Below are 65,813 nucleotides of genomic sequence, written 5' to 3'. Positions count from 1 at the left end.
CTTGTGTCAGGAGACCTTACCCCACAGTTCCCACACCCCCTCCCTTTCATACGTGAGACCCTCCAACCCTGCACACACACACACACACACACACACACACACACACACACACACACACACACACACACACACACACACACACACACACACACACACACACACACACACACACACACTTGGCTCCCAATCATTTCACTTAAGCCGGGCGGACACTGTGCGACTTTTTCACTCGTAGCACTCAGCTTCAGCTCAAACTGTACGACTTCCTCGCAGGGCAGATCTCACGAGTCATGTGCTCACACTGTACGACCCAGTTCTCGGATGCGACCTGACTGCTCACACTGTACGTCTGGTAGCAACACGTCGGCCCTAAAAATATGCTAAAAATAGCAGTTTTTACTCAACACATCAGACTTTTTTGTCTTGTCTTGCCTGTTGTCCTTCGGGAGTGCTGCAGGAGGACACACAGGGATTTATGGGGGTTGGATGAGGAAAACGAAATAAAGAAAGTAAATCTGTGTTTTGTGATCAGTTTAATTTGACATGAACACGACAAACACGCTTTCTTGACAATCTTTGTGAGTAAAAAACCGTGTAGAAACAAAAACAACGTGTGTTATTAGGGAAATAGCGGGTGAGCGGTGTTGATGCAGGATTGCGCATGCGCCGTGAGCGGTTCTGATACTTTTTGGGTCGCAGCTGCTCGCAGCGCCGCTTCAACAGTGCGATACCCTCACGAGGGACGAGCAAAATATTAAACACGCCAGAAGTCCGTGCGAGCTCACGACTGCTGATCGGTAGCTGGTCACGTGGTGTTAATCGCCTCTCGTAACCCCCTGTATACTACTAGACGCTCAGCGCAAAACTCGCCCCGATCTTGTGGATTCTCGCACGAGTGGAAAATCAGCTCAAAAAAGTGAAGAAGTCGCACAGTGTATGCCCGGCTTTACCAAGCATCAACTTACCTTTGTTCTGTATATGCATCCAATACATGGGAATCAGTGGTAGTGGTGGTGGTGGTGGTGGGGTGGGGGGTTGTTGCCAAGCAACTAAACTAACTGCTCATTCTCTTTCTAAGCAGTGTCAGGAAGTATGTGGATGGACAAGCTCAGTTCGCCACATTCCAGCAATTGTCTCCACAGCTCACAATCATTTCACTTACCTAGACAAAGCATCGACTTACCTTTGTTCTGTATATCCATCCAAAACATGGGAATCAGTGGGAATTCATCCGGCCAACCCCCTCTCCTCCCCTCCACTGCCACAGCAGCAGAGTGTCATGGTCTGCGTCCTGCATCCCCCTCATGTGTTCTACAGCCCACTCCAGGTTTTCCCCTTAGGTGTTCCCCTTAGCTTCCTGTGCCCCTTTTAGGTCTCCAACCACTCCAGGTTCTCCTCATGTGTCTCCTTGTGTTCCCCAGCTCTCTCTAGGCTTCCCTCATGTTTCCTACTTGTCACTCCCTTGTAGTTCCTATTGGTTTGTATTAGTCCTTCTCACCCCTCTAGTCATTAGTTGTTTTTCTTTGCCCTTAGTCTTTAGGTTTAGTTATTTAGTATTGTATAGGTTATGGTTTATCTCCCCCTCTGCTTAGTTCTTTCCCCATTTAGTTTGTTGATGGCACCTGTCTTCCCTCTAGACCTCACTCCTCACACCTGTCACCCGTTCCCCTGATTGCCTCCCTCTGTGTTTAAAAACCCTGTCTTGTCCCTCAGTGTTCTATTGTCCTTGTCACCGTTGATGCCCCCTCCCCCGGTCTACTAGTTTTTTTGGCTTCGTGCCCTACTAGTTTTTTTGGCTTCATTCTAAATAAAGAATGTTTACCTTTACATCCTCTCCTGCCTCGTGTCATTCTGGGTGTCTGCACATTGGGTCCAACTCCTCCAGCGCACCACGTGACAGAATGGACCAACCAACCCAGGACCCAGCAGTAACCCCAGGTAATCCGAAGCTTCACCAAGGGATGTACACCTTCGACGGTGACCCGGACACCTGTCGGAGATTCATTTGGGACTGTGTAAGCTTTATGGGTGTGGACGGCTTGGACATCGACCTAGTTATGTTTATGGTGCTTCGCCTGGAGGGTAAAGCCCTGCAATGGGCCGCCCGCTATTTCGAGCGGTATCCTATAGGGGAAGTTTGTTTTTGGATTTTTGCTAAGGTTCTACAAGATGTCTTCTGCGACAACCTTCAACCACCCTCTTCACTCACCGCCACACCTTCATCTGGCCCAGGCAGCACTACTGGCTCTTCCCTGGTGGACTGCCATCTGACACACACACACACACACACACACACACACACACACACACACACACACACACACACACACACACACACACACACACACACACACACACACACACACACACACACACACACACACACACACACACACCTTAACACGGCTGTGACGAGGGGGTGGCGTCACAGCCAGAACAGCCACCGGTGAGCAGCGATCAAGACTCAGCTCCGCGCCGTCCCGCCGCTGCTTCACAGAGACCTGGTAAGTAATCAGAATAAAGTGTTTAATAAAGTTTTTATTAAAAGATGATGATTCGTTCATACTCTCTCTCTCTTTCTCCATCCAGAAATACGTCGGAGGAGGAATCAGCGGCTCACTCGGCTTCAAAGAACGAACCAAATGAAAATGGCCTACATGCTTCTGCAGATCTCTACGGGCTTGTGAATATCGTGGGCAATGTTCTGTTTCTGTGAGGATTAAAAGAGAGAAAAGAAGAGGACCAGGGATTTTTTTTTTCATTCATCAAGTTTATAGTAGTTAAAAAAAAAGTTCTCTTTGCATCATGAGTCACACCCCTGAATATTGTGATTTGCTACCGGATTGGTTCGATCTGAGTGGACTTTTAGATTTGGATGATGATGAATTTGCTTCAAATAATGGGATTTTAGATCGAATTCTAGCTTGCCAAACTCCTCCTCCTTCAGATGAGGCAGAACAAATTCTATTAAATTCAGATTCGCCTTCACCCGATACTTTAGATGAAATTTGGAGGCAAATAGAACAATCACACGATGTTAACCATACACCTGAATACAATTATTTGCTGCTGCCGGATTGGTTTGATTTAAGCAGACTTTCAGAAATGAATCAAGTAGAGGATGAATTTGCTTCAAATAATGATATTTTAGATCGAATTATAGCCTGCCAAACTCCTCCTTCAGATGAGGCCGAATAAATTCTATTAAACTCGTCCGCGCCTTCTCATACTTTGGATGAAATTCGGAGGCAAATAGAACAATCATACAATGTTAACCAATGGGGGAGGGAGCGTTAATGTTGCGTCCTCTTCCAATGCTGCTTTTAATCAGCGTGAAAGTAGAGAAAACATCTCTTTTTCAATAAACCACAGAATCACAGACCTTGCAGAGTTTTATCTAAACGTTATGGATATATTAAATAGATTTGTTGAAAGGGGAAGTCAGATCGCTCACACAAATGATAGGATTCAGTTCGAAATCAACACTCAGCATTCAACACACCACGTTAACTTTAAATATGACGGCACAAATATGATGCTAAATTTTCAGCAATTATTCGACAAATTAGTCCAATCGAATGAAGCGCTGGCGGCTGACAATTATTTTAATTTCAGACTGCAGGTGGTGAACAATCCATCTAGTGCTGGGAAATGAAAAATTGAGAGTATTCTTAATCAGGAATTAGTGGATAAAAAGCGATTTCATCTCATTTCACCCCTGAGACCAATCAGGCCTTGTATTTTGTGCTCAGCTTAGCCAGGCTGTTAAACCCCTCAGCGACAGATACAGAGTTAATGGATGTGGCAAAAAATATTCATCATCAAGCCAGGCTTTCCATTCAAACTCCCGTTTCATTCAGCGACGGGATTCAATTTGAAAATATTGTTCAAAGAAAATTTCTCATTTTTTTTCAGAACCGCCAGTTATTTATAAATTTGAATCAGATTTCGCCGACCGTTCGAACCTGTTGTTTCTTTTGCTGCTGAATCACCACTATTACGGCATAAAAAATATTAAAGGTTTTTTAGGCGCTAAATATTTTTGTTCTTGGTGTTTTAACCCCTATCAGAGAATGAGTGGGCATCATTGTGCATGGTTCTGTCGTGTGTGTAATAGCGAATTATGCAAATATACAGAAACCTCGCTCATTACATGTCCTGATTGTAATCGGATATGTCAAAATTTAATCTGTTTTCAAAAACACAAAACACCTGTTTACAGACCTCAAGCGGACAGGGCTGTTTCTCCTTGCGAATTGCTTAAAAAATGCAGGAGTTGTAAGCATGTTTATTATATCGCTATGGGGAAAACCAATTCAGGCCATGTTTGTCCTACAACTAAATGCACCATCTGCAAACAACCGGCGGTCCATGGTCATCAGTGCTTCATTCAGCTTGAATAAAATCCACGAGATAAATTGCAAATAAATGTTTTAGCAAATCAAATCTACCCTACTCAAGAAAGATATTTTCTCGAGAGTTTCCAAGACGCAACACAGGACCCTCACGGCTATTTAATAGTGGATTTGAAACCGGAAACATCAGAACGTCTAAGGCTGCTCAGCGGAGAAAATTAAGAAATACAACACACTGCTCCAGCGTTATCTGGCTTTGGCGAGAGCCGGATTACAAGAGGATTTACAGGTTGTCCCACCCACTGAACAGAACACTGAATCAGCTGATGCCGCTGCTGCTGCTGCTATGCCAGCTGATCAATCTGAAGCTGTCATTCGAGACGTGCTGCAGAATTTGCCGGCACGCAGCAGGAGAAATGCAAAGTACCTGCTGAAGATGACACTATTTACTTGGGGACCAATGGGTGAATTTATTTATAAAGGGAATGTGCAGAAAGGATCTCACATCCTTGACTTGGTTAAAAACATCACCAACCCATTAAAAAAACAACAACAACAACCAGAACCAATGGGGTGGATTAATTTCCTAAACACTCTGGTGGAGAAAAATGTACCCCTTTCAGTGGTGACAAATGCTAGTTGATGTATGCTAGTGTTAGCAATTTGAATTTGATGCATGCTGCTAGCGGTAGCCAGTGGAGCTCAATGAACAGAGGGGTGACATGTGTTCTTTTTGGCTGATTGAAGACCAGACGTGCCGCTGCGCTCTAGACCATTTGAAGAGGTCTCACAGTACAGGCTGGAAGACCAGTTAGAAGGGCATTGCAGTAATCAAGGCGGGAGATGACAGTAGATTGCACCAGGAGCTGGGTGGCATGTTGTGTTAGGTATGGTCTGATCTTTCGTATGTTATACAGAGCAAAGCGGCAAGAACGAGCAACAGAGGCAACATGATCTTTACAGGTCAGGTGTTCATCAATCACAACACCCAGATTTCGAACTGCAGAAGGACAAAAGAGTCTGGCGATCATAGGAGATGGTAGCAGGGACACTACTGAAGAGGATCGCAGACAGGAGCAAGGTGGAAAAGAGGAGGTTTGTGGAGAAAAGTTTGAAAAAGTGGCCGGTGACTGCGGCTAAGTCAAGCACAGGCGCCATCTTGTTGCCTACCAAAAGCAGCAGGCTTATGCAGCGACCACTTCATATCAGGTATTTAAACCAACGTTTCCTCAACTGTGTATGGTATTTATTTTAAATGCTTTTATTACGATTCTTAGTGGGCTTCCTAAACTTATTTTGGCGTGGCTTTTTCTGTCTTGTTGCTATAAGTAAACATCACGTAAAACGTTGCCTCGTGAGTTCTGCATGCTGCAGTTTGTGTTTTATGATCACAGCAATTAACCGGCGAAGCTGTATTAAATTTTTAAGCAATGGTTGATCAATTGTCAGATCACACATAAAAAGCACTTTGGATTGCTATTTTCTGTCTCACCGAGACAGATCTCAGACAGATCCTGAGATGCTCCTGCCTGACATATTTATTTTATTCACGGAAAAAAATCAAACTAGTGATTTCTCTTGGCGTTCAGTTTATACATTCAAACAGCACAGCACTCTATTTAAACAACTTACATGTAAATCTATGTTATTTGTCCATCCATCCATCCATTTTCATCTGCTTATCCGGAGTCGGGTTGCGGGGGCAGTAGCGTCGAGAGGCCCAGACATCCCTCTCCCCAGCCACTTGAGCCAGCTCCTCCGGGGAAATCCCCAAGGCGTTCCCTGGCCAGGTCCGGTAAGAAGTCCGCTCCGACAGCTTCTGGCGTTTTTAAAAAGTATCCCAGGGGCACGGTAAGGGTCAGAGATGTTTAGTCTATTTAATTTCTGACTATATAAAACGATTTCTTTGGTTTTAAAGTGTTAAGTAAACGCCGACGAAGTAAAATCCAAGCTGATCCCGTTCATTTTGTTTACATTTGTTGCCTGCCAACATGGCATATACTCTCTGAGAGTCACGTGACGTCCGTAGCTCTATGGTTACAACCTCATACTAAATCTTGAATCACATCTATGTAGCAATGGGTGTTTTTGGCTGTGAAATATCTCCACATTCTACCTTTTAGAGTCCTGTTAAATCTCTCCACAATGCTGGCCTTTTCGCTGCTGGCTGTGGCAAAGTGCACATTGCCATGTTTCTTCTTGAGGGCATCAAATTTCTTATTAAAAAATTCTTTACCAACATCCGTCTGCAGTTTTTTAGGGGTACCACTGTCTTTCAAAACTGAAGCAAAAGCTTCTGTAACATCTTTCCCCGATTTGTTTTTCAGGACTACATAGGCTTTCTTTGAAAATACATCTATGACGGTTAATAGATAATTAAAACCGTCGTTTGATTTTGACAAGGCCTACATGCTGCATAAGTCAGCTTGAAACTGCTTTAGTGACCCTGAGACAAAAACCTTATTTCTCGGAAAACAAACTCTTGCTGGTTCGTGGAGTGTGTGAGCATCCTGTTCTGAGAAAATCGCGAGCCTTATCCGATGAAACCTTCTCCCCAATCTCTCATTGTAAACCGGTTCTAAACCTTTCCACACCTCCGTAACTACCCTGATGTTTTGGTGAAAAATAAACCTTTTTCATTACCTCCTCAGTCTCTGACGGATGCTTGAAAAAAATGATTCATATTCATGCTCATTAATTTTTATTTCATAAAGGTACATGTGACAAGCTAGTCAGACATAAGGAAAAAAATCTATTCACACTATAAAAAACAACTGTGCGGTCTAGTCAAATATAAAATCTAATCGCACTGTAACAAACAGCCTCACAGCCTAGTCAAATATGAATAAAATCTAATGGTTAACTACTAGAAATGTTTATAATTAAAAAAAATAAACAAGTTACAGAAGAGACAGCGTACCCCCCCCCCCCCCCCCCCCCCACAGTTCACTCCACCACCGCAGCCAGTGCATCCAGGTGAGCATTGGTCAGGCGATCGTACACTGGAAAAATGTATTTGTGAATGGGCATCACAGCCCTGAATCCGTGCAGCTGCATCACAGCCATGGTGAACAGAATCTCAGCGTCCAGCTGGAAGTCATGCAGAGTGAGAAAACTTTGAAGAGCCGGATTCAGCGTAGGTCTTAAAACACTGCTGATAATGTCAGAAAAGTGAAAATCGTAAAATAATTCATTTTCAGCTACGTAGACATTCGTGTTGCTGCTGACTGGGGTGATCGATCTTGCATCCTTGACAGATTGTAGGTAGGAGAGCTTTGATCGCCATGTTGACCAAGTGAAGAAGCGCTATCTTCACTCGGTCCACCGTGTCTTCTGAAAACACCCAGTCAGGCAGACGTAAAGGCTCCTCACCGGTGCTCTGGATGTCAAGGGTCTGCTGCTGCTGCTGTTGCACACCGTCCTCCTCCCGAGCAGGTTGAGGTGAAACCGGTGGCGGGTCAGGGATTGATGTCTCTGAAGGATGCGGAGTATCAGGACTCACTGGAGTCTCGTCGATCCAGGGTCTGAATGGTACGTTAGAGACGGTCTCCGGAACCTCCATGATTGTGGGGCGCCGTGGGAAGTTATCCTCCCGAAAGCATGATGGTGGTGGCTGCGACGTGGGCTGCGGACTGCCGTTGCATCTCGGGGCCCATAGTTCATCAAGGGTTGACTGAGTGTAGAAACCCATCATGCTGATTGGCATGATGGGATGCCATCGTCTGGGATGAAATGGTTTCTAGCTGGAAGCTCTTTATTACTAGTGATGGGGGCGTGGTTTGATGATGCGACCGCCGCCGCTCCTCCTCCTCCTCCCGAGGTGGGGCTTAGAATTCCATCTTTTTTCGCACTGTCAGAATGTCTTTCCAGCAGTGGCTGGTACAAAAAAGTGAAGTGATATGAACCGCCACTTCATCTATTTTCTCACACCAGGCCTCGAAAGGTACAACCTGTAAAAGGCGGTAAATACCGCATTTAGCATGCACATTTTCCAGCACAAAAAAGAGCTCCGACCCTTTCTCCCGGACAGAGGCCTTGAAAATCCATTGCCCATCCGCATCCTCCAGCCCCTTCCATGAAGCGCTGAAAGCTATCACGGCGTTCTGGATTTCATCCAGCGATGGAAGAGCTTGCAGCCTGTTGCGTTTTACAGCTGGACGAGGTCTCTCACGATCATCTTTGTACACCCTGTGTGGAACTGTGAGGTTGAGCACTGCCCAGTCGTTGTAGGAGAGAACCACTGAATGTGATAAATATGGCTTGAGAGGTTAGTCCTCGGCCACATCATGGATTAGACACAGCTCCTTAGTGTCATAGCTGAACCGGTACCCAAAACTACCGGTATAGCCATAAGGTTCCAGTGGCCATATTTGCTCCAAGGACTCTTTATCACCAAAAGGCGGAAGCTGAACTCTACACATGTAGAATGTAGATTTGCGGGGAGCACCACCCCCTGCAGGCAGTTGATGGATTGCTATGGATTTTTCACAGAGCAAGGTCTGTGATAGCGGCGATGGCATGTTCACGCTCTCCTCTTTCACCTCCTTCTCCTCTCGGGTAGAGGTTGAAGCATCGGTTGTAGACACTTCATCCATCTCCTCTTGCTTCACCATTTTCTTAGAGGTATTTCTTCGGCCTTCCACCATTCTGATACGTTCTCAGTCTGTCCGCTGAAATGGATCAGAGCTTTTAATGAGGCAAGCAGGGTTGGAGGGAGGGATGTGGGGTAATACGTATGAAAGGGAGGGGCTGTGGGAACTGTGGGGTAAGGTCTCTTAACACAAGAGTTATGAATCCTAACTTGACGTAAAGTAGTGCAGATTGAATACATCAAAGCAGATCATTAATATACATCTTGACACAAGGGGACTACAATCAATAACTTCATGCGTCATTACACAACAGTCATCAAATAATTTCTTGACATATAGGGTCATTAAAGGTCATAAAACAATACACCTGTCAAGTTTGACGTAAGGTGGTTTGGGGGAAAGGACAAAGTTCAAAGAACAATAGACCTGTCAAAAATCATGACGAATGGTGGTTCTTTATACTCTAAGGGGCAGTGCTGTTAGTCTCCAGTGGAACTTAGTTGTGGTGTCCCTCAAGGTTCAGTTTTGGGCCCGCTCTTGTTCTCACTGTATATGTTGCCCCTTGGCACCATCTTTCATAAGCATGGCATCTCATACCACTTCTTTGCGGACGACGTGCAGATGTATGTCCCACTACATTCTCGAAGGCCATCGTTTGATAAATTACTGAATTGTCTAAAAGACGTTAAAAACTGGCTACAATTTAACCTTCTCACTTTAAATGACAAAAAAACTGAATTTGTCGTTTTCGGGGACCCTGGGTTGTTGCACGGGGACGGGTAAACAGTGTATTTGGCCCTTTAGAATCCTTTTGAGTGTCTCAGGCAAGAAATGTGGGTTTTTTCATTGATGGTCATTTTAAGCTTGATAAACAGATAAGTTCTGTGGTCCAGAGCGTGTTTTTCATTTGCGTGTTCTTAGTAAAGCCAAGCCCTATTTGCTAATTAAAGACTTTGAAAAAGTTATACACTTGCTAATCATGTCGAGACTCGACTACTGCAACTCTCTATATCATGGACTGGAGCAGTCGTCAATTCACCGCTTGCAGGTGGCTCACAATGCGACATCTCACTTGCTGACAGGTAGGAGACGCAGGGATCACATAACTCTGCTCTTACAAGCTTTTCACTGGCCCCTGATCACGTACAGGATTCAATTTAAAATGCTACTGCTCTGTTTTAAGGCACTACACAATTTGGTCCCTCCCTATCCGTCAGAACTCAACACTCATGTCCCCAAAAGAAACTTTCGAACTTCCACTCTACGTCTCTTATCTGTTCCCCAGTCTAGGCTGAAGTCCAGAGGCAACAGAACTTTTTCTGTGGCCACTCCCAGGCTCTGGAACAGCCTTCCCCTACAGATTAGGTCTGCCAACAGTCTTTCTACTTGTAAGTCTCTTTCAAAAACCTACCTTTTCACCCTTGCTTTTAAATAAAAAACTGATTTGTTCATTTATCTTACATAGGGTCTACTGGATTTTTCTCAGCATTTTATCATTTTATTTTTTTATTGGTTGACTGAACAGCACGTTGTGCAATCACTGATTGTTGGAAATGTGCTATATAAATCAGCTTGACATTGACATCCCTCATGGTCCACGTCTCCTTCGCTCAATTGCTTCTTCGATCCATCTTTTGAATTTCTGTTGCTTTGTGTTTAGGATCACACAAAATAATTAAATTGAATAGAAAACAGAAATAACTTGTTACCAGCTGCTTTTGGAGAGTACATCATTGCTTAAGTTAATTTTATTCAGGCTATTTTCAAAGCACAATTTAATGAATTTAGATTCCTCTCAGGCACTGGTGCATGCAAAAAACAAAACAATTGTTATTTATGAGTGCAAAATTTACAAATATAAAAAGCACATATTACAATGTTAAATTGTTACACTGATTACATCATGAAATGTTTACATTTATTTTTGTAATATCAAACCTTCCAAACTTTTTCAAATATTAAACCTTTGAAATACTCTAAAACAAAAGAAAAAAAAACAGTATTTGAATGAAATAAATCTGATGCTGAATTAAATAAAATTAAAACAAATTAAATTAAACTGATGCTGAATTAAATAAAATAAAAACAAATGAAATACAACTGATGCTGATAATGTTTTTGGCAGCAAAAAGTAATCTAGGAATCTAAAATTCACCAAAATTCACTATTGCAACCCTGTGATCCAGAGCTCATGTGCGCAGCTTATTATAGTGCTTTGGTGCCCACAGGAGTCTGAAGACCCGTATGTCAGTCCTGTTTCTGATGCTGGTGTCCCAGCAGTACTCTGGAGAAAGAATCCTGCTCGGTTTGTGAATCCAGAAGTATTTGTTTAGATGACTCTCGTCGTGCCACAAAGCCTCCACGTTGTTTTGTTTGTCCTCCATGATGCTTTTATAACACGCCTCAGTCAAGGCCTTCACGTCCTTCCAGGATCCTCCAAAGACAGCAGCGTGGTAGTAAAAGTCCCCGGTTTCTATGAACGCCTGGGACTTTGGGTTACGATCGTAGGTGAACAGCTTCTTTGGAAGGCGATAGTAGTGGGCGTGAAGCTGAGCAACAGAATCTCCCAGAGCTTCAGGCCCAAATCTCCCAGTAAACACCTGATCCACATCAAAACAGAAGACGTGTGTGCAGTGGTGCCGAATATCTGACTCTATGGTGTCTGAAATGGTCTTCATTCGCATCATAGAGATGTCCTGCCACCTGGTGTGTCTCTGCACTTGGATCACTCTAAGACTTCGCTGAGGGCCGAGTTTGATGCTCTTGACTTTCTCAGGTGTGTCTGTAAACACGTAATACGACACCGGTAAACCCAACATGAAGTGATGTTCTGATGAATTCAGGAAGGCCTCCAGGTAAGCATCCAAGTACCTTTAGAGCCAAAGAGAGGGTTTAGGTTTTATACATTTACTGAAACAACCACGGTGCTAATGCAAGTGAAAACAGACCTGCCAATTGCAAACACAGTTAATGCCACGGAAGATCCTTGTTTTCTGTGGATCTGGTCGTAAAGATCGGGGTCAAACATCCCTTCCCAAATGATGGGAGCTCTCCAGGATGTGCAAGTCTGCACATCAGGCCGGGACCTAAAATAACGAGATTAATCAGTCATTTTGACATGGTTGTGTATTAAAACTAACAATGTGTTAATTTGTCTTTAATTCTATATGTTGATTTAGAAATTGTTAATCTAAATTTTGTTCTACTGTTCATGACAGAGACTTCCAGTTGGGCAGCAGTAGCTCAGGAGGTAGAGCGGGTTATCCAGTAATCAGAAGGTTGCAGGTTCGATCCTGACCCCAAACAAAGAATTCTGCTGTTGTGTCCTTGGGCAAGACACTTAACCCACCTTGCCTGCTGATGGCATTTGGAGGGACCGGTGTCCAGTGTGGTCGGCAGCCTAGTCTCTGTCAGTGCGCCCTAGGACAGCTGTGGCTACATCGTAGCTCACCACCATCAGTGTGTGAATGGATGTAAAGTGCTTTGGGGTCCTATGACTTTGAAAGGCGCTACAAAAGTGCAGGTCATTTATCATCATCATTGAAATGAGTTCCAGGTTGTGGTTTCACTGTGACAGTGTTGTGCTCTGAACACTAGGGGTCAGTATACAGAGAGATAGAAGCAGATTAAAAAGATGGATGCTGGAGACGTAGATGTGACTGACTTTCCTCTTCTGTAAAAGAAATCAGATTTTAAAATAAAATTCCTGCTCCTTCCAACTGCAAAACATTTGTTTTTGCTCAGTTCACAAAATTGGGTGCTTCTCTGAGATTATGTCCATTTGTGGCCAAACTAACCTCTGATCATTGCTTCCGTTTTTGGTGCTAGATTTTCGAAGAAAGTCTTTAAAATTTGACTGAAAGTCAATCATTGCTTGAATATTTAATTCATGAGGGCTTATGTGCTTAAAACCCCATCCTTTTTTCCCTCAGTCTACAGTAACTTTAATGGAAATAATTTAAATTTAAAATTAAATTGCGATGCTGGGAGTTGTAGTGAGCTTCAAATAATGTCCATCCATCCATTCTTATCTGCTTATCCGGGGTCGAGTCACGAAGGGCAGGAGCCCAAGCAGAGAGGCCCAGACCTCCATCTCCACAGAAACTTGAGCCCGCTGGCCAGCTGAGAAACATGCAGCTAAAAGTTTAAGAGTTTTAGTTCTTACTGAAGATTGAGAGCGGTGTCAGCGGCGTCATTCTCGGTCAGCATCTTTGTACTTTCCAAACAACACTTTGCCATCGGTAGGAGCATAAAGAGCCTGAAATGAAACAAAAAGTCAATGCAGATTAAATTGTTAATAACAGTTTGATTGTAACAAATGTTTGTTGACCGTCTGCTACTTCTGTGACCTGTATACTGAATATTACAATTTAATATCCGAGTTAATTGTTAAAGGCAGACGTGGTTTGGCACTTACCGAACAGACTGAAGTGCAAAGCAAACGACGCACAAAACGATGAGAATGCTGAATATATACTTGAATATAGGTAGCCTCTGCATGTCTCTGCAGAAAAAAAATCAGCCAGTCTGACATTTTTTTCATTTATTTTTTTCATCTTTTATTTTCATTTATTGACATTAAAATAAAAATACAGAACTAAATTGCTACAAGCCAAAATGAAAAAGGGGACAGAAAGCAGAAAAACTTATGTTATCTGCCCTTTTTAACTAAAATAACATTGATACAAATGAAATAATCATACGATTCTTAAAAAATTTGAACAATATAGTGTCTGGACTGGTTGGCGACACAATCTCAACCCATGATTTGAAGAGAGAAAACAAGTTACACAGAAAGAATCATAGTTATAGACCTACAGGTGCTGGCCAGTAAATTAGAATATCATCAAAAGGTTGAAAATATTTCAGTAATTCCATTCAAAACGTGAAACTTGTACATTATATTCATGCAATGCACACAGACCAATGTATTTCCGATGTTTATTACGTTTAATTTTGATATTTATAGGTGACAACCAATGAAAACATCAAATCTGGTATCTCAGAAAATTAGAATATTCTAAAGGCCAATGAAAAAATGTTTGTTTCTCTAATGTTGGCCAACTGAAAAGAATGAACATGAAAAGAATGTGCATGTATAGCACTCAATACTTAGTCGGGGCTCCTTTTGCCTCAATAACTGCAGTAATGCGGCGTGGCATGGACTCGATCAGTCTGTGGCACTGCTCAGGTGTTATGAGAGCCCAGGTTGCTCTGATAGTCGTCTTCAGCTCCTCTGCATTGTTGGGTCTAGCGTATTGCATCCTCCGCTTCACAATACCCCATAGATTTTCTATGGGGTTAAGGTCAGGCGAGTTTGCTGGCCAATCAAGGACAGGGATACCATGGTCCTTGAACCAGGTGCTGGTGGTTTTGGCACTGTGTGCAGGTGCCAAGTCCTGTTGAAAGGTGAAGTCTGCATCCCCATAAAGTTGGTCAGCAGCAGGAAGCATGAAGTGCTCTAAAACTTCCTGGTAGACGGCTGCATTGACCCTGGACCTCAGGAAACAGAGTGGGCCAACACCGGCAGATGACATGGCACCCCACACCATCACTGACGGTGGAAACTTTACACTGGACCTCATGCAACGTGGATTCTGTGCTTCTCCGCTCTTCCTCCAGACTCTGGGTCCTTGATTTCCAAAGGAAATGCAGAACTTGCTTTCATCAGAAAACATAACTTTGGACCACTCAGCATCAGTCCAGTCCTTTTTGTCCTTGGCCCAGGCGAGACGCTTCTTGCGCTGTTTCATGTTCAAGAGTGGCTTGACACACGGAATGCGACACCTGAATCCCATGTCTTTCATGAGTCTCCTCGTGGTGGTTCTTGAAGCGCTGACTCCAGCTGCAGTCCACTCTTTGTGGATCTCCCCCACATTTTTGAATGGGTTTGTCGTCACAATTCTCTGCAGGGTGCGGTTATCCCTAGAGCTTGTACACTTTTTTCTACCACATTTTTTCCGTCCCTTCGCCTGTCTGTTAATGTACTTGGACACAGAGCTCTGCGAACAGCCAGCTTCTTTAGCAATCACCTTTTGTGTCTTGCCCTCCTTGTGCAAGGTGTCAATGATTGTCTTTTGGACAGCTGTTAAGTCAGAAGTCTTCCCCATGATTGTGGTGCCTTCAAAACAAGACTGAGGGACCTTTTAAAGGCCTTTGCAGGTGTTTTGAGTAAATCAGCTGATTAGAGTGGCAGCAGGTGTCTTCTATATTCAGCCTTTTCAGAATATTCTAATTTTTTGAGATACCAAATTTGGAGTTTTCATTAGTTGTCACTTATGAATATCAAATTTAAATGTAATGAACATTGGAAATACATTGGTCTGTGTGCATTGCATGAATATAATGTACAAGTTTCACGTTTTGAATGGAATTACTGAAATATTTTCAACCTTTTGATGATATTCTAATTTACTGGCCAGCACCTGTATATACATACATATATACACACATGAATACATAGACTTGTTTCCTTTTTTATTTTTTATTTCATCCCCCCAACCCCCCTCCCCCCTCACGCATTTATGTAACGGATCTATACAAGTTAATCATTTCATTTTTTTTATATATTTTTTGAAAGTCAATATTGTTATTGCATTCTTGATTTCAGTATTTAATTTATTCCACAATTTAACTCCATATATGGACACACAATGTTTCTTTATGAGTATTCGATATCTAGGTATATTAAATAATTCATGTTTTTTAAAATCATATTTACTATGTCTTTTTGTAAATCTTTCGATTAAACCTGCAGGTACGTTCCTTTTGTTTGCATTATACATACATTTTAAAATATTGTAGTCCACCAGATCATAGAATTTTAGTGTTTTTAATTTTATAAATAATGGATTGGATGGATCTCTAGTTGCTCCTTGTGATTATTCTTATAGCTTTTTTCTGCAAGATGTAAATGGAATTTGTGTAAGTTTTATATGTTGCTCCCCAGATTTCAATGCAGTAGTTCAGGTACGGTATGATCAGTGAGTTATATAACAAATTTAGTGAATTATTATCAAGCAACCATTTTGCTCTATGTAACAGTGCAATAGTTTTAGATATTTTAGTTTTGACACTGTTTATATGCAGTTTCCAGGACATTATTTAATCAATGATGACTCCCAGATACTTGACTTCTTTAACCCTTTAAATATAAATCTAATCTATATTTAATAAAATTTCAACCTTTGAATATTTATTACTAAATATCATAAAACATGATTTATCACTGTTTAATGATAGGTTGCTCCCATCAAACCATAGTTTAATTTTTTCATCTCTGTATCACTTCTATCGTCTGCTCCACTACAGGCTGCCCACAGCCAGCCAATGAAGAGGCAGAAGGGTGTGGGCAGGGACATCCCAAGCAGTCATCCAGTCGCACTGGCACAGCGGCATTTGTTTGCTTAAAGGATGGGTGATAGATGGAAAGTTAGACCTTTAATGTTCCCTGGGGGAAATTATTCCTGCAGTGGTATTCCCGCAGTATGATCTCCTGAATAATAAAAAGTTGCAAATAAGGTGCATTTTAATATATTGGATACCTCAACAATGACATTTATATACATGATAAATAGTTTAGGGCCTAATACCGACCCTTGTGGTAAAATGCTCGTTTTATTGATTTCATATAATATTCTATTTGTTTAATATTTAGAATTTGGGGTTTTCTTAAGCTGTAAGCCATAATACTTTTAATTATAGCAAATAAAGGCTTGAGATATCTGGCTTTGCATGCACTGAGTCCATTTCAGGCATTAGTTTCACATTTTTAGTGGAATTACTGAAATAAATGAACTTTTACATGATATTCCCATTCTTTAGGAATCCACCTGTATCTGCAGACAGAAAGACCTCCTATAAGGTTTTTGGCTTCACAGGTTTTTTTCAGACAATTGTTCAGTCATAGATTGAAGAATCCTCAGAATAAAACAGAGGAATACTGGTTTTATGTTCTTCCTAACTGGAATAATGTCTTTACTGTTGGTAAATGTGGTGATGAGCCTCTGACAGTTTTAACTGGATCAGTGTTGTTGACGAGTGTTTGGATCTTCTCTGACGGAGAATCTCCGTCTGAGCGGGGTGGATCGGTGCTGATTGGTCAGGGGGTAACGGACCCTGTCAGCGAGTGTGAGATAGTCAGTAGTGCAGTCAAATGATAGCTTTTTACTGCCTCACTAGTGTTGTGGTTGTGTCTCCAAAGCTTGTTGGCCCTCTGGGGCCTCCTTGTGGCCCTAAGCGATTACCTGCAGGTGCCTCTGCTCATTCTGTCCCTGCATATAAGTGAAGAGATCTAATTACTCGTTTGCTCCAGCTGATGTCCTCCGTGCACCTAGTGCAGTTTCTGCCTCTTTGCCTCCTTTACCCTCCTCTCCTAAACACCCACCCCTAGGACCAAGGCAGGAAGTCAGCCACTTTCATCTGTGATGCCAGGTTGGTCTCCTTCATGCAGTGGAGCCAATGTAGCAGAGCCTGGTCTGAACAGAGAGTGAAGGGCCAGGCCAGGAGATGAAGCCGGAGGGCATCGTTCACCCACCGGGATTACCAGACTCTTCAGTGGTGCTGTACCTGGATTCCCAGTCTGACAGGGCTGAGATATAGCTCTGGGCAATTGAGCTCCTGATGTGATCTCCACAATCACTCTGATTTCTAAAGCAGGCTTTTAAGCTGCACCCGTTTGCAGCCACTCAGCTCAACTACAGGCTGCCCACAGCCAGCCAATGAATGGGCCATTCCCATCTGTACCGGGTCGGCCCGGGCCGGGTAGCCCCAGTCGACCCCAGCCTGGCCCGGTTGATTCCACACATCCTTGCCTTAAGCCCATGTGGGCTGATTCTACCCACCAATCAGAGGCTTGCTCTAATTGAAGGTGTGAATTTGCTGTCAGCAGTGGGTGTGTTGGCCCTGGTCGGCCTGAAGCAGACCCCCTCGAGAAGAGGGCCGAGAATGAGCCTTGGGTGGCCCGGGAAAATTCCAGGCCACCCAGATATGTAAACAACCTACGCTACCCGGCCCGGGCCGACCCGGTACAGATGGGAATGGCCCAGAAGAGGCAGAAGGGTGTGGGCAGGGACATCCCAAGCAGTCATCCAGTCGCACTGGCACAGCGACATTTGTTTGCTTAAAGGATGGGTGATAGATAGAAAGTTAGACCTTTAATGTTCCCTGGGGGAAATTACTCCTGCAGTGGTATTCCTGCAGTATGATGACGTCATTGGCAGGCGCAAGACCATGAGCAGATGTGGAAACTACAACGCCACAGAACTAGAATCAGCATTGCACTTTCTTGATGAAATTAAGCAAATGACCATCAAAGTCTGAGGAGCCACGCTGAAGTTGCATGCTTTCTGCTGCACAGGTAACAACATTTACCGTAATGAATTTTTAAACTAACAACAGTCATGGTGATATGGTGTAAAACTACCTTGAAATGTGTGTACTGCCCCCTATCGCCAGGAAACTACACACAGCCACTTTAAAGACCCTTGCCCTTGTCAAAGGCAAGCTGTGCACAAAATCCTCAAATTTGAGCCAATATTGTTTTCCTACCTGTGGGAAGTTTTCATCTTGCAGTATCCAGATCTTGTCTACAACAAAGACAGTCGTGGAGGTCTACAGCCGGTCCATTGTACAGTGAGGAAATGGAGATGACAAAAATGGGTGAGGCGTTAAAGAAAAAGAGAAAAGGCAAAGCATCTTCATTTATAGCCCATTTCATACAGATCATTCGATGTGCTTCGGGTGCAAGAACAGCAAGGAGTATTTATTCCTTCTTTCTATCTTCAAATGAAAATAAAATCATAAAATGAAAAAAAATCATTGTTTTACTGTAAGGTCCAAAAAGGATCAATTTCCATCTATATTTTGACCTACATGCTGACCCTTTAATCCACATGAATAAATCTGCTTCTGTGTGTTTTTTGATATTCTGAACCAAGAAAGATCCTACAGTGCTTGCTGACATTCCAGGACATGAGATTGTCAACAAAGTGTTCTTCCAAGGTCTTCGGACAATAGCTTTCCCCTTATCTCAGACTGCTGGATTTCTCACAGAATAAAAGTTAACTGTTAAAATAATGAATGAATGATGTGATCAATATGGTTAAATGACATATTTGAATAATCTGTGCTAAATCTATTAAGCTGAAATGAATATTGTTCGTGCAAATGATCCATTTATTTTATCAGTATACTTGACATGACATCAACCATACTCCCATACACATATGACACAAGGTTAAAGTTAACGTCACTGCACATAAAGATTCACAGAACTAGAACATTCTTGTATCTGATGAAGGTGTGGTTCTGAGGGATGTTAAACATCAATAAACATGTCAGATTCTGATTCGCCAGAATTTACTTAAGCCAGTTTCTAGCGGAAACCTCGATTCGGCCAAATCGGGAAAGAAGCCTTTTTGAAACAACCTCCTTTGACCTTATGTAAAAGCCTTGCCACGAAGCTGCAAGTGATTACATACAACAGCTCTTTTCAGAGCTACTGCAACTCTCAGACATCCATCTTGGACACCTAACCTGCAGACCCGGGTTGTATCTCATGGCTGGGGAAGCTTGAACTCAGAGGAAGCTACTAATCTCTGAGGATCGTGGTCTCGACGTCCGGTGACCTCACCTATCTGACCGCAAACATCCGGACCGCCGGGAACAACTCATACAAGGGTATAGTAGACCTGCATACTGGTGTCTGATGTAGTTTTATTAATAACCAACTTCTAGTTTATAGCAGACCAAATTCTTTCACACCCAGAACTCAGTTTTTTTCCAGATACAAGGTTCTAATAAACATCACACACCATTCCATTATCATACGTCATATTCCAACCATCACATTAAGTTTTTCAAGCTTGTCATGTATATAATTAGTCTAGAAAATAAAGTTTATTTTTAATTATATCCTAGACTGTCTGAATTAATACGAAGTGTGTTATGGTCCCTGATTAGGCAAATAATCCTAAATGATTCTGGTTAAACATTCAAAGATCAATCAGGGTGATATTCTATATTTATATAGAACCATCACACCTTATTGATCACAAATTTAACCCCAAATCTCACACTGTAAACCCTTACCCTTATTTGCTGTATAAACGGATGCGGACAGGTGTGCAGATGTAGGTTACTTAATGGATTTCACAGACGTGGGGATCCTCTTGTTAAGAACCCCCAGGAGCAGGTGGGGGTTATTCATGTAGGAAGAAACTGTTTATGATTCCGAGCGCGGATTTATAATCTGTTGCAAAACCAGAAGCTATTTAATCTGCATCGGAGTGCGCACTGGACCGCGCCTCGATTGCAACTTCTGTCTGTGGCTGACTGACATCAGAAAGTGCTAATCTCGTTATGTTGGACAGCAAGTGATTATGTGGCGAGAATCTTCCCTCATCATAAGCAGTGCTTGAAGTGGAAAAAATACAACTAATAGTATATCACGGAATTTTAATAACATTCCCGTAATCCTGATTACTACCAGAGTATACGGCACAGTGTCATCCAATATAACAGCTTTCATTTTCGTGCAGAGTCCGACTCTCAGAACGCACAGATTTACGGATGTTCAGTGAACGCCTCCCTCAGCGTTCCCTAACGGAGCTCGAGGAGAAAACATCTGTTTAGAGCGATGTTCCTACTGGAGGAAACCATTCATGTTCCAGGGACAGTGGACTGTCTGGGGCTGTGTTGGACATTTTCTCATTAAAACTTAAAGCGGTGGGAACTTTCGCTTCGAGCGAAACTTGTTTCTACACACAGGACAGATGGACCAAGCAGAGGTACAGAACTAAACTCCCCCTTAAAGCTAGAAAACCCTCGTCAGCCTCATTAAATCACTGCGTTTAATGTCTTCTCTCTGCGTTCCTGTTAAAGAATGATGTAAAAAGAAAAGACAGAAATTGTGGTAAAATATTTTAAACCATCATATCCTCAAACGACAACGTGCAACTCTTTTTGTCTGAGACGGCTGTAACGGAGACCGCTGTTTCCACAAACCAAACCGCTGTTCTCCCACAACTACGTGGCAGAAGAGTCGCAAATGCAGTTTCAAAAACCTAGCTGCGTTGTGGGATAAAAAATATATATGAAGCCAATCAGTTTGGATGATCAGACTACAATTTACACAGAATAACTATAGTTTATTATTCTCAGTGTTACTATTCTATATTAGAAGGAGAACTGACTTTTATTAATGCAGTTATTCAGAGTCACAGTACTTATTGTGTTTATGTTTCATTTTAAAGCTGATCTTTCAGACAATTGGTGCGTTTCAACTACTGGAACTTCAGGGTAAATTTACAGGAACCTCCCGGCATGCACGTGTCTCCACCTGACGGGGTTGGCTGAACGGACGCTTACTGGGCCACTTTCAAGAACTTTCTGAGTAATTGGTCAGGGGTAGGTACTCGGAACGGCCTGTTGCAGTGGCTGAGATTAACCTTATGTTAACTCATGCTGATTGGTTGTAACTCAGAAGGAAGTGACATCAGCAGACACTGTTCAAAACAACCGGCATTAGTAAAATTAGAAGTATTGCTTGTGAAGCAGAATGGAAGCAAAAGAAAAAAAGCACAGATTATGCTGCTTTAAAATTGCTTTTACTAAACTCCCAACACAGGATTCCCCCACAACAGCTAGGTTTACGGGGTTTTGTTGTCTCCCAAAGCTCTGTAAAAAGGTGAGCTTTACATTGTCATTGAACGCCACATTTTACATCACACAGCTGCTCTCATCTTTTGAATGGAGGATACACTTCAACAGAGTAAAACGTTTAATATTATTGTGGACGCCTTTTGTGTAGGGTGTCCCGATCCTCAAGTGCAGAAGTTGACCACGCCACTTCTGCACCCTTGGTCTACAATTTGCCCAAGTTTGCATCGATGTGGGCTTGCTGCGTGGGAATTTTAAGAAGGTGGAACAAAGGCTCAAGTGCCTTTTCTGAAAACATGTATTTTCAAATGAAATAAGCTCATTTTAAGAGGACTGATTTTTATTTGGACTGTGCACTGGCGCAGTTTTTCGCACTGTTGCCTTGCAGCAAGAAGGCCCTGGGTTCAAATCCTGGCCTGGGGTCTTTCTGCATGAAGTTTGCATGTTCTCACTGTGCACACATGGGTTCTCTCCGGCTTCCTCCCACAGTCCAAAAATATGACTGTCAGGTGAACTGGTCTGTTTAAAATTGTCCTTAGGTGTGTGTGTGTGTGTGTGTGTGTGTGTGTGTGTGTGTGTGTGTGTGTGTGTGTGTGTGTGTGCGCTTGGTTGATTGTCCTGTGTGTCTCTGTGTTGCCCTGATATGGACTGGCAAACTGTCCAGGGTGTACCCCGCCTGTTTGCCAATGACTGCTGGAGATAGGCACCAGCCCCCCACAACCCTGTATTTGATATAGCACCTTCTAGAGTCCTGGATAAAGATTTATGAAAGATTTATGTGGTCAATGACTCAATGCTCACTGTCCCAATTCGGCTGTTATATGCAAATTGTGCGAGTATGGGGATTGGACCTTTGAATGGAGACACAACAGCTGAGAAGACCAGGACATCGTATGTTCTGGTCAGTTTCCCCCCTCCCAGAAATGACCCTGAAGTTCCGGTAATGGAAACACAGCTATTAGATCTCGGTTAACCCAGATACCAAAATGTGAGAACACGGAGCGTCGGCATGACTTTTGTTTCATGCATGATGATATCGTGAAGGCTCTATAGGAATGGTGTGGGGTTGGAAAGAATATGTGACTGCTTATCAGGATGAGACTTTTAGGGCTTGGCCTTGGCTGGGAAACCTAGGCCTGTGTTTTAACAGAAGAAAAGTACCAATGCTAGATTTGAGTATGCAATTTGATTCATTTCTAACAATGAGATGGCCAGGAAAATGTTCTGGAAGGATAAAAGAGCTCTTAATAGCTCTGCCGTGTGCTATTGAAGGGGTTACTGTAGCTGACAACATGACAGCATTATAATATGTTGCTCATTTGTATGAATAATGAATTGTATGAGGATGACTTGGATAATATGAATGACCCCATAAGCATCACGAGGAGCGAGGTGCATGCAGCAATTATCTAATAATGAAGCCTCTGGACTAGATCATATTACTGCAGGACATTTGAAATATGCTAGTTTATGATTAGCTCTTCTTTTAGCTTTTTGTTTCACTGCTTTTATGATGCATGGTATATTACCGGACTCCATGCTACATATTCTGCTTGCCCTGTTATTAAGGAGAAAGTGGGAAAAGTAAGCGGTTTAGACTATTATAGGCCATTTGCAATGAACAGGATTTTACCTAAAGTTTTAGAAACAAGTATTCTTGACAGGATCAGTTTGGCTTTAAACCAAAACATGGCACAGACAAGTGCAAAATTCCTTTGAATGGCATGTGTGAACCTCAGCTGATGAAGGTTTTTGGATTTTCATGGTTGGATTTTTAAGATAATCCAGGGTTTTTAAATAGCGCTCTCAAAACAGAAGATCACGTACGATCTGAGCCCAAACCAGCTGGGAACGCTCCACAAACACTAGTGTGAATAGTAGCAGATCTCCAGTGTTTCTGCATTAGCATTATAGCAGAGGACAACTTGTCATTAGTCAAACGTAGCTTCTGAAACCTCTGCTAGTCGGTCAGATAGATTTTATTTTCTGGCATATGAGAATGGATATTGGATTACCGGAGAAGTTCAACCGAACTCCGACCACCTTCTAGCTAAGGTGCAGACATGTTTGAGAATGTTTGACTCAAAAGACCCACGAGCTGATCTGAACACTGGGGAGGGTTCTGTACGTCTTCAGAACCAAAATCGTGCTTCATCATACTGTCCTGAAATAATTCAATAATCTACAGATAAATAAAACAATGTGCTGGCAGTTTTACTGCTGTGTGATATAACTCTGGAAAAAAGGTCATCTGTAGATTACCAGAATAACTTCCTGACCGACTGGGATGCTGCAGTAGCTCACTAGATCTGGTTGTTGTTTGCAGTAATCCAGGCGGGCACTGAGGTTTGATCGGTCTCAGGATCGATCTGTCCGTCCGTGCGTGTGTGTGTGTGTGTGTGTGTGTGTGGTAGCTTTCCCAAAGCTCAAATATCAGACCAAAACATCGATCAACTGATTTTTAGGTCCATCCCTAGAAAACATTAGTGATTAACCAATGAAACCAGCTCAGTGACCTAGTGGTGTCAGTGTCGCTAGAGGGAGGTGGAGTGTACGGTCGGTAAAGACGGCTCTCCCTTGTCCTGCCTCCAACATGCCTCCATCTAAAAGGCTAGGTTATCCATAGTTATCTCTGCAGTTATGCTGCTATAGGCTTAGACTGCTGGAGGATACACTGACCACTTTCCACACTTGACTACTTTATTCTACAATCTGCTCTTTGACTGCTATTTCAGCTGTTAACTTTATTTTTTCTCTAAGTGTTTTTCTCCCCAGAAGAAGCTACAATGATGTTCTGCTGAGCTGTGGTACCCTCATGGAGGGGGCCATCGTCTAGCACACTGCTGCTAACCACTTAAACATTCTCCCTCTCCTGATGATAACGCTTTACTTTAACATTGAATGTGCTACTACTAGTTTACCCGTTTAATTATAGATTCACTAGGATAAATACAATAAAGTTTATCTCTCACCAAATATTTACTAAGAAATCACAATGTAACCATAGAAACATTACTTGATATATATGCTGTGTGTGTGTGGATGTGTGTTTGTGTATGCGTGTGTCTTCTCCGTCTTCTCGATCCCCAGTGAGTCGTGGTGGATGGCTGCTTAAATTGAGCCAGGATCCTCGGGAGGTTTCTTCCAGTTAAAAGGGAGTTTTCTTCTCCACTGTCACTGCATGCTTGCTTAGTACGAGGATTGCATCAAGTCACTGACACCAGTCAGTGACTTGATGCAATTTGCTGGGTTCCTTATATAGGAAACTTTTTTCTGATTGGCTTAATAGACTAACCTGTATTGGAATGTTTTATTATGTTAAGTGCCTTGAGATGACTCGTCGTGATTTTGCGCTATATAAATAAACTTTAATTGAATTGGATCCCTGAGACGGGGGGATCGTGGGTTCAGATCCACGGTCGGGTTATACCAAAGATTTTAAAAATAGGACTTAATGCTTCCCCGCTTTACACTCGTATTAAGGGGTTTGATTGGGGGTTAAACCACCAAGTAGTCCCCGAGCGCAGTCCTGTCTGTAGCGTACTGGTCCCCCCAGGAGATGGGTCAAATGCAGAGAAAACATTTCACCAGTGTGTGATGACTAATGGGACTTTATCTTTAATAAAGACAAGTGGGGTTGTTGTTTTAACCATTGCGTTAAAATTTTAAATTCTGCAATAGGTTTCACAGGTTTTAGATTTAAGTTAAATGTTAATCACATGTGGATTATTATTTCAGGTGTTGGATCAGATCTCCTCATGGATGAGTGAAGAAGGTCTCGCTCCCAACTCCTCTAAGGAGGACTGGCTGTGTTTTATGTGGCTCACGCTCCAGCACACAAAGAAACGTCTCAGCAATGTGACAAAAGACCTGGAAACGAACCGAGCAAAACACTTAGCAGAAATGGCCGAGGTGAATTACCAATCTTAAATGACCTCAGATGGCAGGGGAAATGTTGAGATGGGCATAATTACACGTTGTAATGTTCTGTCTGTAAGGTACGGAAATCTCTGGGGCAGATCCGAATCTTTACGGAGCAAAAAGATGCTTTAGCTCAAGAGATCCAAGATGAGAATGATCAGCTCAGGAAGCAGCTGCAGCACTTGATATCACTTCAAGGTAAAAAATATTTCTGTGTCACCAAACAAGACATCCCCATAATAATAATAATAATAATAATGAATAATCATCATCATCATCATCATGATCAAACTTGTATTGCGCTTTATTAGGACACTCAAAGACGCTTGTGTGAACTCTTACAATCACACACTGCCAGTTATCATAAGCTACTTTGTAGCCACAGCCACCCTGGAGCGGTCTGACAGAGGCGAGGCTGCCATTTGGCGCCGTCGGCCCCTCTGACCACCAGCAACACAGGCAAGTTGGGTGAAGTGTCTTGCCCAAGGACACAACAGCAGAATACCCCTGGCGGTAGCTGGAATCGAGCCCATGACCCTCCGATCATGAGGCAACCCGCTCGACCACCTGAGCTACTGCTGCCCCAGACATACTGACAGATATTTCAAATACCGGTATAGTCATTTTTTTAAATTTTGTTCCTCCGTTTTTATAGATGCTCAGATAAGTGAGGTGGCTAAGATGCTGTACCAGCAAGGTCTCACAGAGCTGATTCACAGCAGTCCCAGTGAACAGGTGGCTTACCTTCTAGTGGAGAGGGATTCCTTACTGGAAACCAACGAAGATCCTTCCAAGTTGTCAGGTGATGGAAACCTCCAAAGCTCTTCGGGGACACAAGCAGTGAACGCCGCTGTCTGCCAGGTTAGAAGAGTAACAACTGGTTTGCGTGGCATTTTTGTGTACATTTCGTTGTTTATGGAGGTTAGTCTTCTTTCAAGAGCCTTCACTGACAAGCAGCATAAATGTGCACCACTTTGGAAAATGTTTACGAATTTTTAAGACCACTGTACAAAAGAAAAAAAAAACATATGAAGGACTTCAGCTTCATAAAGAACATTTAACGTTTAAATGTTTTTTCAAACAGTACAATTTTTACTTTGAGTTTTTATGAAAATACTGCTTAACAATTTTATAAAGTATTTATTTAAAATACATTAAAGGGACTTTACGGAGTTTTGAATTTTTATGCTCGCGATTGCCCCCTCTGGCCAAAAGCGTAACGGCAGTTTCAATAGGAGGCTCGTGCACGAGGCGCGCATGCTGTACGTGCACACGCCTTAACGAAAATAACAGCTGAGACGAAGCTCTGAAGCTGACGGGGGTCACCTTCACACGGAGGACACAGGGCAGGAGAACGCGCAGCTAATTAATTAAATAATTTGGTTCTGTACCTTTCTCTTCAGCACAGCCGACAAAGGTTTAAGATGGGTCAGTCCTCCTGCATGCTCAGATCATTCCCTTCCCTTGCTTGAAAAATTGTTCCAAAATGAAAGTTGAACCCACATCTTTTATATTTGTGAATTCAATGCCGTTTGCAGAGTCTCAAATAAAAATTTGGGCATCTTACTGTAAAAAAATATACCATTAATGTAAAAAAGAAACAAAAAAAACTGTTCTCACCCAGAATTAAACCTGGGTCTCCTGCACGAGAATCCGACAACCAGCTCGGTGAGCTATAGCGTCAGTGATTTTTTTTGTATCTGTAATATTTATATCCTTGATTACAGCTAAAACAACGTTCAAAAAACGGTTCAGAGCGAAAGTGGCTATTTTGTTGCTAATTTGCAGGAAATATCTAGAAGAAAGTAGCTAAGGGTCCTCAGAAATGTAGCTAGGTTCATCACTAGGCGTTAGGAACAGCGACAAAGTCGCTGAGTTGGCACTACCTCACACTCTGCTGCTAAAGCTACTGATAGCAAATGCTACGGGCAATGTCTGAGCGTGAACGCGCATGAAGCAGCCTGCTCGACCCGAGCAGCTCATCTCAATTCAACTCTTTCTGAGATTTTACAGAAAAACAGGCAATCACAGTAAAAATGCCAGGGCTCATTCTACAGGACCAGGACATTGCAGGAGAATGTATGAAGAAGAAATGTATTATTTATATACATGTTTTGGCTGTCAAACTTCCATAATGCCCCTTTAAAGTGCACTACTTGCTTTTTAAAATTTTTGTATTTTTGAATTGTTGTTTGACAGTCTACCCACAAGAGAGCACCACAACATTTGCAGAACGCCTGGAAGAGACTATTTGGATTCCACCGCAGGCATGCGTTTATGCCTGTATGTATATATTTGATGATGATCCAGTAAATACTAACAAAATAGCCCTTAGGTCTGTTAAAATAGTTTTAACATGGTAACTGTTTTTGTATTTTATTTTTAAAACTTGGTCTAAAACTACTGCCTGACAGATTCATCAATCAGCTGTTATGTTCATCTGCTTCTAGCCTGAGGCCACATCTTTGGCTGGTCAAGCCTGTAGTTTGGAGAAGCAGTGTTCCCGCCTGGAGCGGGATGTGGAGGAGAGTTCCCGGAGACTGGCCATGTCCCACAAAGAGATCCGACGCTTGACTGATGAGCTAGAGTCTGCTCATCTCACCCAAAAGGCCTATGGTAGCAATTTCTGGTGTTATTAACCAGATGATTTTTTTTTCTTTTTATTCTTGTTTCCAAATCAAATATCAATGGAGAAACTACTACAGGACACAATAACACCATGCATGAAATTAGTGTCTTTCACAGCTCTTGTGAGACAAAAGAAACCGACTTAGTTATTATTTACTAAGTATTTTGTAAATTTAATCATAGCTTTGGGTTTCAGAGCCTGAGCTGCAGTCAGCACAGCAGGAAGTGGATCACCTCAGAGAGGAAGTAGAACATTTGAAGAAATATGGTGACTTTTTTGTGTGTGAATTCTGTGTAAGTGTGTGGAGAGGAACATAAATGGGGATGCATGACAGTTCACTGGAAACTCAGATTAAAGATGTCAGTGTTAATTACGCTACTATTGTATTACTAAAGGGCAACACACTGACACACAAAAGCTTTGCCCTAAAACAGTCAGATCTCCACCTAAAATAAACATTTCACTGCAAGTGTGTCATTTAGTTAAATAAAATGAATGCAAATCTATTAATGTGGAGTTTGTGAACACGTGGGATCTGATACGTCTGTAACTGATTCATTTTTAAGAAATGGCAGAACTGCGGAAGACCAAAGAGCTGAATGATCGTCTAGACCATGAGATCAGAGCTTTAAGAAACAGGGTTCGCTTCCTGGATGCTGAGAAAAATGCCGTGCAGCAGACGGTAAGTTACCCGCTGGCACAAAGGTAGTCTCTAAAAAAAAACCTTTCATCTAAACATGTTTGTAAGGGGTCTACCGCCTGCATCTACCTTTGGACCTTCCACAACGGCCCTTAAGAACTTTGGTTAGAAATGATAACTCGTGGTTTTAAGTATAGATATTATAATGCAGGTTTAAAGCAGCTTTTAAGGTTTTTCAGAATTGTATTGAATGTTAACAGAATGACACAAAGTATTAGTATTAAGCATATTTTGGGCTTATTATATATTTTTTTTCCTTAAAAAAATCAACATCCTTTAAAAACAAGTTCAATTGTTTCTTTCAACAAATCTGCAGTGGTCTCTAGTATAAACGAATGCCTCGTGAGTTGATCTCTGCTAGGAAAAAAGTTCAGAGGCATTCAAGAGCTAGAAGTGAGCCAGATCAGTGCTGAGCAGCAGACTTGGAGATTTGGATTTTTGTTTCCTGATATTCTGACATCTCACCTCTGATTGGATAACAGCAACGTAATTTTAACACTGATTCTGTTTGCTTTGCAACGCTGATGTTTTATCTTCACAAATAACAAAAGCCAGGAGGAGTTATGCCAGGTTTTAAGTTGCTAATGCTAATGGTTAGCTTCTGGCTGCTGAGGCGTGCTCTGCACAGCCTTTCCAGTTACAAGCCACGATGGAAGAGTCCATGAATGCTAATTTTTATGTGACATAGGTCTGAGTTTCCCTGTTTATTTTCTACCGTGGGTGGCAGCTAATGCAGCAAATAGAGGTAAAAGACTATTTTCCACATTTGACCTGCATGTTAAACTCAGTGATCGATTATATATATATACACCGTAAATCCTCTAATACAGGCCCGGGCCTGTATTTGACTCAAGCTCATCAAGCTCCAGGCCTTTATTGGAAGGAAGGCCAGTATTAGAGGCAGGCCTCTATTTCTATTTGAGCAAAATGAACTAATGGTTCGCTGGAGTTTTTGACAGTTAAAATTGCGCCCACATTTTCAAAGTTAAACACATTTCTTTTAACAACGGTAGTTTCTGCTTCAGCCCTCTCCCCCCTCCCCCTGCGCAGCGGCTGCAAACTCACTGATGCGCCTGCAGCCTCTCGGAGTTCCTGCTGCTCTAAACATTAAAATAATTATTTCATTTTCTGTTCCTCACTTCTGATGACCTTCAATGGTGTCTGGTTGTTGCAACAGCAGGTACAAAAACTAACTTGTTTTTATTTGACTATTTTTCTGTCCTGCCTGTTTATTATCTTCCTGCATCTCCTCTCAATCCTAAAGAAAAACTGCTACCTGGGTTCATATATATTCACCTCATGAGTTACCTTTGAACTGCAGTTCTAAAAGATCTACCGACCGCTAAAACAGCGGAGCACTCGCTGTTTGGCGGCTGTATCAGTGATCAGTGCGTCGGAGGACAAGGTGATGCGCGCAGCGCCCCGCTCCACAGCATGCAGCGAAACGCATCAGGCGCGAATAAAAGACAGAAAACATTAAAGGAAATGAACTGACATGAACCATCGCGTGTTAAATTAGTTTTTGAGGTGGCGACACCTGATTGTTACTGTGGCCATGCTCAGGAGGCAGATCTACCGACCGTGAAAACAGCTGAGCGCTCCCTGCTGTGATCTGTGCGTCGGAGGACAAGGTGAAGCGCCCCGCTCCACAGCAGCGATACACATCAGGCGCAACTAAAAGACAGAAAACATTAAAGGAAATGAACCGACATGAACGATCGCGTGTCAGTACCTACGGTCCGGCACAGCGCGTTGCTGATCACAGAGAATGTGATCATACGATAATTCAATAGGGAGCGTGGTTTCACAGACGCGGAAGTGATAGCGTCGGTGAAACGCCGGCTGATCTAGGAAACCCCCGAGCGTTCGAGCGTCAACGAAGTGACACGGAAATGCCGGGCTTTCCAGAAGTAAGTAAGATAACTTACTATGAGCTGATAGTTCGTTGGATTGATCGGTAGGTTGGAAACTCTGATCGTGAATCTTAAGAAACGATGACTGAGTGGTGAGCTGGAAAGGCGACTTCCGTTTATAGCCGCGGTTTGTGACGTAGGTGCGACGTGAAGGGAATCCCCGCGAGGGGCATGCTGGGAGTCCCTACTTCGCGGATTTTCACCTATCGCGGCCAGGTCTGGAACGCATCTACCGCGATAAACGAGGGATTACTGTAGTTCATACACCCCCTACTGCTGCTCCCCAGAGTGTTCTGCAGCATAATCAGCATGTTCTCTTTGAACTTGATAGTGTAATGACCTGGCTGGGGTTGTAAGCCAGGTGCATTCTGGGTATTATGTTATATGTGTTTCCTATCGTTCTGCTAGTTCCTATGTGTTGATTTGCGTGTTGTGTGAGTGTTATGTAAGCCACAGGGAAGGTGATGTGTGTTCTGTGGAGCGGGTTGAATTAGCATGGTTAACTGACACCGTGACTCTGTGTGGTAGGAGCGTGATAGAGGATCGTGTCTGTAGCGTTACAAAGCATGGAAGAAAGAGCCGAAAAAAGGTTTGCGTGAACTTCTACTGCCTCTTGCTGGTTGATTTGGGGACTACAACCCTGCCGCTGGGACGCTCGTACTTGCTTACCACATTCCATCCGGCCACAATAAGAGACCGGCCATTATTTGCCTCCGCTGACTCCGACACCGGCCATAATTGGAGACCCGGCCTTTAATTGAATACCGGCCTGTATTAGAGGGTTTACGGTATATATATAACAAAGGTTAAAAAACCGGTTTGTCAGTAAGTTTGGTCTTTTAAAAAAATCTATGTTTATCTTTTTCTGCAAAAAATGTTAATTCCTCAAGTCTAAAACCAAATATTAGAAACAAAATAGGGGTTAGTATACAATACTAGTTTTGACTGATTGATGTTCGTAGGGTAATTGACCGACGGACCACCTTGTGTGTTTTTTATGTTTCAGAATGGGGCAGGTATAAGATTAGTCTTCTTCCGAGAGGGTGCTCGCTGCAGAACCACAAAGGCGGAGCTGCATCATAAGGTGGAGCTGCACCAGAGTCAGCCCCGCCCATTCACGCAAACTCAGCCTAGCCCACTGACTTCCGTTTTTGTTTTCAACTTTATCGCAAACTGACCTGACCCACATGAATTACGGCTGTTACTAGTTTACAGTCGTTAATGCTATGTTCTATGCTCCAATTAAACAAGATAAATATAACTTGCTACATGACAAAGACTGAATATATCTCGAAATGAAAAGGTTTCTTTCAGCGAATATCTGCCCACAGCCAGTCTAACAGAAATGGTCTATAACAGCATTACAGACTTTTGAATGGGCTTTGGTAGTCTAGTGGTGAGATCGTCTGAGTTAAGTTTTGCTTTCCCCTCAGCTGATGCTGGTTCGATTCTCGGTGGGGTCGTCAGCAATCTATTTAGCCAGCTGAAACATTTAATTTGTTTATATTTTAGTTGTAATGTTTATTTTCAGCAAAATATTTATGTCTGTAAAAGTTCTTTGAATTTGGTCGTTCCTAAACAGCATTTTAGTTGAAACTCTGCTCACAAATGGACTCACACTGGCTAAATAAACGAATAAATAAATAAAAAAACACATTAGTCATTATATGTTAAACTGTATGCCAGTAAATTGTTGTAAACATAGTACTGGCAAGTTTAGCTAGAAATGAAGAAAAGAGGTTGTACACTACCTAAAACTTACAGTAATGGGAGGCGAACCTGCGCAAAACTGCATGTAAACCTGACTCCATAACCACTACACCACCACATATGTTATAAGTCATGTGGCGTTACATCTAATTGTGCTTCCTAGTATGTCTCTGAGATGGGTTGTATGGTTTTTCGGCGGTGTCTCAGTAGAGGTCATTTCAGAAATAATTTGTCAGAAAATTCACAGAATATCCAGATTTGAGAACCAAGACCAGACCCGCTTCGGGGGAGGAGACCAAATTGAAGCTGAGATGGGAGGAAAATGCATGAATGAGGCTAAAAATTGCTTTGGCATGCTTCTTATGAGGAAATGACAATATAACATGATTAAAAGTTCCAAAAGTTAGATTTTCAATTATATGGAACCTTTACAAAAACTGTTCAATTAACTTCTCAACTCCATCCTCAATCTTGCATTTTTTAGCTATAACACCCTCTTTGGTTCCAGAATGCTATCAAGTCTGACAACTGGAAGGAATTGGACTGACTCTGATGGAATGGGCAGGGCTGATTCTGGAATGGGCGGGGCTGACTCTGGTGCAGCTCCACCTTCTGGTGCAGCTCCGCCTTTGTGGTTCTGCAGCGAGCACCACTTGCTTCTTCCTGCTCCTTTTCAGTCATGGTTGTGCTGTAAGATCCATCTCCTTTACTCGTTTTGTTTAAAGGAAATGTGCACAGCTATGTGCAAAATAAATCTAAAATTAAGGGTGTTTTTTTAAATGCCAATACATCTCTCTTAATAGATATGATGGAAGAAAAAAAAGATTTATGACTTGATCACAGAAACAATTTAGAGTTCTGATTTTTGTTTTCAGAATTCTGTTACAGACGGTTTTCATTTCTACTCTTCTGTAGATGTTTATCAAAATGTATAAACGGTCTCTTTTTCATCTCTAACTGCTGTGGCTCCAAACGTGTTTTATTTAGGCGGGCTGAGGAGAAACAGCTTTTGGAGGGTAATTGCTGCAGCCATCTGACATAGATCACTGGTGGTAAAACACAACTGTTTTTTCATGAGGAAAAAGATGTGCATAGGTATAAATTACTCACGTGAAAAAAAAATTAAATAAAAACACTGCTGCGACCTTCACACAGTGTTTTAAACCACTGGGCCTCATACTATAAATGTCACATCAAGCGATTTTACTGCGTTTTTTATTAAGTTACTAGCAATAAAAACAGAAAACACATTTGTTCCAACAGTAAAATGTTGGCATGTATTGGTCATGTAACTTTTTAGAGATTCTGGCAAATGTTTGTAACAAAATAAACACAAAATAAATAAATTGTTTATGCGTCTAGTGCAGCAGCCCCACCTCCGTCAGTGGGCCCCACGGCAGCTTTTGTTACAGTGTGGTTCGTCGTGTGTGACTGCAATTTTGTAAAGTGCTTTGGGGGGTTCAAGGACTCAAGCACTATATAAATAAAGACCATTTACCTTTTACTAATTTAACAGGTTGTGTTATAGCAGTGAAGGTGAACTGTGATGAAAGTGTCTGTCTCAGGTGGCGTTTCTACAGGAGGAGGTGGAGAAGCTAAAGTCTGAGCAGCAGGAGGGCCAGACTGGGGAGACAAAAGTCCGCCCACACAAGGAAACGGATGAGGTTAGTCTATATGATGAAACCTAAACAGTGTGTGTGTGTGTGTGTTTTACTCAGAACCCGAAGACTGTCATCGACTGATTTAGAGGCTAGCTTCCAAAGTACTTCCTTGTATATCTCCTATGTGTAGTCCAGATAATACTGCTCAAGTCTTTACAGCTCTACAGACATGTATGACACAGACACGTGTGCAACGCTAAACCATTGTGTGAGAATTTAGCTATTTTTATTTTGCTCTTCACTTCTTTGTAGTTTTTCCACTCTTCCAGTTAAAGGGATATTCCGCCGAAAAATGAAATGTTGTCGGTTGACGTATTTCCCAGAGTTAGATAAGTGGGAATAAACTTTTAAACCAGCCCAGTCAGTCTCCTGACCCGGCTGTACTCCTTTTGCTTTAGCTTAGCATAAAACACAGTAAGTGAATGGATCCATCTAGCGTTGTGAGTAAAAGCGTCCTTAAAATCACTCAGTAGTGATCCCAGTTCTGCTTGGTGACCTAAATAATCCGACTGACTGCAAGTGAAAAACAATTAGTAACATAAATGAATCACAGGCAACATTTTAGACTTGGGACTACTTTGACTAAGCACAGCTGCAAGCCTCCACTAAAGGGTGCAAGGCATCCCCCAAAACTGCTTCTGTAAACACAGATGTACAACCAGCAGTGGAGCTCTAGTCACTCCTGCGCAAACGCAATGTGCCTATGTTTTCCCTCGCTGTCCTTTTGTGTGTGTGTGCGTGTGTGTTTTATGGCGGTTCGGCTGGAATATTCCTTTAAGCACTGGTGAGAAAAGGTGCTGCTCACCCTCACCACCCACCCACACACACACACCCTCTAGAGTGACAGTGACTGTGCAGCTACTTTAAGAAAAGGTGCAGCTGTTTGTTGGGAGTGGCTAAATGGAACAGGGAACGCATTTGAGACACATCTACAGAGTTTAAACTTGTCTCTATAAAAAAAAGGAACATATGTGCCATATGAATCCCATAAAATTAATGTTTTTATTTTTTTCTCAGGTTAGATACCCAAGAATAAAGGCAGAGCAGCTGGAGTCGGCTCTGCAGGAACAGCATCAGAAACTTCACACCGTTCAAGCTAAAGCTAACCAGGTTGCTGAAGTAACCAAAGTAATGCAAATATCAGAATGTTTGATACTGAAGCATGCAGTCTCGGTCTTATCACGAGACCTTTAGCTTACACCCGTTTAAAGGGTTGTACTCATTCATTTAAAGAATAGTCACTGTGTTTTACCAGACACCAGGAACAATATGTTATACTATCCTCTCGCTCTTCTGTCTGTTTGCCACTCTCTCAGTCTTTCTCTACAGAACAAAACATCAGAACTTGTTCAGAGCAATAAAATTTGCATAAATTTACAAGAAAAAGTATCTGCCATGACACAACACCTCATGAGCAAAGAGACAATCGTAAGTAAATCCAATCGGAGACCAAGAGAAAATGGTCCAGAGAAATGTTGCCACAGCAACTAATTTGTTTTATTTGCACCCTGTACTGTTTGTACACACACACACACACACACACACACTCACTCCCACACACACGCACACCCATGTAGTGTAACGTCCAAAAGAGTCAATTTTCACCATCTACATTGACCCGCATAATAACCTTTCATCTACAGCATAAATCCACTTTCTATTTGGCCTTCCAGAACCAGAAGGTTCTGTTCAGCGTGTGTCGACATTCCACGAAGACAAAACATTCAAAGTAACATTCTCTCCCAAGGTCCTACACTCTCTGCATGAATGCCAGACATCCACATTCTTTACTCTGAACAAGTGAAGACTCCATTACAACTCATAAGCTTACAATAATCGTATGTGATGAATGAACAAGATGTTTAAATCAAATGTTTGAATAACCTGTGCTTAAATCAATTTAAAATGAATAATGTTCTTACAATTATCCATTGATATCAGAAGAAGAAGAAATCTTTTCTATAGCGCCTCTCGAGATAAAAATCACGAGGCGTTTGATTTAACAAGTTAATCATTGTTTGTACTCATACACATTACAATACGTTACAGATGTTCATTCACAGTGTTAAAAACATATTTGTATCTGCAAGGAGGAGTGGCTTTCTGAGGAGTGTTTTGGTAAAGCCTTCCAGACATGGCACATTCTGATTTGCCAGAAACTAAATAATGAGTTTATCAAAACAGGATTTACTTCCAGATTAATTCAGTTTCCAGCTGACCCCCCGATTCGGACAAATCGTGAAAGAAGCCTCTTTTGAAACCATCTTCTTTGACCTTAAGTCAAAACCTTTCTGTGACGCTGCAAGTGATTACAGACACAACAGCTCTTTACAGAGCTACTTCACACCTTGGACACCTAACCTGCAGACCCTGGGTTGCATCTCATGGCCGGGGAAGCTGAACACTGAGGAAGCTACTAATCTCAGAGTATTGTGGATTCAACATCCGGTGACCTCACCACTCTGACCGCAACCCTCTGGACCGCCAGGAGCTACTCATACAAGGGTATCATAAGCCTGCATACTGGTGTCTGATGAGGTTTTTATCAATAACTAACTCTCTAGTTCATAACAACAAATTCTTTTACACCCAGATTTCACAATTTCTCTCAGATACAAAGAACGGTTGCCACATCTAGCTTCCATCACAACACCTCACATCCACCACATCACATCTCATTCATATCTTGTCATGCATCATTAGTTTAGGAAAAATAATTGAATTCATTTTATAAACTATATACCTGACTATCTGAATTAATACAAAGTGTGTTTATGGTCCCTAAAGAACCCTGGAATCTTCTGATTAAACATTCAAAACAATCAGATTGATATTTCATATTTATATGGAATCACCACATCTTATTGGTCATAATTCATTAGTTTTATTGCTACAGTAGTATATAAATGCAGACAACTTTAAGACCACCCACTGTAATACTCATATCCTGTAATATCTATTAATACTACAGTAGACCGTTTAAACAAAGTTGTTAAGTTGTTTTATAAAAGTTGAAGTCAAACAGTATGATCTTAAGACATCTCCAATCTCGGCGTCTCACAAAATCTGACACTTTAATTCAAAGAGAGATGATGGTTTGATGTGGGACTAAAATCAGTTCAGCTCCCTCATGAATGAGTTTTGTTCTTTGTGTAAAAGCACTGCAGCAACTGAATTTCCAATTTTAATATAATACTTGCCAATTGTAATAAACCTCAGAAAAACTACACAAACCTGTTCTGTGTGATGTTGCCATAGGTGGACTCTCTACAGAAGGAGGTGGAGCTGCTGAAGTCAGCCCTGCAGCAGCAGCAGACCGACGTGTGTTCAATCAAACCCAAACCTGCACATGTTCTACCACTAAATGCCTTCCAGCTGTTGCTTAAGCCAAACATCGCTTTTCGTTAAAAACGTTTTGCTTCTGTTTATCTTCGTAAACAATTCACATCAGGAAATTAATCAGTTTTAACAAATTTGAATGTTTCCAGTGCAGGGAAACAAATCTGATTCGGAGAAATGAAACTGGCAGAGATGAACACGAAAAGCTGAAAACTGACACAGAATGCTCTGAGAATCAGTCAGAGGTTAGTAAATCAAACAAGAAAACATAAAACATTCTGAACTGAAAGTGTTGAAACCTGTTTATGTTTTCAGATGTGGTGTCTTCAGCTTGTGGACCACAGAGACCAGAATCACCTCACAGCTAAAATCTGCATCATGGATCAAAAGTAGGATGGCCTAAAAAAGCCTTTTAATTTTCTCGAACGATAGCCTGACAATAACATTCTATATTTGTTTGTGAAGGGTGAACAAGCAAAACGAGGCAGATCGGCAGCTTAGTAAAAACACATCGTTAACAAAGGAGCATCAGAAACAACTGTGGGAAGAAAACATGCCTTTAATGGTAATTTCCTGTGTTCTACCATAGTGCTTACATGATAAAACGTAGTTTACATAGACTGTTAATCAGCTGCAAAGAACAGAAACGGAGTCTGTTGAATCCTGGAAAAAAGACTGAAACAGCCATTTCTGGTTGCGCTGGTATTTCTGCAGGAGTGTTCTGGCTGTCAGGAGCTGCGGAAGACTCTGTCGCCTATTCAAGAGGAGTGTGAGTCTTTAAAGAAGGAAATCTGTGAAACTCTTAAATGTCTCGACAAAGAGCGAAGGTAACAAACCGATGGTGATGTTTTAATTATCAAAGCAGAATACCTGGAATGTGCAACTTTCATAATTTATTTTATTTTAACCAAAATCATGACATTTACGCTGATAACGATATTTTTAAAACATACACAAATCCAGAATCTGATGGGAGCTTTACACCCTAATAATATAACAAATTATGTAAATAAGTCATAAAAATATACACAAAAAAAAACTATTCACAATGAAAAACACTGAAGAAATTGTCTGAATCTGCTTACAGTAAATACCACAGCATGAAGGAGAAGTACAAAGAGAAAGTTTGTCAAGCTGAGCACAAGTTTGATGATGAAACCTCACGGCGGGACGAGAAGATAAAAAATCTAGAGAGGAACTTGTCTTTGTGCTCACACTCATTAACCAAGGTGAATTTGCAGCTTTGTCCTTTTTATTCAGCATAATTTGTTGATAAAAAAAATCTGATCAATTTTATTACATCTAAATGCACTTCTGGTCTGTGCCGTTTCACTTTTGGTGAATTTGAAGTAACTTAACCTGTTTTAATACGTTGGTAACACTTTACAATAAGGGTTTGTTTATTGTTTGAATGCTGTAAAGCAGGGGTAGACAACCCCGGTCCTAGAGAGCCGCAGTCCTGCTTGTTTTCCAGCTATCTTTGATTTTCCTGCTGTACCTGGATCAGGTGTGTTCAGCCAATTAGAAGCTGCAAGTTCATGCATGGCTGGAAAACATGCAGGACTGTTACTATCTAGGACCAGGGTTGCCTACCCCTGCTGTAAAGCATTCAAACTATAGTGATCCCGTTTCTTTTCATAATCTGTTAGTTTATTATTCTGCTTCCGTACATTTGGCGTTTAACTACTTCCACAATTCTTCAACTATTTGCACAATTTTGGTATCAAAACGTTCAGCTCGTTCAGCCTATGCCTGCAATGACTTGGTATTAAAATATTTTATACTTTGAGATATTCAGCTTTTTCTGCGATTTTTGGTCCCATTGAAATGAATGGGATTGCTCAATTTTCTGCTAAATCCTATTACTTTTTTGAACTCTTACTCTTATAGGTTAACTTTTTAACCTAGAGACTTCATTCAAATTTCAACAAACTCACTAGACTTTCAGCTATTAATGGGCTAAAAATATTTTTGATATTACAGTTTTTCTAAAATCACAGGTAGGAGTTGAGGTACGGCTTGAGATTTTCAGAAAAAAAAAATCACAAAAATTATAATGGGCAGAGATAGGAGCAATGACCCTCCTTTGCTCCATTTCTGGCATTGTCCTGAGAAAACTAAGTCCGATTGAAATGAGACGCACGCTGGCGTACAACTAACAGATATACCTTTGTTTTGAGCTATAAATCATGAATGTACTCAACATTGTGGTCGTATTGTTCATTTCTTTGAGAATATTCAAAATGAAAAAAATGTTTCTCACCACTCTAAACTGAAAATTCCACACTAACCTTTGACCTTCACATTTTCTGGAAACAACTCTTTCCAACACCCAGACTGTTTGGAGTACCGAAACAAATTATATCTCAAAAAGTAGGAATTTTTGTCAGCTTTTCAGAATGGGTTTCATTTTGTCCTTAAGTGTTACATTTCTTTCTCTACAAACCTTAGGAGAGACCCTGATTCTGTCTCATTGAAACCCATGTCAAAGGAACAGAGATTTTCTCCTCCGATCGGCTTCAGACAGCTAAAATGTTCTCGTCATAGCTTCTAGACAATTCATGGTAGGCACATAAAAATTTACACAGATGACCATTAAAGCCTTCTGCCGCTCCCGCTTTTTGAATTTTTCAAATAGGTGCTGCAGTTTTTGAATGGTGATGAGATGTTTCAGAGGTCTGAAATGATATCTGAGCAGCTGAGCACTGTTAAATGCATGATTTATGAAATCTTGAAACAAATTTCCACCGACCACCTCTTTTACAGTACACTAATGATTTTGTCAAATTTATTAGGCTTTTTGTCAGCTTCAAAGTGATGTCTTCGGTTTTGCTGTTGGTATTACATTTTTTGTGCTACAATCCCCAGAAGGAGGACTGTACCAGCTTTCATCCATTTAAACCCCTTTGAAAAAAGGCACCTGTGGCCGACAGACAGCTGAAATGTTCTCACAGGCACGTTGCAAGATTTTCAAAAGTGTGGGGGATGTTGTCTGTGCCTAAAATAATTTCATGTTATTCATCTTGTTAGGTTGATTGCCATAACAGCAGAGCAGGTGCAAATTTAAGATGGGTCACGCATGTCTCCGTTTTAAACATGTTTAAACTGTTCAGAATACAAATCCAGGCTCTGTCTCGTTAGATTGGTGCAACTAAAGTTTGTACTGAATTAAACTTTACATTAAACCATGTTGAAAAGAAACGGATCCGATTAAATTGTTTCCTCCTCATTTACAGTCACTAAGTTCAACGCAGTGCGCATGGCTCTGGGGTTTATCAAGTTTAATGGTTTCTCTTTGCAACAATCTTCACAAGAAGGCAAAACAGTTAAATGGCAGGTTACAGATATTTCCATTTGACTGTTTATTTTGGACGGATAAACTCAAGGATGTTGGTTGTTTTGAAAGAATTACCCCGACGCACACTGATGCGCAGACAGATGAGCTGACATTTTAATCGTTTCAAAAATGTTGGAGATTTTGCCCCATGAATAACTAAAAACTACTGGTGTGCATGTATCCTTATGAAAGAGTCCTACGTTGAGAGGTAAATTTTAGAAGTGCAGGTAATGCATTCTGGTGCCTATAAATGAAATGAATGAAAATTAAATTGGGAGTTTTTACTTCATATTTTAGAAATAAAAATGACGGGGGGAAAATTTATGACGTCTTTTTAAATGAAATTTTCTAGGGCGACCTGCCTGCTTCACTTAAGTCGCTGCTTATTAAGGTCTGTCCAAAATTACCGTGGCCCACCCAAAAATGAACCTGGCGCCGCGCCCGTTATAAACCTCTGCAAATTGTTGTTCTTCACTTTATCAAACTGAGAGTTTGTACAGCTAATGTTAAGATGTAAAATTATGAATTCAGTCGAGCTCTTCCGTCCCTCCCTCTCCTGTTTCTCCTTGAAACCCGACAGCCGATGTCGGGTTTCAAGGAGAAACAGAAGGAGGAGGGGAAGAAGGAGATGAGGCAAACAGAGTGAGTGCGAGAAACCAGACTGGTGTGGAGGTGAGCAAAACGGCTGGACAAGTGTGGGTGTTGAATCCCCCACATCCCCCACGGGTTCAACGCACATGTCTCCTCATATCTTCGAGGACATTTGTGGTAGGCACACAAGACTCCACACCATGACCACCAAAGCCTTCTGCCGCCCATGCTTTTAGAATTTTTCAAATCGGTGCAGTACTTTTCGAATGGTGATGAGAAGTTTGACAGGTCCAATTTCACTTTTGAAGGACCGATTTAAAGGCGTCTCTCATTAACAGGAGTAGAGCGCCTCCAACAGCCGGGGGAAAAGGTGGGAAAACCGTGCTGCTCTCTGGTTGAGAGTGTTCAACCATTTTCTGTCCAAGCGGCATTGAGCACCCACACATGACACATCAAACCGACCAGCTTGGTCTCAGGAATCTTGTAATAAATTTTAAATGCATTATCTGTTACCATGGTAACACAAGTGCATAAGAACATCCCCAAACAAGTCTCATTGAAATTAATGTGAAAAGCCTAATATTGAGCCTATAACATACTGCCGTTTCTTATCTTTCTGAGCTCTTTACACTTAAAACTAGCAGCATAGCTGACAATGGCCGTGTTCGAGTTGAGCTGCGCCTCTCCTGGAAAACAGTCGAGAGCAGACGGAAGCAGCAGGCGGAGTGGCTGAAAGCCGGCGTTTAAGTCGGACACAATTTCCTGCATGTGTAGCTCGCGGGTGACGATGGCTGAAGATATCGCGTTAGCGTTCACACTTGTTTAGTTTTCAATTTTAATTCTGGTGCCTGTTAGCAGCTGAAACACATCCTCACGTGCTTGTGGATATCATATATTGTATATGAAGACATGACTGTAATAATAATAATTATTATTAATAATAAGTAAAAGGTTATCAGCTGTAGGTTTAGTGTGCTCGTAGGAAACGTGACAAAACAAAACATTTCTCTTTATGGCCTATATTGTTGTCATCAACATAACATGATTTACAGAATACACGTGACCAACTAACATTTCATGTTCCATCACCAGATGTTTGGATCAAAATATGAACCAATCAGATCTTAGATCAGGTGAGAGCCAGGAGTTTCCCATCATCCCCTAAGTTTTGCAGCCGAGGGAGAGCAACTGCAGCGCCTTGTTACAAAATCTGCGGCCGCCTTGATCTCACGAGGTATCGTTGCCTACGTATGCATGACGTCAGAGCAAGACACAAATCTAACCAGCATGCACTGCTCGCCGGTCACCGCTGATCTAATCTGCGCAGAACTGGCTTATCTCGAGCACAGCCATTTTAACACTAGTCAGAAGACAGGAACCGCCCCCTCCTCCTTCGCTGCTCTCTCATTAGCTGAGAGTTTAATAGTCTTCTGCCTAAAAGGAAATATGCACCCACACATATGATACACCTGCTTGGTCCTAGGACTCTTGTATTAACTTGATATTGTGTTCTGCGTTACCATGGCAGTGTGCTTAGCAACAACATTTAATAACATTTTAGACACAACTGTATCAACATACTGTAAAAATAGAAATGTTATTCGAAGTTTAAAAGAGTCATGTGACATTGTACATTGCTTTATCAATGCAGACTCCTGTCATCTGTTACCATGGCAACACAAGGACCTACAAATCACTTTTCATAGGAATGAATATAAAAAGCTGAATATTGAGCCAATAACAGACTTCTGTTTTTGATCTTTTTGAACTATCTGTACTTAAAACTAGAAACAAGTTAAATTTGATTGACCGTCAGAAGGTGGGAAAGTGCCCCACTCCCTCCCACCAGCTCCCTGATTGGTTGAGAGAGGTCAATCATCTTCTGGCTAAATGGACTTACACACCCACACATGCGAGACATCAAATCGATTGGCTTGGCCTAAGGAATCCATCTATCCACATATAAATCCATACATGCTTCTATCCATCCATCATCCAATAAACCTTCTAACATCCATCCAACAATCCATCTGTTATTTCATTCATCCAACCATTCATCCATCCCATATCAAGTCTGAACATATGTTAATCAGTTTCAGATATCAGTAAATAGTTCTAAATTCACAGTTCAGCCAATTGTAAAAATGTACCCGTTAAACTATTCTCATTCAAATGACAGCTGTTTAACATTCAAATTTCGAGTTTATAATTAATGTTCAAAGATTAAAGTTTTCTGCTGTTTAGCAGTTTTTGTCCATTCTTCACCTTTATTCTGAGCTTTATTACACTTGGTGATTTTTGCTTCTAAATCTTTAAATACATTCAGCTCATTTTGACAGTTTAGCTTAGTTTCATCTTCACGTCAGCTATTCAACAACTTCAGCAATCAGTTACCAAATTTAGCATAAGCTGCTAAATGTAAAGATTAAACTGTTAAACTTGTCCAACTGAAATAACAAGTGTTTAGACACTTTAGCTGTCCAGATTTGTATACAATGTTTACAGATTTCAGTTTCAGCAGGGCTGATGACTAATGAATGAATATGAATGAAAAGATGTTTATAATTTTTATTCCAGGAAAGAGAGCTAGTCGTGTGTATAACAGAGGAAAATGAGAAACTGCTTGATGAGAGAAGAAAACTGTTATGGCAGCTCAACGAGGCGGAGAACAACACAAAAGAGAGTCATTTCACAGCTTCTTTGTTCAAAAGCAGGTAGGAATAATCCTGTTTAATGCATTTTTTATTTTGATGCCTTTTTCCCTCAATGATCTTGTCCAGTTTACATTGTCGTCATCTCAAGGGTGGATTATTTAGAGACAGAAAACAACAAACTGGGGAATAAAATACTGGACATGTCTGACCAGATCAACATCCTGGAACGTAACCTGCAGAACACTCAGTCTCTCCTCCCTACTGAGGTACCCATCACATCTACCCTCTCAGATACTTGCTGTAGGTCATAGAAATAAACCACATTCTAACTCTTATCCTAAACAGCAGCAGACAAAATATTAAAGGTCAACTTCACTGAAACACCATTTTTAAGTGAATATTTCCAATTATAATCAGTCACTCAGTTTTTCATGCAGGCTGAACATGAAAATAGTCTCCTACACCTATCTCCTGCATCACCTTCTGCTAGAAAACAGATGGTGAAGCTCTAGGATTAGAAAAGCCTGACAGATCTACGTCACACTGACACTTAACATTCACCGAGTTACTCATCTTGACTCACGACAGGAAACTGGTTTAACGTCCAGCAAACAGCAGAGATCATCTCAACTGGCAGAGACCGTTAGCATTAGCAGCTCCACCACACAGCAGAACTCCTTCAGGCTTGTGTTATTTGCTGAGATAAGACATCAGCGTTGCAGAGCAAATGGAGTCAGTGGTAGAGTCGTGTTGCTGTTATTCAGTCTGATGCAAGATGTCAAAATATCAGGAAATATCCTCCAGCCGAGTCCTCCGTCCTCCAACAGGCGCACCAGAGCATTTCCCCCCAGAGCACGACTTTCAAGGCATTCATTTCTACTAGAGACAGCTCCAAATACATTAAATATAAGTAAAATTGACCTGTAATTCATTTTTAATTTTTCTAGTCATTAATTGTTATACAGTATCTGATGTCTTACATACACACTGAGATCTGTGACGCTAGTGTCATCTTAACTTTATAGTCGCATTTTCATAAAAAATTTAAATGAAGCCTTTTTTATTTTTATTTTTTTAGGAACTTCAGAAATGTTTTAATCATCAGCAGATATTTACCCCTCAACCAGTTCACCCTCTAAGGTACGTTTTGTCTTGGTACTAGACTATCAGAATGTTTGAGTTTGAGAAACACATTTAAAATGTTGGTGCACTTTTCTTTAGGGATATGGTGGCTGGGATTCAGTGTTTACTGGACAGCACACACATCTGTGACTCCCAGCAGACAGGTCTGACATCACCTCTTTGCTCTGAGACGTTGGGTCGGTCACCAGAACTCAGTTACCTGAACTTGACTCCTTATCAGAGTCTCTCAGACCTCTTAGGTCCTCCGTCTGTTCTCGTTATCACTGAAAATACGACGTCCTGAACCTTTCATTCGGAAAAACTCGACTGTCTGGCACATCTAAAGAAATTCAAATAGAGTATTAGAAATCTTATCAGTGGACCAAGACAAAATTGTCTGTACTTTATTTTTTACTCCGAGTATAAACAGTAAAATTATGAAACAGTTGTAAAATAGCTAACATCAGAAAACTACGGACAAAACCAAGCTACGCTAAGATTGCTTCACTATGTTTTCTGAAAGCAAACCAAACATATTCCCACAAAATGTCTTTGTGGTAACCTCATTCTCTGTGTGTGTGTGTGTGTGTGTTAAATATGAGAATTTAGTAAAAAGGAATTCATGTTTGCGGCTTTTGTATTTAACTAAGTTGAACAGTATTTAAATGCTATTTGTATTAAACATATTTAAGAAAAATGGTGATTTTTAGTACATTTTATTTCACTTTACAGAAGTCTTATACAAAAAAGCGGCGTAGGCAGGCAGAAATACTTGTCTAAATGGTGAAGATTAAGTCTCAGTGCAAAAGATGTTTTTGAAATGTTTTTAAACACAAAAATTAAGAACATTGAAGGAGATGTTTGCATAGCAGAATACAATAATTATAGCAAAGAAATTATATCAAAACAGCTGCCTTAGTAGGAACACAGTATTCATCTTTGTTTCTGGTAAATCAGTCATAAAGTTAACTTTTTAGTTAACTCAACAGAAATATTAATGAACATTTAAGGTTAATGAACATAACAGCAGCCAGTGGCTGGTTTCCATTGTTAGTTCTCCTGATACAAGGCTACACACCCTAAACAACAGTTAACCCTCCCACTGTCCTAATGGGTGTGACCCCGCAAGGAAAGTTGACCATTGAGCAGGATTGATGGTTTATCCCTTGACGTCCACGTGGCAGGGGTGAGGTGGTGTTCACTCCTCACCCCTGCCACATGGACCCAAGGGATAAACCATCAATCCTGCTCAATGGTCAACTTTTCTTGCGGGGTCACACCCATTAGGACAGTGGGAGGGTTAAATAAACACTTCTTACACACATGCAACTTTCAGGAAGACATTCTATTGTTCTTCTGACATTAGTTGGGAAGAGTTTCTGATCATGGAAAACTAATGTTAGCAATTATTCAACTCAGGTATTTTGTGTAGCCTACAATATAGGTGCTGGTCATAAAATTAGAATATCGCGACAAAGTAGATATTTTTCAGTAATTCCATTCAAAAAAAGAAACTTGTATATTAGATTCATTCATTACACACAGGTTGATACATTTCAAATGTTTATTTCTTTTAATGCTGATGATAACTGAAAAGTAAATCCCAAATTCGGTATCTCAGAATATTAGAAAATCAGTTGAGACCAATGCAAAACAAGGAACTTTAGAAATAATAAGTTAGTTACTTTCTCTGTGCAGAATTATACAGAGGACTGTTCTGGCAGGCCAGGTTACTTAATTGATGTTGTAATTTTCTGAGATACTGAATTTGGTATTTTCATTAGTTGTCAGTTATAAACATCAGCATTAAACAAAATAAACATTCAAAATTAATCAGTCATTTATCAGTCTGTGTGTTATGACTTAACTATACAAGTTTTACTTTTTGAATGGAATTACTGAAATAAATCAACCTTGTCCTTATATTCTAATCTAGTGACCAGCACCTGTACAGCTGAGTTATTTTAGATAATAAAGGCTAACTTGCAGACATGATTGAATTCATTCCCCAAAACCAGCCAAAGGGAGTTGTGAACTTGGCCATTTTGAAACACAAGTTGGAAAATGATGACGGTCAATTTTCCAGAGAACAAAACTGCATTATGATCAGACAGCCCTGGTTTTATGTAGCAATCATTATTTCAGGTACATTAGTTGATAACAAATGTGTTGTAGTTTTGCTGTGATTTATCTTGGTAGATTGTCTAACAAACTGAGATTGACTGTGTGTCTGCAGTTGAGTGGTACTCACTCCTGGTTCTGGAGAGCTGGTATCCGGCAGGTTTTCCTTTTTCTTCTGCTCCAACACACCTAATTCAGTGTTTGATTCACCTGTTCAGCAGCTCATGAAAATCTTCAAAAGTCTGTTAATCACCTGCTGATTGAAATCAGGTGCGTTGAAGTGGAATTCAAACAAAATCATGCTGGATACCTGACCTCCAGGACTTGTTACCCAGTAATTTTGAGATCTGTTAAATGTAGTGGGTTAAACTCAAGGATTTATAATAGTCGGGTTTAAAAAACCGTTTTTTAATGAAATAATAGGATAGGGAAGGTTTGATCCACACTCCTTACCAGTGGGTGGCGGTAATGCACCTCTAAAGTTGTTTGCCAACCACCATTAAAAAGTCAGAGAAGAAGACCTCCAGGACCAGGTGTGAGTACCACTGCCATAGTTTAAGAAGTAAACTATCTTTTCACATATTTCGTTGGAAGTCTTTGAATACAATGACTTCTGAATAATTGGTTAAGTTAGAGACATAGGACTTTTTCTTAAATCATAATAGTTCTGTGGTGAAAAGTTAAAAGGTTTATGAAGCACTTCCCTCTCACATGAAGCCATTTCCAGAATGAGTCATTTCAGGCCTCTGTCACTTTTAAGAAAACAAGCTGGAGCTGGCCACGCTCAGCTGTCCTCCAGGTGAGGTGGTGGTGGGTTTTTGAAACGGCCTGTTTTAGGCAAATTCCTGAACCCAAACACTGAGAAAACAGAGGCAGTAGAGACCTTCATGGATGTAAAAGGTTAGTTTTGCATAAAATGAGGTAATTTGTACCAAATACCGTAAATCCTCCGATACAGGCCTGGGCCTGTATTTGACTCAAGCTCATCAAGCTCCAGGCCTTTATTGGAAGGAGGACCAGAATTAGAGGCAGGCCTCAATTTCTATTTGAGCAAAATGAACTAATGGTTCACTGGAGTTTTTGACAATTAAAATCGCGCCCACATTTTCAAAGTTAAACACATTTCTTTTAACAGCGGTAGTTTCTGCTTCAGCCCTCTCCCCCCTCCCCCTGCGCAGCGGCGCAAACTCACTGATGCGCCTGCAGCCTCTGAGTTCCTGCTGCTCTAAACATTAAAATAATTATTTCATTTTCTGTTCCTCACTTCTGTTTACCTTCAATGGTGTCTGTTTGTTGCAACCACCAGGTACAAAAACTAACTTGTTTTTATTTGACTATTTTTCTGTCCTGCCTGTTTATCATCTTCCTGCATCTCCTCTCAATCCTAAAGAGAAACTGCTACCTGGGTTCATATATATTCACCTTATGAGTTACCTTTGAACTGCAGTTTTAAAAGATCTACCGACCGCAAAAACAGCGGAGTGCTCGCCGGCTGCATCAGTTAGGTGCGTCACCGAGGACAAAACAGGTGATGCGCCCCGATCCGCAGCAGCGAAACGCATCAGGCACAAAAAAAAGACAGAAAACGTAAAAGGAAATGAGCCGACATGAACGATGGCATGTTAAATTAGTTTTTGAGGTGGCGACACCTGATTTGATAATGTTACTGTGGCCGTGCTCAGGACGCAGATGTCTGGAGTGCGTCAACAATCAGAGCTTTGCATGCGCAAGCTGGTTAAGGTTAGGATGGGAGTGAGGGGAATGTTAAATTGCAAGAGGGTAAACGTCACATTTTGGTTAAATGTCCGTTTTTACGGCGGGTGTCAGTACCGACGCTCTGGCACAGCGCGTTGCCTCCCGACGCGCAGGAACTTGTCACCTGCTGACAGCAGGCTGCTGTCTTTTCTGTGGACTGCATCTTGCCGGTCATTATCACGTGACAGCGACTAGTCGATGACAGGCATAAAAAGTCACTATAGAGCGGTGAAGTCGACTAGTGACTAGTTCATACAACCCCTGCTACTGCTCCCCAGAGTGTTCTGTAGCATAATCAGCACGTTCTCTTTGAACTTGATATCAAATTTTTGCCTCCTCTTCGTCTCCGCACAGTTAAAGTTACCCTCGCGGTCCATCACTGGCGGAGATGGATGACACAACCGCCCCCCGTACTTGCTCGTTACCACATTCCACCCGGCCACAATAAAAAACCGGCCATTATTCACCTCCGCCGACTCAGACACCGGCCAAAATATGATACTCGGCAGTTAATTAAATACAGACTAATATTAGAGGATTTACGGTACATCACATTTAATCACTTAAATACGCTGAGAAATACTTCGTCGTCTTCGTCTTCCTCCGCTTATCCGGGTCCGGGTCGCGGGGGCAGCATCCCAATTAGGGAGCTCCAGGCCATCCTCTCCCCGGCCTTGTCCACCAGCTCCTCCGGCAGGACCCCAAGGCGTTCCCGGACCAGATTGGAGATGTAACCTCTCCAACGTGTCCTGGGTCGACCCGGGGGCCTTCTGCCGGCAGGACATGCCCGAAACACCTCCCCGGGGAGGCGTCCAGGAGGCATCCTGACCAGATGCCCAAACCACCTCAACTGGCTCCTTTCGATCCGGAGGAGCAGCGGTTCTACTCCGAGTCCCTCCCGAATGTCCGAGCTCCTCACCCTATCTCTAAGGCTGAGCCCGGCCACCCTACGGAGGAAACTCATTTCGGCCGCTTGTATCCGCGATCTCGTTCTTTCGGTCATTACCCAAAGCTCATGACCATAGGTGAGGATTGGGACGTAGATCGACCGGTAAATCGAGAGCCTGGCTTTCTGGCTCAGCTCCCTCTTCCCCACGACAGATCGGCTCAGCGTCCGCATCACTGCAGACGCCGAACCAATCCGCCTGTCAATCTCCCGATCCCTCCTATCCTCACTCGTGAACAAGACCCCGAGATACTTAAACTCCTCCACTTGAGGTAGGACCTCTCCCCCGACCCGGAGGTGGCAAGCCACCCTTTTCCGGTCGAGAACCATGGTCTCAGATTTGGAGGTGCTGATCCTCATCCCAGCCGCTTCACATTCGGCCGCGAACCTACCCAGCAAGAGCTGAAGGTCAGAGCTGGATGAAGCTAGGAGGACCACATCATCCGCAAAAAGCAGAGACGAGATTCTCCTGCCACCAAACTCGACACACTCCACACCACGGCTGCGTCTAGAAATTCTGTCCATAAAAGTGATGAACAGAACCGGTGACAAAGGGCAGCCCTGGCGGAGTCCAACCCTCACTGGGAACAGGTCCGACTTACTACCGGCTATGCGGACCAAACTCACGCTCCTCCCACCCCATACTCCTGGAGCGTCCCCCACAGGATGCCCCTGGGGACACGGTCATAAGCCTTCTCCAAATCCACAAAGCACATGTGGATTGCTTGGGCAAACTCCCATGCCCCCTCCATCACCCTTGCAAGGGTATAGAGCTGGTCCACAGTTCCACGGCCAGGACGAAAACCACATTGCTCCTCCTCTATCTGAGATTCAACTATCGATCGGACCCTCCTCTCCAGTACCTTGGCGTAGACCTTTCCAGGGAGGCTGAGGAGTGTGATCCCCCTATAGTTGGAACACACCCTCAGGTCACCCTTCTTAAAGATGGGGACCACCACCCCGGTCTGCCACTCCCTAGGAACTGCCCCCGATGACCACGCAATGTTGTAGAGACGTGTCAACCATGACAGCCCTACAACATCCATAGCCTTGAGATACCCAGGACGAACCTCATCCGCCCCCGGGGCTCCGCCGCTGTGTAGTTGTTTGACTACCTCAGCAACTTCTGCCCCCGAGATCGGACAGTCCATCCCCAGGCCTCCCAGCTCTGGTTCCTCCTTGGAATGCGCATTGGTGGGATTGAGGAGCTCCTCAAAGTATTCCTTCCACCGTCCGACTATAGCCTCAGTTGACGTCAGCAGCTCCCCATCCCCACTGTAAACAGTGTGAGCGAGTTGCTGCCTTCCTCTCCTGAGGCGCCGGACAGTTTGCCAGAACCTCTTTGGAGCCGATCGATAGTCTTTCTCCATGGCCTCACCAAACTCCTCCCACGCCCGAGATTTTGCCTCGGCAACTGCCACTGCTGCACCCCGCTTGGCTATCCGGTACCTGTCTGCTGCCTCCGGAGACCCACAGACCAGCCACGCCCTGTAGGCCTCCTTCTTCAGCCTGACGGCTCCCCGAACCTCTGGTGTCCACCAGCGGGTACGGGGGTTGCCACCACGACTGGCACCGGCCACCTTACGACCACAGCCGCCTCGACAATCGCAGAGTGGAACAAGGCCCACTCGGACCCAATGTCCCCCACTGCTCTCGGGACGTGGTCAAAGCTCTGCCGGAGGTGGGAGTTGAAGACCGTCTTGACAGGTTCTTCTGCCAGGCGTTCCCAGCAGACCCTCACTATGCGTTTGGGTCTGCCAGGTCTACGCGGCATGTTCCCTTGCCATCTGATCCAACTCACTACCAGGTGGTGATCAGTTGACAGCTCCGCCCCTCTCTTCACTCGGGTGTCCAAAACATACGGCCGCAGGTCAGATGATACGACTACAAAATCTATCATCGACCTGTGACCTAGGCTGCCCTGGTACCAAGTGTACCGGTGGGCATCCTTATGTTCGAACATGGTGTTCGTTATGGCCAAACTGCGGCTTGCACAGAAGTCCAATAACAAAACACCGCTCGAGTTCAGATTAGGTGGGCCGTTCCTCCCAATCACACCCCTCCAGGTCAAGCTGTCATTGCCCACGTGAGCATTGAAGTCCCCCAGCAGGACAATGGAGCCCCCTGATGGAGCACTATCTAGCACTCGTCCCAGGGACTCCAAAAAGGGTGGGTACTCTGAACTGATATTTGGCCCATAAGCACAAACAACAGTCAGGACCCGTTCCCCGACCCGAAGGCGCAAGGAAGCTACCCTCTCGTCCCCTGGGGTAAACCCCAACACACAGGCAGAGAGTCTTGGGCTAACAAAAAGCCAACCCCAGTCCTCCGCCTCTCACCTGGAGCAACTCCAGCAAAGGAGAGTGTCCAAACCCTCTCAAGGACTTGGGTTCCAGAGCCAATGCTATGTGTCGAGGTGAGTCCGACTATATCTAGCCGGTACCGCTCAACCTCTGCCACAAGCTCCGGCTCCTTCCCCGCCAGCGAGGTGCCGTTCCATGTCCCAAAAACTAGTTTTCTTGTCCGGGGATTGGACCGCCAAGGCTCCCGCCTTGGTCTGCCACCCGATTCGCATTGCACCGGACCCTTCATGTTCCTCCTGCGGGTGGTGGGTCCACAGTTGGACGAGCCCATGTATCCGGTTTGGGCTGGGCCCGGCCGGGCCCCATGGGCGAAAGCCCGGCCACCAGGCGCTCGCTCACGGGCCCCAACCCCAGGCCTGGCTCCAGGGTGGGACCCCGGTAACCCTCCGGGCCGGGTACTCCGACTCTTCGTTTTAACCGCCATGAAAGATCCTTCGAACCGTTCTTTGTCTCACCCTTCACCTAAGACCAATTTGTCATGGGAGACCCTACCAGGGGCACTAAGTGCCCCAGACAACATAGCTCCTAGGATCATTAGGGCACTCAAACTCCTCCACCACGATAAGGTGACGGTTCAAGGAGGAGGCTGAGAAATACATTCTAAATATTTATCATTCATGTTTTTCTATCCAATTTGGGCTCCATGGTGGCATAGCACTGTTTCTTTGCAATGCGAAGGTTGCTAGTTTGAATCCAGCCTGCAGCTTTTCTGTGTAGAGTTGGCATGTTCTCCACATGCATGTTTTTTTTTTCTTCAGATGCTCCGTTTTCCTTCCACAGGTCAAAAACATGCATGCTACGTTATTTATAAACTCTACATATATATAAGAAATCATTTGTACCAAGTGCTGTACTGATCCTTAACCAAGGTAAACGATGAGACCCAACCGAAGCGCACCATGTCACGAATGTTTGTAAGCATGAATATTTTTATTTTTTTCAGTTCTTGAGCCGAAGGAAAATTTCCAACACGGTGGACAATGAAGTTTTTATTCTATTCTTATTATATTCTATGCAATTCCTAGGTGTGAGTTTGTCCCTGTGATGGACTGGAGACCTGTCCCCCACCTCTTGCCAGATGACGTCTTGAGGAAAGTCATATCCTGTGCGATATTATTAATTTTTTGACTGTTTTGAGCAAAATTTCCTCCGGTGCGAGAATCTTTAAGGTCTGGGCGAGTTTTCATTGTGCATCTTGTACAGGGGGTAACAAGATGCTTTTAACACCTCATGACCAGCTCCCGATCAGCAACATGAATATCAAACGCATTTGATATTTTGCTTGTCCCTCATGAGGTTCTCAGTGTTGAAGCAGCACTCTGACCCTAAAGTACCAGAACCATGCACATGCATCAACACAGCCCACCAGCTATTTTCGTATCAATGCACGTCGTTTCATTTTATTTTTACACTTTCTCCACACATAATGACAAATATTGTCAAGAAGTCGTGTTTGCTAAATAAAACTGATCCAAAAACATTGTTTACTTTCATACCACCCCCATAAATCCCTGTGTCCTCCTACGGCAAGTCCGAAGAACAACAGACATCAATAACAACATAATAGCCTCCGGGGCTTCTGTGTTTTTGCACTTGAAGGTCCAACATGTTGGGTAAAAACCAATATATTTAGCACATTTTTAAGTCAGACGTGTTGCTACTAGATGTACAGTGTGAGCAGTAAGATTGCACCCGAGAACTGGGTCGTACAGTGAGAATGTGACTCGTGAGCTGTCCTCTGCGAAGAAGTCGTACAGTTCGATATGGAGCTGAATGCTACAAGTGAAAAAGTTGCACAGTGTCCGCCCAGCTTTAGACACCAACTCCCTCGCAATCCTACTGAGGATGAGCAGCTAAGATAATGACTGAAAAATTACCAATCTCACCATAACATTTTTAAAAGCTCCTATTTAACATTAAAATCATTAGTCTGTCTGCAAACATGTTCATGCATTTATTTCCACCTGCTGACAAAACTCTTAAACAGTTTGTCTATTGAACGTTTTCAACAAGGAAGAAGTAAACATCATTCCAACTCTCCTGTCAATAAGAACAATATCGGCAATCTAAAATCCTAAAATGAACAAACGCTTTGAGCTGACCAGGACGCCGTTTCACTGAGACCTGCTACAACATATTTAAAATTCAAACGCTGCTTTTGCACTTTTAACATAGCAGCAAGATTAGAATTAGGAATGATTCAGAACATCACTATTCACTCAGAGATCTGAAACTTTTTAAAACAAAATCAATGGTACCATACAGTTTCAACTGCCAAACATTGTTAAAAGGTCCATTTAGTTTTTAACTTTTTATTTGGACTAATTCTTTGGACAATAACATTCATTTGCTTTAAAGACTACTAAAACTACATTTTGTTAGAAACTTGCTTTGAATCTTGTCCAGAGTCTTGCATTTTGCACAGTTTTTATGATAACTTTGCACATTACTGCACCTGTGATCCAGAGCTCATGTGCGCAGCTTATTATAGTGCTTTGGTGCCCACAGGAGTCTAAAGACCCGTATGTCACTCCTGTATCCAATGCTGGTGTCCCAGCAGTACTCTGGAGAAAGAATCCTGCTCGGTTTGTGAATCCATAAGTATTTGTTTAGATGACTCTCGTCATGCCACAAAGCCTCCACGTTGTTTTGTTTGTCCTCCATGATGCTTTTATAACACGCCTCAGTCAAGGCCTTCACGTCCTTCCAGGATCCTCCAAAGACAGCAGCGTGGTAGTAAAAGTCCCCGGTTTCCATGTACGCCTGGGACTTTGGGTTGCGATCGTAGGTGAACAGCTTCCCTGGAAGGTGATAGTAGTGGGCGTGAAGCAGAGCAACAGAATCTCCCAGAGCTTCAGGCCCAAATCTCCCAGTAAACACCTGATCCACATCAAAACAGAAGACGTGTGTGCAGTGGTGCCGAATATCTGACTCTATGGTGTCTGAAATGGTCTTCATTCGCATCATAGAGATGTCCTGCCACCTGGTGTGTCTCTGCACTTGGATCACTCTAAGACTTCGCTGAGGGCCGAGTTTGATGCTCTTGACTTTCTCAGGTGTGTCTGTAAACACGTAATACGACACCGGTAAACCCAACATGAAGTGATGTTCTGATGAATTCAGGAAGGCCTCCAGGTAAGCATCCAAGTACCTTTAGAGCCAAAGAGAGGGTTTAGGTTTTATACATTTACTGAAACAACCACGGTGCTAATGTAAGTGAAAACAGACCTGCCAACTGCAAACACAGTTAATGCCACAGAAGATCCTTGTTTTCTGTGGGTCTGGTCGTAAAGATCGGGGTCAAACATCCCTTCCCAAATGATGGGAGCTCTCCAGGATGTGCAAGTCTGCACATCAGGCCGGGACCTAAAACCGGGGAGATTGTTTCATGATTAAACATGAACTAAGCAAAGATGTCCCAGACATGGCTGTGTTAGACTCTCCCATTTAGTCACAACCACAGTTCTCTGCTGACTCACTAGCTGTCAAGCCTCTCCTCACAGCACAACTGGCTGTCAAACATTTCACAGATAAGATCAGGACCTACTCTTGTGCCCAAACACCAGCCACTGTTCTCTCCTTACAAAGCCTTGCAAATGCCACCAGATTAAACAAACAGCAACCTCACCATAAGCTAAGAACTGTAAAGCTTTTAACAAATATCCTCCTTATTTAATTATTAGCTAAAAGACTTTTGCCTCAAGTAAACCTCAGGATGTAATTTTTTTGAAATCATCTAAATGTACTCTTAAATGGTTCTGTTTCAACATTCCTGGTTCGGATGAATGGATGGACTGTTACAAGGCTTCTGTAGAACTGAAGTCGGAAGTCAACTATAATCAGACTTGTTAATGTATGGAATTAAGTCTGGATTATGTCTCTCATTATGTGAAATCTTTCCATCTTTGTTTTTGATTGTTTTAGTTCCTGAGTTAAGTTTTTATTTATCGCAAGTAATATCATCATCGCAATATTAATCACTTTTCGAATATTGCAGGTTTTCCCAATATCGTGCAGCCCTATGTGAAACCAAGCTAAAGGCCTGTTACCTTCTCTTATCATGTTTGTGTGTGTGTGTGTGTCCAGGCAGCCTTCTAGCCCCCTGAACTGTGATGTCATAAATTAGTGATGTGCCTTCACCCTCCTGATATGGTCAAACGATTCATGTTGTGGATATGACCTGTTTTGACCTGAACAGATGTTGGGAGTAAGCATGTATGTTATCTTTTATCCTCTGTGGAGTTGGTCAAGATGCTGTAACCATATAAATAAGACATCTTGATCAGCTAATGCTGGAGATGACCATTTGATCCTGGGCAGAAGAAAAGGAAGGGGTAATCATGCCACATCCCCCCCCCCCCCCCCCACTGACCAATGGCTATGAGAGAAGGTGATGTAATCCCAAAGGAGAAGAAAGGAAGCCTGCAGGAGGTGCTGAGAAGAAGAAACAAGTGAACGGATGAAGACTGGGAGAAGAAAAGGTGACATCATGACATCCAAGATTTACGGTCTCTTCTGGGCCATTGGAGAAGTAACAAGAAGAAGAGGAACACCTGAAGTCTGAAGCAGCAAACAAAGAAATGACTGTGAGGGAGGGGGGACAGAGTAAATAAAAAGGAGCTACTGGGTCGGGGGTGGGGGCTTTGATGGGAAGAGTGTGAGGTACAGAGATGGAAAGAAGGAAGCTTTTGCTTTGAGCTTTTTATCTGTGATAATCTGACCTAGTGTCATTTTTGGAGAGCTTATTCAGCTCAACTTTGCTATAACTCGGTTTATTGGCAAAGAGTTGTTTGACTTTTTAACCCGCTTTGTCGGGGTTTCGTTTGGATTATTATTCTTTTTTCATCTGTGTGAAATAAAACCTAGTTCCTCGGATTCGTGGAACGAAAAAAAATGATTTACGAGTGGGGTCTCCTCCTGTCGGTAACCGAGCAAAGGTGAGATGCTGGTTGAAAATGTCATCCCAAGGAGGTATTGATATAAGTCGTTTCCTCCATCCTAGGCTACAGGTAAAGTCAGTTGTCTCCTCACCATTGGGGCAGCAGTAGCTCAGGTGGTAGAGCAGGTTGCCTCGTAATCGGAGGGTCATGGGTACGATTCCAGCTCCCGCCAGGGGTATCCTGCTGTTGTGTCCTTGGGCGAGACACTTCACCCAACTTGCCTGTGTTAGTGGTGGTCAGAGGGGCCGACGGCGCCAAATGGCAGCCTCGCCTCTGTCAGACCTCCCCAGGGTGGCTGTGGCTACAAGTAGCTTACCATCACTAGCAGTGTGTGAATGTGAGAGTGTGTGAAAGCGTCTTTGGGGGTCTTGAAAAGCGCTATATAAGTTCAATGCATTATTATTATTATTATAAAAGGAACAGCTGGCAAGGGTCTTAACCTGAAGTGTACATAAGCTTCATGGACTGAGGGTGTGTTGTGAGTAAACTGAGTCTCCCTTGAGCTTAGGGCTGTGGCAAAGCCTCGATGACGTCGACGTCAGATCCGGTAGTCGACGCACCACGCCCACTTGTTGCATCCCCAGGAGTTTGTAAATAGAGGTGGAATCTGCCTTTTTTTCCCTCTTGTTCACCCTCTTCTCCGCCTTCACTAACATCTCCACCAAATACCGAAGACCCGGAACAATGTCCGTCCGCTACTAGATTCCTTTCCTGTTTTACCCGCCTTTGTCTCCCGGCAACGGACAACAACTTCCGGGGTCAGATCATCGACATGTATGCGCTGCTCCGTCTCTATCGCAGATGTAGAAAATCACCGGGAGCGTTTCTCCCTTCATAAAGGAGCTTCTTTCAGACATTAGGAGAGCTGTTTTGGTGGTAGCAGTCTCTCCTCCGTGCTGGTCTGTTTGCTGGTATTTTTGGTTTATTTAAACTTGGTAACTTGAACTTAACGTTGGTAAAGCTACTGTTAGCATTTTCGCTAACAGCTTCTTGCGTTTGGATAAGCTGTTACGTTTAGGTTTAGAGCTCATCTTTTTTGTGGTGCAGATCTCCCTTTTATTACATTTAGAGTGTTGTGGGTTTTCGGTTTAGTGTAAAATATCACCTTGAGTTTGGTTTAACCACCCAGTTTAGAGTTTGGACCTTTGGAGATCCTTATTTTGGTCCAGAACCCTGTAATCTTTGCCCAGAGGGACATCCCTAGTTATTTGTACTTTTGTTTTAATTCCCCACAGGCAGAATTAGGTTTATTATTCCCAAACGGTGAAAGATTTATGTTTTTTTTTGTTGTTGTACATAAACCTAATCATCATTTTAACTTTTAAATCCCGTGTTATTGTCCCTTCCTTTTTGCACACGAGCCAAACTCCCCAGGAAGAGTCGTAACACCACTCGCCTCACGCACATAAGTGACCAAAACAAAGCAGCATGGAGACACTCCGTCTCCAACCACCTCTCAGGCAGCAGCCTGCACTCCCAAGTTCTACACATCACCAGAACATAACCAACCACAACACAATAAATGCAGTGTTATACAAAATGGAAGGCCTGTAGTGTTTCTTCTCTTACAGTAACAATTTATCAGTTTTTTGAGAAATTTATTAGAGATTTTTGGTTTTTATTAACTGTGCAATAGAAAAGTAATCATCAGATTAATTGTGTAAATGGTCATTAGAATAGTCGACTATTCGATAAAATAATCGTCAGAATAATCGTTTTAAAAATAATTGTTTACCCCCAGCCCTACTTGAGCTGTATAAAGTTGGTTTTGCCAGAATCAGAGTCTAGGTTAGCAGTGATTGCTAATCAGCTTCAACAAAGTGCAGGCATTTTAAAGAGTGGCTGGTGTCACGCCCACGCAAATAGAAATACAAGTCAATCCTGAGACGTAACATCTGTTGAAGAGTTAGGCTAGCTTGGGAAAATGGCTTGTAACATCAACCACTAACCATTAATGGAGGATAGTGGCTGTTATGGCCTCATGTGCTCAGATTGTGTGTTTACACCAACCATTTGGAAGTGTGATGTGAAAATTTTACCACTAACTGAAAACTGGGTCACCTTGAAAATGTTTAGACCAGGGCTTTTCAATTCTGGGCCTCAAGGGCCAGGATTCTGTGTGTTTTGGCTTTAATCCTGCTTCAACACACCTGATTTCAATCAGCAGATGATTAACAGGCTTCTGCAGAGCCTGATGAGCTGCTACAAAGGTAATTCAACCACTGCATCTAGTGTGTTGGACCAGAGAAACCACTAAAACCTGCTGGATACTAGCCCTCGATGCCCAGAATTGAATAGCCCTGGTTTAGACCAATCACATAGCCTTCACGTCTTAGCAGATGTGGCTAGTTTTGTCCAATAAAGCACTCCTCTACACACATGTGGCAGGTTATCTCACAAAACCAAGGTACATTTTGTTTGGCCTGTCACCCACACAAATGCGCAAATGTCAAATATTTTATCATAAGGCTGGACAGTTTCACATCCTGTGAGATGTGAAAACCACTGAAGAAGTGATCGAGGGCAGATAAAATGTTTAAACCGTCTTACTGAAGATCAAGTCTGGCATCAGCAGCGTTATCCAGGATCAGCATCTCTGCACTTCCCAACGTACACCTCTGCATCGGCAGCAATCCTATCATGAGCCTGATTCATCAAAATACAAACAATATGATAAATATGACTAATGTTCAACAAAAATATATGATCACTGATACTGTTAGTGAATGGCAGTAAAACAACACAATCACCACTTTTCAAAATGACCAGATCACTTTGGATTTACTGGAAAAATGTGGCAATAAATTTCCATCAAAGCTTATGGATTATGTCATTTAGATCAAGACTCATTTTGACACTCACCGAACAGATGGACCTGTGAAGTAAACGATGCATAATACAACGGGAAGGAGAAGCACACACTTCAAAACATTCTTTGTCTTCTGGATGTACCTGCAGGTGTAAAACACTTAAATTACAACACTGAGGGGTGGCTAAAGAGCAAAGACAAAAAGCCATAGAGATTTATACCCCATGGTGGATGGGTTTTGGTCGTCGACTGTTGTTAAACAAAGACTCTTGTGAGGCAGATATGGAAATGCTAAAGAGGAGGATGCTTTAAAGAAAGGAAAAAAGCAGAGAGGATTTAAATTAGTTGAAATGTTCATCTTATCAGAGAGATGTGCAACTGTTAAATGAGCTCCATACATGTGCAATATATGAAATAAGTTTTTTATTAGGGATGCGCCGAAAATAGGCCATTGGAAAATTTTTGGACGAAAATGACCGAAAAGTGCATTTTCTGTTTTTGGCCAAAAGACCTAAACCACCAAAACAACACGGTGCCGGTACCGGATCTACTTGGGCTGCCAGATCGGCTCAGGGTCCTGCGCCAGCCGTAGAGGATTGGCTGAATGTCGAACTCACAGAGGTTACAATACCACAGTCAGAAAGTTACGTTAGCATGTTGATACTGAAAATTTTGATTGGTCCAAACTAATTTCTGGTCATGTTGCTGTAGTCCAAAAATAAAAGCTTTTTGGGGAAAATGTTTGTATTGCTGAAGAAAACGTAAAATAAAAGCAAAAATATCTACTGATAAATGGAGACCCTCAGCAGCTCTTGATTTTGAAGAATTGGGGCAAAATAAAAATTTAGATTTTATCAAATAAATTGCAATCGACGTTTTGAATGAACGAATGGAAGTATTTAGTAAGAACTAACAAAACATACGGAAGAATTCCACATTTATACAAACTGAAATGGCTGGTTTGTTAACAGTCTTTGAGTAGTGGTTAAAAGCGCTATATAAAATCTGTGCATTATTATTATTATTAATTATGTAAATACATTTAGAATTTTTCACATGTAAGAACTGTCGTGCTTGTTGGCAGTTTGATGTTGGTTTAATGTAGTTTTACATTATTTACAAAAAAAAGAGATTTTTTAATTAACTAATTACAGTTAAAAACATTGCGGCATTAAGAAACAAGAATTTATTAAGACACAGTGTGACATCATCGACAGGCGCAGAATCTGGAGCCGATCCGGCAGCCCGAGCAGATCCGGCACCTACAACGGTTGAAATAGACCGTCAGGCGAACCCCGTTTTTGTTTCAACGCTCTTGTGGAAAGTTGCTCTTTGTTTCATAAAAATAGTAAAACTAAAGGTTTTCCTCTTATTAATGCTGTTGTATTACGATCATTGTTTTAATTTGGGACTAGTTCGTTTTGAGCGTAAATTGAATGTAAAGCAGCTTTCAAGTGATCGTTTTAGACCAATGCGGTGCATGCATTTATTAAACAGAAATCCAACATAGTGGCGTAGTCAGGAGTCGGATAAAGCAGTGATTATGATTTTAATACCATAGAAACTTCTGAATTTGTGAACAAAAATAATTTTTATGGAAACGTAGACCTGCAACATGCCCAAAATAACACATAGTCCTAAATGCTACTCTCCGAATCCATGTTGTGCGCACTAGCACTCACAGTGAGACTTCAGTGTGACAGATAAGAAATGCTACTCTTCATCAAGAAAAACCTGATGCTTTACCTTAAGAAGTAGAAAGGGCATGTGTGTAGAGTGCATGTGTGTAGAGTTTAAATATTCGTTTTCCACTTTGTAGCCTACGTCCACAATTTGTGGTGCATTTGTTGCCGATAAAGGCCTACAGGCTATGCTAATCTTTGTTTTGAAACACTTCTGTTGTACAGGGAAAATATTGTTATATTAGTCAGCAGTTGCACTTGTTCCGAATGCACTTTTTTATAGTCTTACTCGAAAAAATTTAAAAGCCACTTGACACTTAGTGCTTTTATTAGAGAACATATTTAATTTTACAGCCTTTCTCAGCAAGTCTTTCAGTTATAAGGCTCTACATTTACGATATATTTTTATTTATAATTTATTATTAATGTACACAGAAGCGAGATCAAGTGAAATATTAAATTTTATATTATGCATTGTTGTTATGTCAGTGCTAAATAAATATTTTCATATTTTCATTTTGTAGTTGATTTATTGCCTTGATTTTTGTGAGGTTAGTGGGGATGTCCCGTTCCGACATCGGACGTAATTCAATATCGGCCAAAAAACTGTGTATTGGATTATATCGGACGGCATCAAAACTCTCCGATATAAGCAGTCCGTTAAGGAGCACATTTTTGCAACCAACAGTTAATAAAAAATTTTCATCTTTTCCATACTTACTGTTATTGGCTCTTGTTCTCCGATTGAGTAATATCACTTGATCGAGCCTTTCATACATTCCACACTATGAACTAGGTAAAAGTATGTATGATTTGCGCTGATATTGTATCAGATTGATATCGGTATCGGTTAATACTGAAGGCTGCAATATCGGTATATCGGAAGTGAAAAAGTTGTATCGGGACATCCCTAGAGGTTAGTACACATTGTATCCATAAATGCTACGGTTCTAATAATTGACACAATAATTTATTTAGGGGTTTTGGTTTTCTGCCTTGGTTTCCTCATTTTTGATTTTGGACAAGAATTTTAATTTCAGTGCGTTCTTGTTTTTAATCATTTGTGTCACAACTGTTTAGCGTGTTTTCAGTCATGCCGTTAGGATCTTTCCAAGTTGAAGCATCAACAATAAACTTGGAACAAAAGTGTGCAGCAGGTGGAAGAAAATGACACCACAAAATGTATTTATAAACCTTCAAGCCTGAGCGTGAAACCAAACCCTACCAACTTAAACCCACTATGCTCAAAGGTCAAGATGAATAGGCGCTGTGAAAACAGCAAAACACAAAGAGATGAGTCACACTTCGAGGAAAAAACTAAAGTATGAAGGAAAAATACTAATGTAGAGCTGGGGAAACTCAGAGTGTGTTTACAGGCAACACTGTAAAAATCTAAAATAAAATATATCACGTGGGACTTTTGCGAAGAGCTAAACCTGTTGTGGCTGCATTGTTTCTGTAATCGGAGGCATTTATTGTCTCAAAGAAGAATTAAATCTAAAATCCAGATAGTGTTGAAGCAGGCTGCTCTTTAGTCTCATTAACAGCTACTTCTTTATAGCCCATACACCTCTAAGTGAAGGGTATGCTCCCTTTGCACCAAGGTGAGAAAAGCAGAAATGTCAAGGCAGTTAAGTTTTGTTAGCAAAGTTAGAATAGGTTAAGAAAGGCCAGCAGGACAGGTGACAAATGGGGTTGTTCTGTGCCGGATGGGTAGAACACCAACAAGGACGAATTATTAGTCATTTAAGGGACAAAAATGATAAAGAAAAATGTCACTTTAAATAAAAACTATTTGAATGTGACGAGAAAATAAAAAATCGTGGTTTTGCAAAACTGCGTATGAAGAAACATTTAATACATTTGTAGCATCAATCCTCAGACTAAAAATGTTTTGCATATTTTTGCTGCTTTGCAACAAAGAAGACTGGAAGGAACAAAAGAAGAAGCAGAGGTGAAGAGTGGAAAATGAAGACCACTGAACAGACTCATATTTTTCAAGCCAAATACAAAAACCAGTTTGTCTAGATCCAAACAAACGTGTCACAATTTAAACATTTTATGTCGGTTTACACCCCTATTAAGATTTCAAGATTCAAACAATACTTTAGAACCCGATATGTTAAAGTGTAATGAGTTACCTAAAAGGTAAACAACCCAAAGGTAAGGACCAGTTCCAGCTTGCATGAAGCAAGCAGAGTGGAAATTTTTGAGAAGGAGTGGGAATAAGGAAAAATGTAGCGTTAAACACAGACATGGAAAACTGAGAGAAAATAAACATAAAATGGTGAAGGAAACAACAGATGGATACAGAGGTGTGTGTGTGTGTGTGTGTGTGTGTGTGTGTGTGTGTGTGTGTGTGTGTGTACTTTTAACAAGGGAAAAGCAGAAGTTTGTTATTGCTGTCTAAATTTTCACCAAAGATTCACCAATTCTGATTATTTTTGATAATTTGGTTTTATTTTGACACACCCCTTTTTTCTGTCACACCTGTGATTAATTTACAATTAGCACACCTCAGAAATCCCACCTCTGTGTGTTCATACATCCTTTGTTCTTGTCCCTCATCAGTGTCTCACTGTTGCTCCACTGTGGTGAAGAATTGACTCATGCTCCATTTATTCTGAGTATACACAGATTATTTTCATCTCCAGTTAGGTCACATCGCACAAATGTGTCAAATATTATCTATTTTTTGTTCATTTCCCTGTATTGTAAATAATGTGTTTCCAGTATTTGTGAAAACAAGACACATTTTTAACATGAACAAAAAAGTGATGTCAAGTTAAGCATTTAAACATAAACTTGGGTTAGACGCTACAATAAAAGGATTATTTAGACCGCTGTTGCACAGGGAACAAATCTGAAGTGAGAAATAAAGTGTTAAATCCATTTAAAATGGATGGTAGAGATTAGATATTTACAGATTCATTATGCATTTTTCAGCTGTTGCTATGAAACCAGCGAGCATAAACAACTGTCCTTATTACTTGTTTTACGTTTATCACTTTTAGATACAAAAACTAACAGCATACATTTAAAACTATGCTTTTGTTAAACACAAACGAATCTTTCCTTTCCAAATAAAATGAAGTTTTGTCAAATTATAACATTAAACTTAAAATTTTTCCTTCGAAAGTGTTGATCCAAGATTTAAAACATTTCAGAGAAGTGCTGCCTGGAAAATCGATTAAACCTTTAAACTTTAAAGCAAGTCTGCCAATGTATCCTAAAAACGGAAAAACGCCATAGTTTGTCGACAACCTACCTGTAGGTCCTGCTCATCCTGAACCCGTCCAGATTATTCCCAGGATATTAGATCCATGTGCTACAGCAGCGCAGAGGAGCTCTGGGATGTTTATGTCTGCGGAACCGCCCTGAGTCAAGGTAAAGCGTTCAGGAAAAAAAAGGGAGTGGCTTTGGGCAGAAACGCACCTCAGCCCTCCACCACCGCGGTCACTCCACCTTAAAAGACTGACGCATCATGTGTTGAATCTGCGACTCATCACTTCACTTTAGAACTCAGCATCTGTGTGCACGTGCACTAAAGTCCCTGGCTATTTAAAATGCAAATTTAAAACCCAACAAGCCAGGCCAGTCAGGAATTCTTGGAAAATGAAATCATTTACTCCAGTTTTTCCAATTATACACACACATTAGATAGATAGATAGATAGATAGATAGATAGATAGATAGATAGATAGATAGATAGATAGATAGATAGATAGATAGATAGATAGATAGATAGATAGATAGATAGATATTGGGATCATCGACACAATGCTAACATTTTTGGCTCTATACACCGCCATATTTGAGGATACTTACATCCAAATCAGGTGAACGGTGTAGGAATTACTACAGTTTGCATATGTGCCTCCCACTTGTTACGGTACCAAAAGTAATGGGACAGAATAAGAACTATAGATCAAACTTATACATTTCAATACTTGGTTGCAAATCCTTTGCAGTCAATTACAGCCTGAAGTCTGGAACACATAGACATCACCAGA

The 65,813-nt window shown here is 42.0% G+C and overlaps 3 protein-coding genes across 11 annotated transcripts; 1 reads left to right on the top strand and 2 right to left on the bottom strand.

The window, feature by feature from the left end:
* Positions 1 to 10,663: 10,663 nt before the first annotated feature.
* LOC107385259 (alpha-1,3-galactosyltransferase 2) lies at positions 10,664 to 47,524 on the bottom strand. 3 transcript variants are annotated; one of them, XM_054730083.2, is made up of 8 exons: positions 47,436 to 47,524; positions 45,405 to 45,524; positions 26,273 to 26,382; positions 18,497 to 18,559; positions 13,365 to 13,451; positions 13,113 to 13,205; positions 11,896 to 12,033; positions 10,664 to 11,818 (listed from the first exon to the last, which is right to left on the bottom strand). In XM_054730083.2, the coding sequence occupies exons 4-8, from the start codon at positions 18,511 to 18,513 to the stop codon at positions 11,137 to 11,139; spliced, it is 1,017 nt and encodes a 338-aa protein (XP_054586058.1). In that variant the 5' UTR covers positions 18,514 to 18,559; positions 26,273 to 26,382; positions 45,405 to 45,524; positions 47,436 to 47,524; the 3' UTR covers positions 10,664 to 11,136. The 3 variants fall into 3 exon arrangements, with proteins under 3 accessions (XP_054586058.1, XP_054586056.1, XP_054586060.1); XM_054730081.2 differs by lacking the exon at positions 45,405 to 45,524; XM_054730085.2 differs by lacking the exons at positions 13,365 to 13,451; positions 45,405 to 45,524.
* Positions 20,517 to 45,884, top strand: si:dkey-264d12.5 (coiled-coil domain-containing protein 30). 6 transcript variants are annotated; one of them, XR_008558934.2, is made up of 20 exons: positions 20,518 to 20,736; positions 25,346 to 25,519; positions 25,606 to 25,726; positions 26,184 to 26,389; positions 27,728 to 27,811; positions 27,979 to 28,144; positions 28,353 to 28,424; positions 28,724 to 28,839; positions 34,046 to 34,144; positions 35,159 to 35,269; positions 37,400 to 37,462; positions 37,630 to 37,725; positions 37,796 to 37,869; positions 37,946 to 38,045; positions 38,195 to 38,307; positions 38,568 to 38,709; positions 43,986 to 44,122; positions 44,189 to 44,328; positions 45,141 to 45,202; positions 45,284 to 45,381. XR_008558934.2 is itself a non-coding variant. In XM_015959020.3 (20 exons), exons 1-20 carry the CDS (start codon positions 20,722 to 20,724, stop codon positions 45,486 to 45,488), a joined length of 2,274 nt encoding a protein of 757 aa, XP_015814506.3. In that variant the 5' UTR covers positions 20,520 to 20,721; the 3' UTR covers positions 45,489 to 45,884. The 6 variants fall into 6 exon arrangements, 4 of the variants coding, with proteins under 4 accessions (XP_015814506.3, XP_015814508.3, XP_054585993.2 ...); XM_015959020.3 differs by having other exon boundaries at positions 20,520 to 20,736; positions 44,211 to 44,328; positions 45,284 to 45,884; XM_015959022.3 differs by lacking the exon at positions 28,353 to 28,424 and having other exon boundaries at positions 20,521 to 20,736; positions 44,211 to 44,328; positions 45,284 to 45,884.
* Positions 47,525 to 54,304: 6,780 nt separating the features above from the next.
* LOC107385260 (alpha-1,3-galactosyltransferase 2) lies at positions 54,305 to 65,258 on the bottom strand. Of its 2 annotated transcripts, XM_015959028.3 has the most exons (6): positions 65,069 to 65,258; positions 60,340 to 60,424; positions 60,172 to 60,261; positions 59,860 to 59,955; positions 55,598 to 55,735; positions 54,305 to 55,520 (listed from the first exon to the last, which is right to left on the bottom strand). In XM_015959028.3, the coding sequence occupies exons 2-6, from the start codon at positions 60,342 to 60,344 to the stop codon at positions 54,839 to 54,841; spliced, it is 1,011 nt and encodes a 336-aa protein (XP_015814514.3). In that variant the 5' UTR covers positions 60,345 to 60,424; positions 65,069 to 65,258; the 3' UTR covers positions 54,305 to 54,838. The 2 variants fall into 2 exon arrangements, with proteins under 2 accessions (XP_015814514.3, XP_015814513.3); XM_015959027.3 differs by lacking the exon at positions 60,340 to 60,424.
* Between the last annotated feature and the right edge of the window lie 555 nt (positions 65,259 to 65,813).

The sequence above is a fragment of the Nothobranchius furzeri genome, chromosome 3 (genome assembly GCF_043380555.1).
Source record: "Nothobranchius furzeri strain GRZ-AD chromosome 3, NfurGRZ-RIMD1, whole genome shotgun sequence".
NCBI lineage: Eukaryota > Metazoa > Chordata > Actinopteri > Cyprinodontiformes > Nothobranchiidae > Nothobranchius > Nothobranchius furzeri.
The sequence above is the reverse complement of the archived record's forward strand: the minus strand, read 5'-3'. Positions and strand labels throughout refer to the sequence as shown.

Bases quoted from the DNA above. Each gene is read 5' to 3' on its own strand.
- LOC107385259 (XM_054730083.2), bottom strand. The intron at 13,206-13,364 runs GTAAGTGCCAAA...GTTTCATTTCAG, and splicing joins TTTGCACTTCAGTCTGTTCG to GCTCTTTATGCTCCTACCGA. The intron at 12,034-13,112 runs GTAAGAACTAAA...TCGTTATTTTAG, and splicing joins GACACCGCTCTCAATCTTCA to GTCCCGGCCTGATGTGCAGA.
- LOC107385260 (XM_015959027.3), bottom strand. The intron at 59,956-60,171 runs GTGAGTGTCAAA...TTGATGAATCAG, and splicing joins TTCACAGGTCCATCTGTTCG to GCTCATGATAGGATTGCTGC. The intron at 55,521-55,597 runs GTCTGTTTTCAC...TTGGCTCTAAAG, and splicing joins ACTGTGTTTGCAGTTGGCAG to GTACTTGGATGCTTACCTGG.
- si:dkey-264d12.5 (XM_015959020.3), top strand. The intron at 27,812-27,978 runs GTATGTATATAT...ATCTGCTTCTAG, and splicing joins GCAGGCATGCGTTTATGCCT to CCTGAGGCCACATCTTTGGC. The intron at 28,425-28,723 runs GTGACTTTTTTG...TTCATTTTTAAG, and splicing joins AGAACATTTGAAGAAATATG to AAATGGCAGAACTGCGGAAG.